The sequence below is a fragment of the Tasmannia lanceolata genome, unplaced genomic scaffold (assembly GCF_043159265.1).
Source record: "Tasmannia lanceolata isolate RefF3 unplaced genomic scaffold, GAP_Taslan_0.1 ptg000018l, whole genome shotgun sequence".
Taxonomy (NCBI): domain Eukaryota; kingdom Viridiplantae; phylum Streptophyta; class Magnoliopsida; order Canellales; family Winteraceae; genus Tasmannia; species Tasmannia lanceolata.
Window position 1 is genome coordinate 19,291,338 of NW_027518695.1, and position 71,915 is coordinate 19,363,252.

The 71,915-nt window shown below is 40.5% G+C and overlaps 3 protein-coding genes, 1 long non-coding RNA gene and 5 pseudogenes across 4 annotated transcripts; 5 read left to right on the top strand and 4 right to left on the bottom strand.

Moving 5' to 3' along the window:
• The first annotated feature begins 1,926 nt into the window (after window positions 1–1,926).
• Window positions 1,927–3,008, top strand: LOC143851336 (omega-hydroxypalmitate O-feruloyl transferase pseudogene; annotated as a pseudogene).
• Window positions 3,009–4,357: 1,349 nt separating this feature from the next.
• LOC143850132 (cytosolic sulfotransferase 15 pseudogene) lies at window positions 4,358–5,152 on the bottom strand (annotated as a pseudogene).
• A 10,464-nt stretch (window positions 5,153–15,616) lies between these two features.
• Window positions 15,617–17,402, bottom strand: LOC143850943 (uncharacterized). The gene is made up of 5 exons (XR_013236125.1): window positions 17,316–17,402; window positions 16,613–17,060; window positions 16,278–16,385; window positions 16,126–16,156; window positions 15,617–16,048 (listed from the first exon to the last, which is right to left on the bottom strand). It is a non-coding gene; the product is annotated as an uncharacterized LOC143850943 (long non-coding RNA).
• A 920-nt stretch (window positions 17,403–18,322) lies between these two features.
• On the top strand, window positions 18,323–19,691 carry LOC143850133 (omega-hydroxypalmitate O-feruloyl transferase pseudogene; annotated as a pseudogene).
• A 721-nt stretch (window positions 19,692–20,412) lies between these two features.
• LOC143850134 (cytosolic sulfotransferase 15 pseudogene) lies at window positions 20,413–21,246 on the bottom strand (annotated as a pseudogene).
• A 38,722-nt stretch (window positions 21,247–59,968) lies between these two features.
• On the top strand, window positions 59,969–62,463 carry LOC143850135 (protein FAR1-RELATED SEQUENCE 5-like). Its single transcript, XM_077359429.1, has 3 exons — window positions 59,969–61,829; window positions 61,973–62,060; window positions 62,403–62,463. The coding sequence occupies exons 1-3, from the start codon at window positions 59,969–59,971 to the stop codon at window positions 62,461–62,463; spliced, it is 2,010 nt and encodes a 669-aa protein (XP_077215544.1).
• A 3,863-nt stretch (window positions 62,464–66,326) lies between these two features.
• LOC143850136 (uncharacterized) lies at window positions 66,327–67,244 on the top strand. The gene has a single exon (XM_077359430.1). The coding sequence runs from the start codon at window positions 66,327–66,329 to the stop codon at window positions 67,242–67,244; it is 918 nt and encodes a 305-aa protein (XP_077215545.1).
• Window positions 67,245–68,392: 1,148 nt separating this feature from the next.
• LOC143850138 (uncharacterized) lies at window positions 68,393–69,028 on the top strand. Its single transcript, XM_077359431.1, has 2 exons — window positions 68,393–68,545; window positions 68,756–69,028. Exons 1-2 carry the CDS (start codon window positions 68,393–68,395, stop codon window positions 69,026–69,028), a joined length of 426 nt encoding a protein of 141 aa, XP_077215546.1.
• Window positions 69,029–69,990: 962 nt separating this feature from the next.
• Window positions 69,991–70,824, bottom strand: LOC143850139 (cytosolic sulfotransferase 15 pseudogene; annotated as a pseudogene).
• Window positions 70,825–71,915: the final 1,091 nt, after the last annotated feature.

Consider the following 71,915-nt stretch of genomic DNA (forward strand, 5'->3'; position numbering starts at 1 on the left):
GCATGTAAAGTACTTTTAAATTGTAGCCTATCAAATGGACGGTTTGGATCATCCTATGGTGTAGCCCATACACTACTTTTTGAAAAATAATGGATTATACGAGCGCACACCATATAAAATCTTATCACTCATCAGAGAGATGTTACCTTTATTTGGGGGAGGGAGATTTTTAAAGAATTTAATGTTGCCTTACAGTGATGGTTTGATGGAGAGATTTTAGGGATTTCTAAGGGTAATATACTAATATAATGAGGGACAATGCCCAATGGATTATGGGTAAAAGAAAATATAAAAAGCTATTTCAGGGAACTGTACTAATGGAAATTATGAAAATTTTGGGAGAATCTTGTAGATATGTTTTGATCCAAGGGGTTTCTAGTGGTTTTCCCAAAAAAAAACACTTAAAAAAATACAAGAAAAAAATGGCATTAATGCGGGGCGGGGCGGGGCCAACTCCGTCCCCTTCTCCTCCCCTTCCCCACACCGGGGGATTTTTTTAATCCCCTTCCCCTTCCCCTTCCCCACTCAAATCGGGGAATCCCCTCCCCAAGCGGGGCGGGGTGGGGCGGATCCCCGCTTTTTCGGGTGAAATTGCCAGCCCTAATGGGCTTTGGTTGGAGACCATGAAGCCTGCCACACAAAAAATGAAGTACAATGGTGGGCCCCACATGATGCATTGGTTTGAAAAGAGTTGATGGGACACTACGAATCAAAAGATGAAAAAACAATGGTAGCCCCACGCCAGAGTTGATGGTTCCACCCATCAAAAGCAACTTTATCTCAAACTACGATTAAATTTGGTAAAGAAAAAAATTAAGACTTATTAACTATTAAAGGTAGATGATAGTGATATTGGTAATTAAGAAAATGTTTATGAGATTCTTGTAGATACCTTTTGATGTAGGGACTTTGAGAAGTTTTCCCACTATTTCATGGATGGGTTCTACGAGTTTTTGGCCATTTGACCTTCACTATTAACTCTACTAGTATATCACAGTTAGTACATATATGTGTGGGTTCCATTGTTTATCCATTAAGACTTCTTTCTATAGGTGCCACTATCATATGAACTATTATTATAGACGGGCCACATTACTTTTGTGCTATTAAGCCTGTCATATTTACAATATTTTTTGTGGTACATTATTTTTTGTTGCCTTTAGGGCATCCATGTAGACTGCACTAGTATACTATTAATTATTATATACAGGAGTCCTACTTGGTTTTTTGTCTTATGTCTTCTATCTTAAGTTCTTAACCCTACATGAGTCCTACTGAGTATTATGCATATGTTGAACTATAAATGATTAAATAACACCAACTCTAACAGCTTAAGCTTTCGAAGTAATTAGTTGTTTCACATGGTATCGGAGCTATTGCCTCAGGGCAGCTCCTAGGTTCAAAACCCAACAACTCCCTGACAATAAAAATCGACAGCCAGCACTCGATAAAAAATAAAAAAAAAGAGGGGCCACACGTAAAGGGTGTTGAAGTATAAATGAATAAATAACAACAACTCTAGTACCTTAGAATTCTTTTTCTAGACAATAATTATTGCGAAAATTGGAATTACTTCCCAAGAAAAATTTATCATGTATATTGAACCAAATGACTAAATATAGTTTCTCCAAAAAGTAATGGAAAGGAAAAGGTTTTCTTGGCAAAGCTTTTTGGGGTGGAAAGACCTTTTTTTGCCAACAAACTTTTTTTCCAACAAAATGAGCACTTTATTTGTAGAACGTGCACATGCATTTATGTGTCTGAACGACATGGCCCCTCATTTTGAATTTCTTCCAAGAGGGTTCCTAGCAATACAGTGGTGTCTAAATATTCCTCCAATCCAAGCAAGGCCTTATAAGAGTATTTGTTTCCTTTAACTGCTCTTAATAGAGTGGTTCTAAAATCAAGTCTTATTATCATCAGGTGACAAGGTTCAAGTGTGGTGGCTTTGTTCTGGGTTTAGCAATGAATCACTGTATGGCTGATGGGATATGTGCAATGGAGTTCATAAGTTCATGGGGTGAAATTGCCAGAGGGTTACCCTTAACCATTCCCCCATTTCTAAACAGAACCCTACTGATATCTAGACAACCACCCAAGATAGAATTCCCCCACCACGAATTTTCCGAGATGACCGATATATCGAACCTCTCTTTTCTCTTCCAAGAGAAAAAAAATCTATACCAATCCTTCTGTTTCAACCATGAAAAGCTTAATCAACTGAAAAAATTAGCAATGGAGCATGGTATCATAAAAAATTGTACCAATTTCACAGTACTCGCAGCATTTGTGTGGCGGGCCCGAAGCAAAGCACTTAAAATGGAACCCAACCAACAAACAAAGCTTCTCTTTGCCGTGGACGTGAGGTCTAAATTAAACCCGAATTTGCCTACGGGTTACTTTGGCAATGGCATTGTTCTCACTTTCTGTCTATGTACCGCAGGCGAATTACTGGAAAATCCATTGTCTTTCGCGGTTAAATTGGTACAAAATGCAATCAAATTGGTGACCGTCGATTATATTCGATTGGTAATCGATTATTTCGAAGTAACTAGAGCTAGGCCTTCACTGACAGCTACTCTTTTGGTCACTACATGGACTAGAATGGCTTTCCATAGTATAGATTTTGGTTGGGGGAAGCCTAAGAAATCGGGGCCCACGAATCTGCCAGGAAAGGAAGCAGCCGTGTTCCTCCCCGACGGAAAAGAGAAGAAGAGTACATATCTTTTATTGGGTTTGCCTGCTCCTGCAATGAAGATCTTCCAAGAACTGATACAAGTGTAGTTGTAAGTTTCTACAAAAATCAATATGTCTGTATGAATGGGCAAGTAAACATGGGGGATTAGTAGCTTTGTTGTTTATCTTTGCCAGAATAATCACTATATTTTTAAAGGAGGAATTCAACTCTTATAGAGTTTATTTGAATTGTATGTTTTTAGTAGCCAATCACAAAAAAAAAAATTAAAAAACAAATCCCTAAACAAAGAGGAGAATGTGTTATATTACCAAAACAAGGGAGTGTGGATATCAGCTTTCTATGTGTAAAGTGTATGTTTTGATGATACAATGGTCATATATATATATATATATATATATATATATATATATATATATATATATAAGTAAAGCGGAATCCTCTAAGCCGTAGTTGTGCCACGTGTCAGCCCCCCCTCTTTGCACCGAAATTTCAAAATTCGTTTTACTTCCGTGTGTATCTTTTCTCTTCCCTAATTTTATTAACTTCAGTGTGTACATCTCATTTAAAGAATTGAAAGAAAAAAAATTTATATTCATTTCAAAGGCCCTTATTGGCAGTTACATAACGTAAATTTATTTCCTCAAAAAATTACGATATAAAACTCCATAAATAAATCGTTTCCGTTTCCCTACATGGTAAGTTACCAAACGTTATTTCTACTTTACTTTCCCAAACGTTTGGCAAACAGGAAGCACGGCGGGAGTGGGAAAGAGACAGTCAGATATGGGAACTAGGAGAAAATGAAATTTTGCCGGCTCTAATATTGAGCTATATTAATTTGCCATCTCATCTAAGGCAATGCTTTTCGTTTTGCTCTGTATTCCCTAAGGCTCTGTTCACTTGCGTTCCCGGGAAAGCAAATCCCTGGAAAACAACATCTTTTTTCTCAAAAGGGGGTGGGGGTTATCACCCCCTGTAACAATTCCTCAAAAGTGCGTCCCCCCCTTGGCAATTCTGGTACATTGATGTCCCTCATTCTCAAATTTTCCTATGGTCATTTAGAAACGGCTGTCATGCACGTTGTCTGAGGAAAAACAGTAAGGCAACCCTATTGACAGCCCTACTGACTGCTTGCATGTAGGTCAAGAGAAGACTTTTCCCTAGTACTATCCTTGCAATTAATTTCCTTTCTCCTTGCTTCTTTTTCTCCTGGGATAGGACTCTTGGTTAAATCGACATCCCATCTTGCACTTTTGAGGTGATCATTTACCAAAAAGGAATTACTTTCCAAACAGGGTCGTCTAGTGGTCTTTTGCAAAGCCAGGGGATGGTTTTGGTTTTCTGGGCAATCTGTGGTGCAATTCAAGAGGTGGTTTTCTGGGACATGAAAGGTTGAGTTTTTCCCACATAGCTTAGAACCTCAGCTTCGAAGGGAGGATTTCTGCTGGGACAAGTTTAACATTAAAGAAGCTAATATATGGTTAAGAGAGATACATCAATGATTACAGGAAGGACATGGTAACACTCAAAGAAATAATAGAGAAGAAAGCAAACCCAGGATTACATGGAAGAAATTTAATAGCCAAATCTAAACACCAACAAAGTAGGCTAATCATCTATCCATAGTTGGATGATTATAGTAGATAGAATAAAAATTATTCATAATACCCTGAAGGTGAGACCAGAGGCGTGGAACTTTTGGTCCTCGAGCTGTTCTAACCGCTCGATCATTGGAGACGTCAGATAGTTCGCCCAATCACCCACTTCCCCTTTCCTAAAGAAAGTGTTATTCCCAAAAACCAAAGTAGGGTCAACTCCTGTCTTGTTCACTTGCAAATTGGTCATTGTCTTAAAACTACATAACTGTATTATTTCCTCCACCAAGAACTCAGCCAACTTCTTCAAATGAAATGTGGGATCCTGTTTCATCTCCTCATACTTCAAAAACAAAACCCTTCCAGGCCTTTCTTGGCTTTCCTTCCAATACCCCAACACATGATCCCAATAAGGACCGAAAGGCGAAACTCCTTCACAAAACAAGTCGAAGGCCTCTTCGAGAGGAAGGGGAGGTCCTACACTCAGGGGTCTCAACTTGTTAAAGTAAGACCACATGGCTATGAAGGTATCTCTTGGATTACGACATATGTAAACAATCCGAAAATCCGATTGTATTGCCGATGGCGGTAATGAATTGTAAGGCGCGTGTGTAGAAAATAGTCTAGGGTGAGAAAGGTTTGAGAAATAAGAAACAGGATCATCTTCCAAGAACTTATATTCGAAGAAAGGGATAAGTGAATGGGAGTTATTGTTGAGCAAGGGATGGTTAGTGAAAGTGTAACGAGTGCGGTTCACAATGGTGAAAACGAGAGCCTTCAACCAAGTTGTACCCGTTTTGGGTGCGGTGCTCACTAGTACATCGGTGTTGTAGGCTTGAAAGTGTTGATGGCATTCCATTACTGCTTTCAAGTACTGTAAAGGATACCAAAAGCCTTGGTATTGGTAGATATGGGGTTCGAACCACCCATTCCCTTTTGGGAGGGAGGAGACTAGTTCCTCCCATTTTTTGCTTATTTGTTCTTCATTTTCAGGCAAGCTAGTGGCTGGAATTTGGGATGTAGCCATGAAGAAGATGGGAGTTGAAGGATCTAAGTTATGATTAGTGTCCTCACAGGATTTTGATAGCTTTGGCTACATGAAAGCATATTATGTATTTCCAAGAAGCAGCTCACATCAAATGACATTTATCTCCAACCAAATCCCAGCTGTCAAGAGTCCTTCCATGAAAGCTAGGACCACGTGAATATTTAAACTTTGCAGTGTGCTGATATCATTTCCCTTCAATTATTTTCAGTTTTTCAATCGCTTCTCTTGTCTTGTCTTGTCTGGGCTTTTTTCTTTCATTGTTCTTGCTGGGATGATCTCACCCAATGTTTGAGGGATCTTTTTCGTATTTTGTCCTCTTAATCTATAAAATTACATACAATTTTTTCTACAATTTTCTTCCCTCAAGCTTTTCACTTTTTGTCTTTCTTTTCACTGTTTTCATCATTTACGCCGGGCAGCGGTTTGGGCCTCGTCCCAGGAGTCTTCAAACATCCCTACAAGGCCCATCCACACGATCTCCGTCACTAACATCGGCACGATTCATTACTCTTTTCCTGCGGCCTCACTCGTTCATCTGTGAATTGGGACCGTAAAGGGAAGGACTGAACTCTCTTGTTTGTTTTTGAAATTTCATGTCCATCCTGAATTTCATTCTCAAAATAAAGCTTTGTTTCTGCATAAAAATTTGAGAGTTCATGTTGTAATCATTCTTGCTTTTTTTACAAAACATGTCTATTAAAAGTCTTTGCAAAATATTACCAAGTTTATCGCAAAACTGTTTTATCCTTTTACTTGCATTGTTCACTCAATGTTCAAACTTAAGTTTATTACAAACATCATTTAGGTTTGTCTGCATACTATAACCTTCAATCTGCAATAATTTAAGCCATTTAACTTGCCAAGTCTCGCGAACCACACACATATTTGCCTTACCTTAAAATTTTATTTTGACTTATAAATTGCATACAGTTAAGTTGCACCTGCTCTAAGTTCTAATATTGATTGTCTGCTAGATAATCTTTGCCCTTTATATTGTTCAACCAAGATTTTTAAATCCCGTGTTTGCCAGCGTCAAAGCTGTCTTTCACTTATTCTGGATTGAATCGTCCCTCTCTTCGATTGGATGTATTTAGCTCATTCAATTCCCTCTGCATTATATAGTAGATGCACGCACACATATGTACTTGGATATATCCTATTGTATGAGGTCAAATTAAATCTATCATTGGCATTTCTCATTCTGCAAATTCTGGACAGCATTTACTGAAAATAAATTTATCTCTCTTATTTTGTCATCTAACCAAGTGTAGATCTTATAAAAGAATAGCTTTTGATTGTACTGTAGCATTTGGTATTCAAAGCAGCTAGTGAACATCACCTTTGCCGGATAACATCCTTGTCGAAGCGCATATTCATTTGCACCTTGGAACTTACATAAAGCAACGCAATAAAATTCTACGCCGCTAAGAAAAAAAAAATTTGCCCTGACGTTGTACTTTGAAGCAAAGCTCGCCGATCAAGCAAAGCTCGTCACAACAGGTCGGTACTCTAAACCTTAAAGCCCATCCCAAACGACCCGAATCCAAAGCCGAATTTCTCGGATAGGATAGATCTTGAAACTTCACTAAGTTCAAAATCAAACATCTGAAATTTTAGAATTTATCATTTTCACCAGAAAAGAAGAAAAGGCAAATGTGGCATGATGGTAAGTGGCACACAATATATAGTCGAAAACAGCAGAACAATCCTAATCATTCCATCACGTAGGATATGGATATTTTTACTAATTGAATCTTTTTCTTTGTAGTTTATAGGACACTTAACAGCTTTATGATTTTTACCTCTTGATGATGACCAGGTGAATAAAAGAAGATTAATCCATACTTTTTGCCTGTGGAATTTATTTAATTTTTGTGGTTTTTGTAAAAGAAGTATTCTACTTTGCTTTATTTGCAAAAACAGTTTACTTTGTTTGACAATTTGCAAATAGAGTCCTTGCACTCGAGTGAATTTTGCAAATCAGGTTGTGACATCAATTTGTGACCAAAATACCCACGGTAGATTTTTTTAACATATAGAAAGACCAAAATGTTCTTAGCGATTTTATACGGTGTAAGCTCTTATAGTCCCTTATTTTTCAAAATGTACTGTACGGACCACATCATAGGATGATCCAAACCGTCCACAGATTTTATAAAGGGCGATGATATCCCCCCCCCCCCCTCATGCTCCCCCCTTCTAATGTGTTCACTTCAAATCACGTTATAAGGGGTACGTGTTCACGTCAAATCACGATATAAGGGGGCGCGTGTGTACTGCAAGGGGTGAAAGTTGTTGAGAAAATCCGCCGGGCAATCCAATCTGATGGTGCACAAATTAACGAAAAGTAAAATAAACCAAGCCACAAGATGAATACCAAGATTTACGTGGTTCGGCCAAGCATACTCCACGGGCAAGAAACACGATCTTCCACTATAAAAAAACAAAATACAGGGATTACAATGGATTAATCTCAAACCCACAAACCCGCAGTCATTTCCTTGCTTCTCAAACCCGAGACCGTACACCAAGAGTAACCCAAGAGAAAACCCACAAGAGAATACCCGAGAAGAAACTCAATTTCTCTCTCTCTCTCTCTCTCTCTCTCTCTCTCTCTCTCTCTCTCTCTCTCTCCACGAGAGAGTAAAAACATCTCTCGTTTATATCACTTAGGTTTTAGAAAAACCTAAAAACATTGCCGTTTTTTCATTCCAATCGAGTGGTGGGAAATTAGGCAACTTTTCCAACAATCTCCACCTTGGCTTATTTCCCAGCCACCATGAAGATTTTCTGTCGATGTCTCCACCGGTCCGCTATTACCACAAACCACCATTGGCCTTCCAAAGTACCAGCTACACACCCTCGAATCACCTTGTTTCTGACTCCTCTCGATTCGATCAACACGGTCAATACACATGTGTAGTTGCCAACCCGTTGACTCACTCAGTCAACCTTGGAGAGGGATCTCAATCCATCCTTCCCAATGCAGGTACTATCATCCTCTCATCATCGTCTGCAACTTGGAAACTTGTCTCTGCACTAACTGTGAAAGAGACCCTACGCGTGCACGCGCTACCACTCCATTTCCATCTAACCATCGAGATCTTGGAAACACTAGTCATTGTGTCCCCGACCAGACGATACAACCCACAACACTTCTCTCCTTTCATCAGAACCATACAGCCTCGTGTGATTTTCATTGCTCCACCTGCAACTAAAATCCTGCAACCTCTGGGGTCCAATCGGCTAAGAGACACTAGATTCCTTCGCATCTTTGGGATATACGTCACACCACCCCAAGTACGAACTACTTCATCGAACATCTTGATCTTTACCGTTCCAACTCTTATGACGTCACAAGTAGACCCGTCACCCAATGACAATACACCCGCCCTTTTCTCATGGAACGTATCAAAATATTCCCTCCTGGAGCATACATGAAAAGAGCACCATGAATCTAAAATTCACTCATCATGACGAGAAGCGTGATTACCTGTGGAGACTGTGAGAACGTCTCCAAACTCTTCGCTTTGCTCATCCGTTACCACCACCGCAGTATTCATAGCACCATTGTTCGCCTAGTCAGCTCGCTTCGGACAACGGTAACATTGCACACCCTTTCCGCCGACCCTGAATCTTGACCTGCCTTTTCCTGATCCCCTGTTAGACGACCTTCCTCTTTGATTCCCACCATGAACAACCAATCCGTGCTCTTCACTTCCACCAAGAAGAGGTTTCTTCCGCATCTCATTCGTTCAATCCCCCTTGTCAAAGAAGAAGGAGAAGAAAAGGTTAGGTCTTTCCTTTTTTTTCCCCTGTACTTCTAGTTCTAGGGTTTTTGTGGTTCTTTCCTTTTCTTTTGAATTTTGATTTCATTCTTTTCTTGGGTTTATGCTTCTATTTTTTTTTCTAGGTTTCTTTTTCTTCTCTTTTATTTTTTTTAGAGGGAAAAGGAGAGAGATTTGAGATTTTGAGTCCAAAACTTATTATTGCATTAATTATGAGCAAAATAACCAGTTTTGGCCTTTCCGATTAGGACATACATGGATTCTAAAAATTAGGATTTTACCAGCTAAAATATTGATTTTACAATCTTGGATTACATAATCTAGGTTTTAGCTTAGGCCCTGTTTGTTTCAGATTGTGAGGGCCGATTGTGAACCCCCAACTGATTATTGGCTCAAATTTACATTTAATTTTGAACCAATAATCAGATGAGGTTTATGTTTAACTTATAAAATCGAAGGCCCTATTCATTTGAGATTGTGACAAGCGATTGTAAGCCCTAGATTGATTATTGGACTTAAAAGTATGTTTAAATTTGAGTCCAATAATTGGTTAAGGGGTCACAATCAATTGGCACAATCTCAAACGAATAGGACCTAAGTTTAGCTTGTAATATTCTAATATCCTAGATTCTTTTCTTTGTGAAATGATAATGCCACCCCTTTTCAACCCCTTCCATATGTAGAGATTGTCACGTAATTTTCATGACGGGGACAAGCAGACTACCATGGATACATACTTTTTGAAGGTCTTGTTGGTTTTGGATTTTGAGAATTGATTTTGAGTCCAGAATCGATTCTTGGACTCAACATTGCCTTAATTTTGAGCCCAATAACCGGTTTTGGACTTTGGGATTTGTTCGGGGATTTCTGTCATTTATACGATTAAGATGTGCTTTTTCATTTCTTTTTCATTTTATTTATTTATTGTTAGTTTTTGGAATTTTGTATGTGATGATCAATTTATCAGGGTTTTAGGGGTTTTGTTGTTGCGTTACATTCCATGGGCGAATTGAAATTGAGTTGTAACTGTCTGTTTTCATTGGCGAATTGAAATTGAAATTGAGTTGTAATTTTCTGTGTACTTGTTTAATTATTTGATTCCAATTCTTCTTTAATTTTGATTCCAACAATTGGTTCTGGACTCACAATTGTAATTTTATGTGTTCTTGGGCTGAACTGACTCCAACAATTGGTTTTGGACTCACAATTTTGAGTCCAACTTGTTATAGTAATATGATTTGATTTTTTTGCATTATTTTTTCTAGGTTAAATGTTAAGAAGTGATAAGTGTCGAAGATTTTAAATTCTAGTTTGGGGTAGTTCTACTTCTCGCAATATTAATTCTTCAGGTAAGCCTTCTCTATCTGCAATCATCTTGAAAAAAATTATATAAATCGAATAATGTTATCATTACTTCGCTATATATATATATATATATATATATATATATATATAGAGAGAGAGAGAGAGAGAGAGAGAGAAAACGGTTCCTACACATATGTGTAGGGAGTTCTCTACACACTAGCTTAAAATACAGTGGGGCCCACATTGTTTGGGTGATCCAAGCCATCCATTTTAAAGGCCCTCACATAGATAGGGTGTCTATAAAAAGTCAGATCCATAGGATCATCCCAACCTTATGATTTGTTGAGGTAAAATGGATGTCTTTAAACCTTCACAAATTAGTCCATTTTTTGCCTCCACAGTTCGAATGGTTAGGATGATCCTATGGATCTGATTTTTTGTGGACACCCTATCTATGAGAGGGCCTTAAAAATGAATGGTTTGGATCACCCAAATAATGTGGTCCCCACTGTATGTCTTCCCACTCGGCATCCGTCATCTTCTCCGTCTTCCCATCCTTTCCCTTCAACGCCTTAGCCAAGCCCTGCTGAACTGGGATGTCCTTCACCCTCATCTGCCATAGGGTGAAACTGCCGTTTCCGTCAAATCTGTCGATGTTGAACTGAGTAGAACTTGATTTTACCGTCATCTCAGATTACTCCGCACTTGCGGTGTAGCGCTCCACCTCGAACGAGAATCTTTCCTGGACAATCTTTTTACTCCCAAAAGACCGCTCTAACCGCAATCCAACCACAACACCCACTATCACTCTACCTGGCCTCGACGATCGCTCCACCTGAGCTCTGATACCACTTGTTGAGAAAATCCGTCGGGCAATTCGATCCGATCGTGTACAAATTAACGAAAAATAAAATAAACCAAGCGACAAGATGAACACCAAGATTTACGTGGTTCGGCCAAGCCTACTCCACGGGCAAGAAACACGATGTTCCACTATAAGAAAAACAAAATACAAGGATTACAATGGATTAATCTCAAACCCACAAACCCGCAACCCTTTCATTGCTTCTCAAACCCGAGACCGTACACCGAGAGTAACCCAAGAGAATACCCGAGAAAAAACGCTAGAGAATACCGAGAAGAAACCCAATCTCTCTCTCTCTCTCTCTCTCTCTCTCTCTCTCTCTCTCTCTCTCTCGTTTTTGTCTCTCCCCACGAGAGAGTAAAAAATCTCTCGTTTATATCACTTACGTTTTAGAAAAACCTAAAAACATTGCCGTTTTTGCATTCCCATCAAGTGGTGGGAAATTAGGCAACTTTGCCGTTTTTGCATCTCCTTTGTAAAGGAAAACACTATGAAAACAGGATTCTGTTTAGAGAATAAAAATGGGAGTGATGTGATGGTTAATTTGAACTTTTTCACGATGCATTTAGTGCCTTTATGGAGATTTGAACTCCCTTATTTTGTCTTTCAGTGGATGTGGCTCCGATGAATGATGCCCGTTTTTTTTCACAAAACGGGAATAAGCTATCTTTTATAAAGGTGATTAATCCTCACTATCATTCATAACAGGCTAGGAGCGTATCATTCCAAGCAAGGCTAGGGTGGCATTCAATGGTTCTTGTGCTCCTTGGCATGCCACGCAAGCAGACATGGAAGCAAGGTTTTAAATTTGGGTTTCGGTGTCGGTTTCATCCACCACCGAAACTGAAATGTCTCGGTTTCGAGGTGAAATTTCGGCCGAAATCTTGCAAAAATATGATTATGATTTCATTTATTCTATTTTATTTCGACCGAAATCTCTAAAATTTCGGTGTCAATTTCGGCGATTTCTGTTGAAATTTCTGCTACTTCGGTGGAAATTATAATATTTCGGTAGAAATTTTGTAAAAAAAGTCCAAAAAATGAAATTCTAACCGACATTTCGGCAAAATTTCGACGAAATCTTGTAAAGAAATGACTTCATGTGAATTTCATTAAGTTTGTGCCGAAACCGAAATATTTCAGCCGAAACATTTCGTTTTGGCCGAAATTTAAAACCATGCATGGAAGAGGGGCGGATTTATCGGTTCCCTTTAAATGGGATTTTTTGTATAGTCATGCTAGGGATTCACAACTAAGACGCAACATTAACCCACCAATGATTTTTAACCACCTATCAGGATTTTGCTTATGGTGAAAACAATGATGATTAGATGTTACTCATTAAGAATTAAATGACATGCTAAAAAAGGAATGTTTTTTGGTGGGAGGATCAATTTCTTATGGAAAATACTTCTAAAATGGATCCAGATAAAGTGGTGAGTAGGATCGATGGATTTACCGAGGGAAATGTTATCAGCACAACCATATTTTAATATTTGCACAATCCCAGCTGTCTTATCTTCTTTGACTCGGTAGAGCTTTTTGGGAAGTGTAATAACCATTTGAAAGCTCTATAAATATTTAAAAACAAAGATGTTTTGTTGTGAAAAGGAAAAAACTTTGAAAACGGGATTCCGTGTTGAAAATAAAAATGGGATGTACATGACCATTGATTTGACCTTTTTAAGGGGTATTTATTTTTTTGTGGGATTTGAAATCCCTTCTTTTGTCTTTTAGTCGACGTGGCTCCATTGTTTGATGCCGGTTTTTTTCGCCCAGAACGTAATCCCGTTTTCCTAGCAGTTTATGGTATTTGTGGGGATACACACTCCTTTTTTTTGGTTGCACACGTTTCACAATGAAGGAAGCGTGGATATTTTCAGCATGGGATCCATTTTTCCTAGCAACCCTCATTTCTTGTTATCTTAATAAAAACATTAATCAATTACAAAGTGCAGTCTAATTAACCATTGAAAAAAAAAATAAGTGCAGTCCAAATCAATTCACACCAAGAGCGCACCGAGCTAAAGACAGATTTACCCTTTTTTACCTTATTCATATAGCGAGTGCTGCTAGCAAAACCGGATTTCTTTCCGAAGATAAATAAACAAAATCCCATGTTGTGACACATGCGCAAAAGACAAATGAGTGAGCATGTATCCCTACAAAATGCAAAAATAAACTATGGGATTGATCAAATAACCAGTCAATTCCCTTTATTTTATGTAGGTAGGTTGGGATTGGACCTCCAACCTCAGGGTTGGAGAACATACTCTTCACCATTGAGCTAGAGGCTCAACCCCTCGTCGGTCAATCACCACCAATTTTTTTGTATTTCCTTTGTTTTCTTGTTTCTTTCTTGGAATGGGTCCCACTTGGTTTTTAAGTTGGGTATTTTTTAAATACGTAAAGGCAAGAAAGGGTTTAAAAGAAGAGTTAGAGAACTTGAGAGGCTTTTGAGTGGAGAAGAGAAGAGAGGAAAGATCTAGGGCAAGGAAAGAGGGGTTTCTCTTGGAGCACTAGTAGGGCTTTTGTGGTGGAACAAAAACAACGATTTCTCTTCTTGTTTACTCAAGGTGGTTTTTCTACTCAAGGGTAAGAGGAGAAAATCTAAGGCAAGAACAGGGATTTTTCTCTTGGGTCTCTAGGAAGGCTTTTTGTGATGAAACAAAAGCAACGCGGTTCATCTTAAGGGTGAGAAGAAAGGTTAGAGCAAGGCAAGAGGAATTTTCTCTTAGGGGCTCTTGGAATGCTTTTGTGGTGAAGCAAAAGTAAGGTTCTTCTTTGAGGTATAACCTTCTTCTTCCATTATCCTTCTCCATAGAGTTTTCTTTATTGCAAGAGAAGCATTGTATTGGAGGTTTTCCCAAAGGAGTTTTCCTCATTCTCGGTGTAGAAATTTGAGAGTTGCTTCAGAATTGCATAGAAGGTTGGAGAAAAGAGTTTTATCGGTGGATTTTACTGGTGGAGGTAACATTGTATTATTGTTCTAAATAATGGATATTTTTGTGTTGCCTTGTCCTTGGAGTAGCCCATTGTTGTGATTTCCTTTGTGGTTGTACTTGGCACATATTTTCTCTATCTTGTTGTGCAAGATCTTAGGATATTTCTATGTGTTTGCCGAAGTAGATCGGCAGGTTTTATTAGGGGTGAGCATTGGCGCCCAACAAATTCCATGTTGTCTATATATTCCAAAAGAAATCCCATTTTGGAAGTGTTTTCCTTTATACATCATTTTAAATTTTCATTTTTATTCCATGTAACACATTCATCTTCATTTTATTTATTTCAACAATTGCTACAACCCAGGAAGAAGATGAAAAAAGAGGAAGAAGATGAAAAAAAGAACAATCCTAGTCAGAAAAACTATAAATACATTTGCAAAAATCAGGTTGACTCGCAAAAAAATTGGATAGAGAAGAAATATCGGGTCGACTAAGCAAAAAATTGGTCGATTTCAAACAAACATGATTTTTCCCATAGATCCCTTTTTTTTTTTTTGGCCAGCAGGCGATCTTTTGACTAGTAGGCCTGACTTTTCTTTTCTTTTTTTGCGAGTCTACCTGATCTTCTGCAAATGTATTTATTTTTGCTTATTTTGCTGGCTCTGAATTTTCTTTTTCCTTCTTATTCATCTTCTTCCTCTTCTTTCTTGCAGTCAGTTTTTTTTTTTTTTTTTGCCGGACTAATTCCTATGGATGCCAACAATCACCCGTATCCCCTCGTTCGGCATGCATTGTTGTAAGGTGTCCATGTGGCCAAAAAATGATAAGAAACAAACGTATTTTCAAATGGTTGCCCTTGTTCCGCGTATGAGTTCTTTCCTATCGTTTTTCAATTATTTTACTAAAATTCTACATCTTTCATACTGGTGGCATTGATCCCTATCTCAATCAAAAACCTCCATAAAAAGTTCACTGTTTTTATAAGAAAACCCATCTGAGCCTAAATGAATTGCCCTTCATGTAATCACTTACCCATACTTTGATCCACCAATCAAATGATCCTAATCGTATAGACCATTGAAAGATCAAGCAAACAATCTGCAATACAGAAAACACCATCAAAACAGAGTGGTGGGTCTGCTTCGATGTGCATATACACTCAATTTCTGTGTATAGTTTATACACAACCATTCTTCCTACTTCAGTGTTTATCAAATTGCAATCTGATGTCGTAAACTCATGCAAACAGAGATACATTTAAAATGTAGATGTTTCTACAACCATTTTGATTTTGGAGAGGTAGATGCAAGGTTACCAGAGCGGGAATCGAAGGCTCCCAGGGAAGAATCCTACTCAAAATTGCCAGAGCGGGAATCGAAGGCTCCCAGGGAAGAATCCTACTTCCTTGGGTAGATGTCATTTTGGCTAATTCTATCAAATGTTGTACAGAACAAGACACCAAACACCAGCTGCTAATAGTTTCTATAGGGCAGATAATTTATGAAAAGAAAATTCCTACAGATCTATATTATTTATACATAGCATGTAATACACAGGATGATTAATTGTTTTGCAGAGAAGAAAATTGAGAGATGATTTAGAGGCATGATTAGTTTAGCAGAGAATAAATACCACTTTCATGTGTGTGTTTGTTTATCTTCATCATGCCTCCACTTCTCGGCCAGCAGCTTCGAGATTTTCTTCATCGTCTTCTTCAGCCCCTCGGCTAGCTTGGTTAGCTCTTCTTGGACCATGAGTTTTATAGCCGATTTTCTAGGTGTAAGATCTGTACGGAAATGGCGAGCTGGAGAAGGTAGAATTTCATCAGAAATGCAGAAGTATCTAAAATCAAAATATAAAATTGGGGTCAATGGGGCGTACCAAGTTGCTTGAGAATGTCGGTGAATGTTGCCTGAGGAACAAGAATTACAAAATACAGAGTCAGGAAAATTAGTTGTCTAAGTAGTTATTTTCTGTATAATAAAGTTTTAAACACCAAGCCTTCTCAAGAACTTCTTTAACATATATCGCACCGTGTTAAAATCGACTTCTTTTAGTATTTCACAGATGGTCTTCCTTAATTCCTTTGCACTAGGACCAGATTCCACTTTCAATTTAGATCTTTCCTTCCCTTTCGTCTCCTTTTTACATTCATGAAATCCCGAACAATTCCAGATAGCGGCCAGCATAAATGAATAAAAAAACAGACTCGTACCATTTCTAATGTCGCTTGCTCAAATTAAGAAGTGTGGTTAGTTTATGAAACCAAAACAACCACTGATTTGGGCAAATTGAGAAGCTTGAAACCAAACCGAACCACACTTTAAAACAAATAGGGAGACCATTAAGATGAAGGAACAAGTATTACCAGATTTTTCCTTAGGGCTAGCTTTTGTTGCAGTTGAGGGTTTTGGAGCTATGTCCTCACTCTTCTTCTTCCGCGAGAAGACCTTTGGGCTTGTATTACTAATGCTATTGGCCTGGGAGTCCTTGGAAGGTGTTTTGGAGGGGCTTTTTGTGGGTATTGCAGCAGGTGCTTTCTTTGGAGTCGTCACTTTCTTGGCATTAGCCTTCCCAGTAGAGCCTTTATTTGATGACTTCTTTGAGCCTTGTTTTCCCTTTTCTGAATCTTTATCGTCCTCATCTTCCAACTCATCTCCATCTTTGTCACTTCCAGAATGCTCGGGCACTTCATCCTCATCTCTATTGGCTACGCCGTTCTCATTTCCTTGATCTTCTCCTTCACCTTCATCTTCTGTTTCCGGAGCAGTGATCTTTTCTTTTGCTTTCGGAGTGTCGTCACTCGTTCTCTGTTTCTGTGGAATATAAAAATAAACGCCATGTGAAACAAACAAGAGAAACAACAATAAAACAAAATAATGTAATGCCATAAAGCAACCATCCACAAAGCTTTGCTCCAATGAAGATAATATGAAAATTATAGTGTCAAGATCAGTAATAATTAAGGGATTCGCTAGCCAATTTCGCGGAAAGCCATTTCGCGGCTGGCTTTGGCATGTGAGAACAGCCATTTCGCGGCTGGCTTTTGAGCAGGGATAGATCTGAGATACCTTAGCTGAGCGCTTTGCAGTTGTGCTTACAGGCTTCTTCGAGGCACTTGTTATGACTGTCCTTTTGCGCTTTCTTTTGTTTGACTGGCAACATAATAGGTAAGTTTAATTTTCAAAAAATAAAATAAAATAGTAGGTATGAATTAAGATAACAGTCCAAGGCTACAAAGTGGTTGCTTTTATCTCAAACTACGATTAAATTTGGTAAAGAAAAAAATTAAGACTTATTAACTATTAAAGGTAGATGATAGTGATACCTTTTGATGTAGGGACTTTTAGTAGTTTTCCCACTATTTCTTGGATGGGTTCTACGAGTTTTTACTTTTTAGCCATTTGACCTTCACTATTAACTCTACTAGTATATCACAGTTAGTACATATATGTGTGGGTTCCATTGTTTATCCATTAAGACTTCTTTCTATAGGTGCCACTATCATATGAACTATTATTATAGACGGGCCACATTACTTTTGTGCTATTAAGCCTGTCATATTTACAATATTTTTTGTGGTTCATTATTTTTTGTTGCCTTTAGGGCATCCATGTAGACTGCACTAGTGTACTATTAATTATTATATACAGGAGTCCTACTTGGTTTTTTGTCTTATGTCCTCTATCTTAAGTTCTTTACCCTACATGAGTCCTACTGAGTATTGTGCATATGATGAACTATAAATGATTAAATAACACCAACTCTAACAGCTTAAGCTTTCGAAGTAATTAGTTGTTTCACATGGTATCGGAGCTATTGCCTCAGGGCAGCTCCTAGGTTCAAAACCCAACAACGCCCTGATATTAAAAATCGACAGCCAGCACTCAATAAAATAAAAAAAAGAGGGGCCACACGTAAAGGGTGTTGAAGTATAAATGAATAAATAACAACAACTCTAGTAGCTTAGAATTCTTTTTTCTAGACAATAATTATTGCAAAAATTGGAATTACTTCCCAAGAAAAATTTATCATGTATATTGAACCAAATGACTGAATATAGTTTCTCCAAAAAGTAATGGAAAGGAAAAGGTTTTCTTGGCAAAGCTTTTTGGGGTGGAAAGACCTTTTTTTGCCAACAAACTTTTTTTCCAACAAAATGAGCACTTAATTTGTAGAACGTGCACATGCATTTATGTGTCAGAACGACATGGCCCCTCATTTTGAATTTCTTCCAAGAGGGTTCCTAGCAATTCAGTGGTTTCTAAATATTCCTCCAATCCAAGCAAGGCCTTATAAGAGTATTTGTTTCCTTTAACTGCTCTTAATACAGTGGTTCTAAAATCAAGTCTTATTATCATCAGGTGACAAGGTTCAAGTGTGGTGGCTTTGTTCTGGGTTTAGCAATGAATCACTGTATGGCTGATGGGATATGTGCAATGGAGTTCATAAGTTCATGGGGTGAAATTGCCAGAGGGTTACCCTTAACCATTCCCCCATTTCTAGACAGAACCCTACTGATATCTAGACAACCACCCAAGATAGAATTCCCCCACCACGAATTTTCCGAGATGACCGATATATCGAACCTCTCTTCTCTCTTCCAAGAGAAAAAAAATATATACCAATCCTTCTGTTTCAACCATGAAAAGCTTAATCAACTGAAAAAATTAGCAATGGAGGATGGTATCATAAAAAATTGTACCAATTTCACAGTACTGTGTGGCGGGCCCGAAGCAAAGCACTTAAAATGGAACACAACCAACAAACAAAGCTTCTCTTTGCCGTGGACGTGAGGTCTAAATTATACCCGAATTTGCCTACGGGTTACTTTGGCAATGGCATTTTTCTCACTTTCTGTCTATGTACCGCAGGCGAATTACTGGAAAATCCATTGTCTTTCGCGGTTAAATTGGTACAAAATGCAATCAAATTGGTGACCGTCGATTATATTCCATCGGTAATCGATTATTTCGAAGTAACTAGAGCTAGGCCTTCACGGACAGCTACTCTTTTGATCACTACATGGACTAGAATGGCTTTCCGTAGTATAGATTTTGGTTGGGGAAGCCTAAGAAATCGGGTCCCGCGAATCTGCCAGGAAAGGAAGTAGCCGTGTTCCTCCCCGACGGAAAAGAGAAGAAAAGTACATATATTTTATTGGGTTTGCCTGCTCCTGCAATGAAGATCTTCCAAGAACTGATACAAGTGTAGTTGTAAGTTTCTACAAAAATCAATATGTCTGTATGAATGGGCAAGTAAACATGGGGGATTAGTAGCTTTGTTGTTTATCTTTGCCAGAATAATCACTATATTTTTAAAGGAGGAATTCAACTCTTATAGAGTTTATTTGAATTGTATGTTTTTAGTAGCCAATCACAAAAAAAAAAATTAAAAAACAAATCCCTAAACAAAGAGGAGAATGTGTTATATTACCAAAACAAGGGAGTGTGGATATCAGCTTTCTATGTGTAAAGTGTATGTTTTGATGATACAATGGTCATATATATATATATATATATATATATATATATATATAAGTAAAGCGGAATCCTCTAAGCCGTAGTTGTGCCACATGTCAGCCCGGTGTTTGAGGACAAACAAAAGGCCACCCTATTGACAGCCCTACTGACTGCTTGCATGTAGGTCAAGAGAAGACTCTTCCCTCGTACTATTATCCTTGCAATTAATTTCCTTTCTCCTTGCTTCTTTTTCTCCTGGGATAGGACTCTTGGTTAAATCGACATCCCATCTTGCACTTTTGAGGTGATCATTTACCAAAAAGGAATTACTTTCCAAACAGGGTCGTCTAGTGGTCTTTTGCAAAGCCAGGGGATGGTTTTGGTTTTCTGGGCAATCTGTGGTGCGATCCAAGAGGTGGTTTTCTGGGACATGAAAGGTTGAGTTTTTCCCACAGAGCTTAGAACCTCAGCTTCGAAGGGAGGGTTTCTGCTGGGACAAGTTTAACATTAAAGAAGATAATATATGTATAAGAGAGATACATCAATGATTACAGGAAGGACATGGTAACACTCAAAGAAATAATAGAGAAGAAAGCAAACCCAGGAGTACATGGAAGAAATTTAATAGCCAAATCTAAACACCAACAAAGTAGGCTCAATCATCTATCCATAGTTGGATGATTATAGTAGATAGAATAAAAATTATTCATAATACCCTGAAGGTGAGACCAGAGGCGTGGAACTTTTGCTCCTCGAGCTGTTCTAACCGCTCGATCATTGGAGACGTCAGATAGTTCGCCCAATCACCCACCTCCCCTTTCCTAAAGAAAGTGTTATTCCCAATGCCCACAGTAGGGTCAACTCCTGTCTTGTTCACTTGCAAATTGGTCATTGTCATAAAACTACATAACTGTATTATTTCCTCCACCACCCCAACTTTCTCTTCCTCTAGAGAGAAAGGTTGCCCCAAGAACTCAGCCAACTTCTTCAAATGAAATGTGGGATCTTGTTTCATCTCCTCATACTTCAAAAACAAGACCCTTCCAGGCCTTTCTTGGCTTTCCTTCCAATACCCCAACACATGATCCCAATAAGGACCGAAAGGCGAAACTCCCTCACAAAACAAGTCGAAGGCCTCTTCAAGAGGAAGGGGAGGTCCTACACTCTGGGGTCTCAACTTGTTAAAGTAAGTCCACGTGGATATGAAGGTATCTCTTGGATTACGACATATGTAAACAATCCGAAAATCCGATTGTATTGCCGATGGCGGTAATGAATTGTAAGGCGCGTGTGTAGAAAATAGTCTAGGGTGAGAAAGGTTTGAGAAATAAGAAACAGGATCATCTTCCAAGAACTTATATTCGAAGAAAGGGATAAGTGAATGGGAGTTATTGTTGAGCAAGGGATGGTTAGTGAAAGTGTAACGAGTGCGGTTCACAATGGCAAAAACGAGAGCCTTCAACCAAGTTGTACCGGTTTTGGGTGCGGTGCTCACTAGTACATCGGTGTTGTAGGCTTGAAATTGTTGATGGCATTCCATTACTGCTTTCAAGCACAGTAAAGGATACCAAAAGCCTTGGTATTGGTAGATATGGGGTCTGAACCACCCATTCCCTTTTGGGAGGGAGGAGACTAGTTCCTCCCATTTTTTGCTTATTTGTTCTTCATTTTCAGGCAAGTTAGTGGCTGGAATTTGGGATGTAGCCATGAAGAAGATGGGAGTTGAAGGATCTAAGTTATGATTAGTGTCCTCACAGGATTTTGATAGCTTTGGCTACATGAAAGCATATTTATGTATCTCCAAGAAGCAGCTCACATCAAATGACATTTATCTCCAAGCAAATCCCACCTGTCAAGAGTCCTTCCATGAAAGCTAGGACCACGTGAATATCAAAACTTTGCAGTGTGCTGATATCATTTCCCTTCAATTATTTTCAGTTTTTCAATCTCTTCTTTGTGATCTTGTCTGGGCTTTTTTCATTCATTCTTCTTGCTGAAGTGGGACCATGATCTCACCCAATCTTTGACGGATCTTTTTGTTGTGTATCTGTTTTGTATTTTGTCTCTTAATCTATAAAATTACATACCTAGCTGTAAGCACGTGATTTTCAACCACCTTTTACCCTTTGTTTTGTTATTATTTACAGCCCATGCCACCATCCTTTTAAGTATGCAAAAAACCAAGAAAACAATTGAATTTACAACACCATGCCATTGAGCCCTTAAAACGTGATTTTCATTCCAAAGACACGATTGTTCCCCAAAATGGAAAACCAGCCCAATCCTCTCCCATTGCTTCACCCAAATCTTCCTTAAATACACAAATCCATTCAAATAACCCTAAACCACAACCTAGATACCATATCCCCACAGGTAAATCCGATTTTCCCCCTTTAAAACCTTCCTCAAATGCCCAAATCTATGTCAAATCCCTAACTTCTACCCAAATCTTCCAATCACCTTACCAAATGCCTTCTAAACAACCTATTTTACACTGATTTCGTTCCAAAATTTCATCCAAAATCCTATCAAACCAGATTTTGAGAACCCTTAATTGAAACACTAAAAATAGCACTTTCTCCTCTTTTTTACCTATAAATAGCCCCCTCTACAACCCTTCAATGACACGAAAAATTCAAGAGCACAAGCTCCCCCTACAAGCTATCAAACAATCAAGCTCTCTCTCTCAAGCGAACCACACACATATTTGCTTTACCTTAAAATTTTATTTTGACTTATAAATTGCATACAGTTAAGTTGCACCTGCTGTAAGTTCTAATATTGATTGTCTACTAGATAATCTTTGCCCTTTATATTGTTCAACCAAGATTTTTAAATCCTGTGTTTGCCAACTTACTATTTACAACTGCTAGGCGTCAAAGCTGTCTTTCACTTATTCTGGATTGAATCGTCCCTCTCTTCGATTGGATATATTTAGCTCATTCAATTCCTTCTGCATTATATAGTAGATGCACGCACACATATGTACTTGGATATACCTAGGCTGCAACTCGGGTCGGGCGGGTCGGGTTTTGGAGAACCCAACCCTACCCGAGAAATATCTCGGGTCGGGTTTTTTCACGTTGACGCAAATTTTTAAGGAAAATTCTTATTTGGCAAGGCAACTCAACTCATAGAAGCAGAAATTACACTCACATTACACTTGAATCAAACAATGATGTAATTACACTCACATCACACTTGAATCAAACAATGCTGTAATCAAACAATGTTGTAATTACAATCAAACAATGCTGAATCAAACACTTGATTCAACTCAACTCATAGAAGCAGAAATTACACTCACATACAGTAACAGTGGGTGCGTGGGTTTTCACTTTTAACTTTGGGATAATTACATTTACACCCCCTCTAGTTTCTGACACATCCACTTCCACTCCTATAGTTTAAAACGTGACAATTACACCCCTATAGTTTCAATTTGTTTAAGGTTTGCCCCCTCAGCTGAGGGTTCGTCTATAGATTGAAGGGTTAGGATGATCCGATGGAGCTGATTTTTTGGGCACACCATATTTATGTCAGGACCCATCAAATGAACGCTTTGGATCATCCAAATAATGTGGGCCCCTACCCGAATCCAAACACTACCAAAAAATCATCCAAATAATGTGGACCCACATTGTTTGGATGATCCAAAGCGTTCATTTTATGGGTCCTGACATAGATAGGGTGTGCTCAAATAATCAGCTCCATCGGATCATCCTAACCCTTCAATCTATGGACGAACCTTCAGCGGAGGGGGCCTACCTTAAACAAATTGAAACTACAAGGGTGTATTTGTCACGTTTTAAACTATAGGGGTGGAAGTGGATGTGTCAGAAACTAGAGGGGGTGTAAATGTAATTATCCCTTTAACTTTTAACTAACAATAGAAAAAAATGTACATACTATAACTTATGTAACTCGGGTCGGGTCGGGTCGGGTCGGGCCCCTTCAAACCCGGCTCGACCCGAGATTCATGCGGGTTTTTGAATGCTGAACCCGGCTCGACCCGAAACCCATGAAACCTGAACCCAACCCAGGCTATTTTCGGGTCGGGTCGATGCAGGTCGGGTAAAACCCGGCTCGAGTTGCAGCCCTAGATATACCCTATTGTATGAGGTCAAATTAAATCTATCATTGGCATTTCTCATTCTGGAAATTCTGGACAGCATTTACTTAAAATAAATTTATCTCTCTTATTTTGTCATCTAACCAAGTGTAGATCTTATAAAAGAATAGCTTTTGATTGTACTGTAGCATTTGGTATTCAAAGCAGCTAGTGAACATCACATTTGCCGGATAACATCCTTGTCGAAGTCATTTGCACCTTGGAACTTACATAAAGCAACGCAATAAGATTCTACGCCGCTAAGAAAAAATAAATAAATTTGCCATGACGTTGTACTTTGAAGCAAAGCTCGCCGATCAAGCAAAGCTCGTCACAACAGGTCGGTACTCTAAACCTTAAAGCCCATCCCAAACAACCCGAATCCAAAGCCGAATTTCTCGGATAGGATAGATCTTGAAACTTCACTAAGTTTAAAATCAAACATCTGAAATTTTAGAATTTATCGTTTTCACTAGCAAAAGAAGAAAAGGCAAATGTGGCATGATGGTAAGTGGCACAACATATATAGGGGAAAACAGCAGAACAATCCTAATCATTCCATCACGAAGGATATGGATATTTTTACTAATTGAATCTTTTTCTTTGTAGTTTATAGGACACTTAACAACTTTATGATTTTTACCTCTTGATGATGACCAGGTGAATAAAAGAAGATTAATCCATACTTTTTGCCTGTGGAAGTTATTTAATTTTTGTAAAAGAAGTATTCTACTTTGCTTTATTTGCAAAATCAATCTACTTTGCTTGACAATTTACAAATAGAGTCCTTGCACTCGAGTGAATTTTGCAAATTGTGACATCAATTTGTGATCAAAATACCCACGGTAGATTTTTTTAACATATAGAAAGACCAAAATGTTCTTAGAGATTTTATACGGTGTAAGCTCTTATAGTCCCTTATTTTTCAAAATGTACTGTACGGACCACATCATAGGATGATCCAAACCGTCCATAGATTTTATAAAGGGCGATGATATCCCCCCCCCTGCATGCTCCCCCCTTCTAATGTGTTCACTTCAAATCACGTTATAAGGGGTACGTGTTCACGTCAAATCACGTTATAAGGGGGCGCGTGCGTACTGCAGGGGGTGAAAGTTGATGAGAAAATCCACCGGGCAATCCAATCTGATCGTGCTCAGATTAACGAAAAGTAAAATAAACCAAGCCACAAGATGAACACCAAGATTTACGTGGTTCGGCCAAGCCTACTCCACGAGTAAGAAACACGATCTTCCACTATAAAAAAGCAAAATACAAGGATTACAATGGATTAATCTCAAACCCACAAACCTGCAGCCATTTCCTTGCTTCTCAAACCCGAGACCGTACACCGAGAGTAACCCAAGAGAAAACCCACAAGAGAATATCCGAGAAGAAACCCAATTTCTCTCTCTCTCTCTCTCTCTCTCTCTCTCTCTCTCTCTCTCTCTCCACGAGAGAGTAAAAACATCTCTCGTTTATATCACTTAGGTTTTAGAAAAACCTAAAAACATTGCCGTTTTTTCATTCCCATCGAGTGGTGGGAAATTAGGCAACTTTTCCAACAATCTCCACCTTGGCTTATTTCCCAGCCACCATGAAGATTTTCTGCCGTTGTCTCCACCGGTCTGCTATTACCACAAACCACCATTGGCCTTCCAAAGTACCGGGTACACACCCTCGAATCACCTTGGTTCTGACTCCTCCCGATTCGATCAACACAGTTAATACACATGTGTAGTTGCCAACCCATTGACTCACTCAGTCAACCTTGGAGAGGGATCTCAATCCATCATTCCCAATGCAGGTACTGTGATCCTCTCATCATCGTCTGCAACTTGGAAACTTGTCTCTGCGCTAACTGCGAAAAAGACCCTACGCGTGCACGCGCTACCACTCCGTTTCCATCTAACCATCGAGATCTTGGAAACACTAGTCATTGCGTCCCCGACCAGACGATACAACCCACAACACTTCTCTCATTTCATCAGAACCATACAGCCTCATGTGATTTTCATGGCTCCACCTGCAACTGAAATCCTGCAACCTCTGGGGTCCAATCGGCTAAGAGACACTAGATTCCTTCGCATCTTTGGGATATACGTCACACCATCAAAAGTACGAAGTACTCCATCGAACATCTTGATCTTTACCGTTCCAACTCTTATGACGTCACAAGTTGACCCGTCACCCAATGACAGTACACCCGCCCTTGTCTCATGGAACGTATCAAAATATTCTCTCCTGGAGCATACATGAACAGAGCACCCTGAATTTAAAATTCACTCATCATGAGGAGAAGCGTGATTACCTGTGGAGACTGTGAGAACGTCTCCAAACTCTTCTCTCTAATCATCCGTTACCACCACCACAGTATTCATAGCACCATTGTTCGCCTAGTCAGCTCGCTTCGTACAATGGTAACATTGTACACCCTTTCCGCCGACCCTGAATCTTGACCTGCTTTTTCCTGATCCCCTGTTAAACGATCTTCCTCTTTGATTCCCACCATGAACAACCAATCCGTGCTCTTCACTTCCACCAAGAAGAGGTTTCTTCCGCATCTCATTCGTTCCATCGCCCTTGTCAAAGAAGAAGGAGAAGAAAAGGTTAGGTCTTTTCTTTTTTTTCCCTGTACTTCTAGTTCTAGGGTTTTTGTGGTTCTTTCCTTTTCTTTTGAATTTTGATTTCATTCTTTTCTAGGGTTTATGCTTCTACTTTTTTTCTAGGTTTCTTTTTCTTCTCTTTTATTTTTTTTAGAGGGTAAAGGAGAGAGATTTGAGATTTTGAGTCCAAAACTTATTATTGCATTAATTATGAGCAAAATAACCAGTTTTGGCCTTTTCGATTAGGACATACATGGATTCTAAAAATTAGGATTTTACCAACTAAAATATTGATTTTAAATTCTTGGATTACATAATCTAGGTTTTAGCTTAGGCCGTGTTTGTTTCAGATTGTCAGGGCCGATTGTGAACCCCCAACTGATTATTGGCTCAAATTTACATTTAATTTTGAGCCAATAATCAGATGAGGTTTATGTTTAACTTATAAAATCGAAGGCTCTATTCATTTGAGATTGTGACAAGCAATTGTAAGCCCTAGATTGATTATTGGACTTAAAAGTATGTTTAAATTTGAGTCCAATAATTGGTTAAGGGGTCACAATCAGTTGGCAGAATCTCAAACGAATAGGACCTAAGTTTTAGCTTGTAATATTCTAATATCCTAGATTCTTTTCTTTGTGAAATGATAATGCCACCCCTTTTCAACCCCTTCCATATGTAGAGATTGTCACGTAATTTTCTTGACGGGGACAAGAAGACTACCATGGATACATACTTTTCGAAGGTCTTGTTGGTTTTGGATTTTGAGAATTGATTTTGAGTCCAGAATTGATTCTTGGACTCAGCATTGCCTTAATTTTGAGCCCAATAACCGGTTTTGGACTTTGGGATTTGTTCGGGGATTTCTGTCATTTATACGATTAAGATGTGCTTTTTCATTTCTTTTTCATTTTATTTATTTATTGTTAGTTTTCTGAATTTTGTATGTGATGATCAATTTATCAGGGTTTTAGGGGTTTTGTTGTTGCGTTACATTCCATGGGTGAATTGAAATTGAGTTGTAACTGTCTGTTTTCATTGGCGAATTGAAATTGAAATTGAGTTGTAATTTTCTGTGTACTTGTTTAATTATTTGATTCCAATTCTTCTTTAATTTTGACTCCAACAATTGGTTCTGGACTCACAGTTGTAATTTTATGTGTTCTTGGGCTGAACTGACTCCAACAATTGGTTTTGGACTCAAAATTTTGAGTCCAACTTGTTATAGTAACATGATTTGATTTTTTTGCATTATTTTTTCTAGGTTAAACGTTAAGAAGTGATAAGTGTCGAAGATTTTAATTTCTATTTTTAGGGTAGTTCTACTTCTCGCAATATTAATTCTTCAGGTATGCCTTCTCTATCTGCAATTATCTTGAAATTTTTTTTATAAATCGAATAATATTAACATTACTTCGCTATATATATATATATATATATATATATATATATATATATATATATATGCATGTCCAGATGTCCTATATTCAATCTTCTTATTTATAAGATTTGTGGTTTCTAAAATCCTTGAAAAATATTATACTAATTGATAGATAAAATATTTTTTCTTCAGCCAACTTCTTCAAATGATTGAAAGCCCTAGATTAATTATCGGACCACGTGAATATTTAAACTTTGCACTGTGCTGATATCATTTACCTTCAATTATCTTCAGTTTTTCAATCTCTTCTCTGTGATCTTGTCTCGGCTTTTTTCATTCATTCTTCTTGCTGAAGTGGGACCATGATCTCACCCAATCTTTGACGAATCTTTTTGTTGTGCATCTTTTTTGTATTTTGTCCTCTTAATCTATAAAATTACATACCTAGCTGTAAGCACGTGATTTTCAACAACCTTTTGGGGACAACCAAAATGCCCTTGTTTTGTTATTATTTACAACCCATGCCACCATCGTTTTAAGTATGCAAAAAACCAAGAAAACAATTGAATTTACAACACCATGCCATTGAGCCCTTAAAACGTGATTTTCATTCCAAAGACACGATTTTTCCCCAAAATGGATTTTATACGCTAAGGCCGGGAAATTTGGCATTGATCGGACGGTTATGATCATCCTTAATGTGGCTGATAGTCTCTCTTTCACCCACTAAAGTTTCTATATTAGTTTGGATTGTAAGAATTTTTTGGAAAAGTTTAGAACGGAAATTTTTTCTAAAGTATCTTACTTATTATACACACGAAAAAAGACAACGATGTTACTGATGGGAAGTCTTATATTCGAACTTTGTATGCTCGTGTGTTATCTTTTTTTCTATTGATGTTACTGATGGGAAGTCTTATATTCGATTTTAAGTTAGCTGCTCGGAAAACTGGTTTCTTCATTCCGGATCGGTCTAGTTGCTGCCCTGCTTTTCTGAGTAATGCCCCATACCTGTGGTTGCTGATTATTCTTGTGGACATCGCCTCTGGCTTTAGGGATAATTTACTTTGGATGCTCCGCTCTATTTTCATCTTGAATTTTTTGGGTTTTTTTGTTAGGGGCCCTTCTTGGATTGCCCCCCTAAAATTGTTGTCTTTCGAGCCCCCTTAGTGTACTTTTTGCCATTTTTATGAATTCTGGTTGGGGTCTGCCTAACCCCTGCTTACCCATCAAAAAATAAAAAGAAAAAAAGTCTAGTATTTTTCAAAAATTTAGACCCACTTCATATGATGATCCAAACTATTCATTTGCTGGGCCGCAATGTAAATAGGTTGCATCTCCTAAATCATCTCCATAGGATGATCCTAACCGTCCGATCTATAAGGGCAATCCCCTTATAGATTGCCCCTTATAGATTGAACGGTTATGATCATCCTATGGAGACGATTAATGCGGTGCAACCTATTTATTTGTGTGCCTCAACGTGCTATAACAAGAGGCCATGCTTGAAGTGAAATCTATCAAAACAGGAAGTGTAAAAGTGTGGCCCCAACTTGCTATAACAACCATTTTCTACCCCCATGGACCAAATACCTGACTCCCTCTCGTGACCAATACAGGAAGTGAAAATTAGTCCGGCCCCCCAAGTGTAAGTTCCTGGCTCCGCCCCTGAACTGCCCGGTAGTGCTCTCTCCAAGTCATCCCCTGTTCAAAGTGCCCAAGTCAGCACCCTAAGTTTTGATATTCACACGGTCCTAGCTTGTCTTTTAGCATTTAATTTGCTTGTGAGAGCTTTTTGGGAAATGTAATAACCTTTTGACAGCTCTTGAAAATTGAAATACAGACAAGCTTCGTAGGAATTTTAGCTCGGCAATCCATCGGGTTGGTTTGTTTATCCTTTCAGTTTCATAGACCACATGAATATCAAAACTTTGTAGCGCTGAAAGTGGGACCACGATCTTTTCACCCTATCTTGTCCTTTCAGTTTCAATTATATATTTTTAGTTTTCCAATTCTCTTCTTTGATTTTTTCTTTGCTCTCTTCTTGCAGGAGTGGGACCACGATCTTTTCACCCTATCTTTGATTGATCTTTGTGTGCATCTTTTTTGTATTTTGTCACTCTTAATCTATAAAATTAAATACCTAGCAAAAGGCAAATGGGGAATGATGGTAAGTGGCACATTGACAGCTTTTTCTTTATACTTTATAAGACCCTTAATAGCTTTATGATTTTTACCTCTTGATGATCAGGTGAATAAATATATATTTATTTTCATAAGATTAAACCCTACTTTTTGCCTGTGGAATTTATTTAATTTTTGGGGTTTTTGTACAAGAAGTATTCTACTTTGCTTTATTTGCAAAAACAGTCTTCATGTTTGACAATTTGCAAATAGGGTCGTTGCATTCGGTGAATTTTGCAAATCGGTTGTGACATCAATTTGTGACCAAAATACCCACAGTAGATTTTTTTGACATATAAAAAGACCAAAATGTCCTTATATGTGAAAAGACAAAAACTATCTTGTAAAAAGCTAAAATACCAATGATGCTCAGTGATATGTTTTGATATCTCATAAAGGAAAATACTTTGAAAACGGGATTATGTTTACAGGAGTAATGTGATGGTTGATTTGACCTTCTTCAAGATGCATTTATTGCTTTTATGGGGATTTGAACTCCCGTATTTTGTTTTAGTGGACGTGGGTCCAATGAATGATGCCCTTTTTTTCCACAAAATGGATTCCTGTTTTCCTAGTATTGATCTCTTATAAAGGCGATTAAATAGTGAATAATTGTCACACCTCAAACCCCACCCTGGGCGTAGGACATAACAACGCCGTACACCTGCAAGATAAATCCCACAAGCACACAAGGCTACAAAGCAATAACATAACCAAACTTAACCAATTCTATATTCATTAATAATCAAAATCCCAATAATATGAATCTAATACGATCAAATCAAATCTTAGCTCTCCCCTGAAATAATAGAAAAAACATAAATGTATTCTTAATCATTGTTTCATACTACTTACGGAAACTAAATCAAATAACTAATTACTCTCCAAGGTAAACCGGTCCAGAAGCTAAGCGTCCAATTCATGAAAATTTGAAAATATTATAAACCACAGTCAGCTGAAAAGCTCGGTACATAATAAATACTACTCCACGTGTAGGTCTAAGCATGCCAAGGCTCAATACGGGTCTAACAGATAAGGTCAAATCTGAATACTGAAGTCTCAATAGAAATAATGGGCACAACAATAATCATAGGTGCATGTCAAACATAATACTGGATAAAAGGTACAATAGAGTTAATCAATATCAAACTTTTGGTCAAAGCCAAAAGGTGTCCAGAATACAAATCCACTTCAGAATCATCGGCATGGTCCAGAAGACGTTTTTTTGCTTACACTGACCGTCCACGGTGTTGGAATTAGTTCCTTAAAGTTCAGATACAAGTCGACAGGGCCAATGTCTTATCCCACTGACAAGCCAGAGTTCCTATGTATTACCCCCACGGCAGGTCCAGAAAATAATCCAAGCCTCCACAGAAGTGTCTAGAAAGTATGTACAAGGTCCAATAAATAATTTCATAGGTTCAGATTTCGAACCGAGGTTCATAATAGTTATTATCAATGGTCCAGAGTAGTGGTGGGATCATTGCTAAATAGGTTAAACGTAAATAGGCATTCTGGACCCAAGATGATCTCAAATGTTCAAAGATACAATACAATATTCATGGTCTCAATATCAAAGTTGATTCAGAATGTGTAGGGTTTACGAAGCACCCAAAGTAGTACGTTATTACGTATCTCGATGGAGGACGTTTTGTTCTCCAATGTCGTCGAACGATTCAATATCTTTAATTTGAATAGTACAATAACATCATATAAGGGTTCTAAGAAGTAACCCATAAACTAATAATCCGAGATCTAGATTCGAAACTAAATTCGAAATTCCCAGAGGGTTCGGGCGCCGGAACACCCCATTCAGAAGCCACTTTGGACGTCTCTGAGAATTTCCGAAGGAAAACACAACACTCAGGTTTCGGTTCCCTTCATGTTTGGACGCCCGAACCGGACGTCAGAACAGCCGTTCGGGCACCCAAATACCCTTAATCGGGCGTCCAAAGTGGGAGCTTGGTTTTTGTCAAGAATTTCATATTTTATTCTGATTTCCTCAAAACATAAAAAATTCATATCTTCTTCGTTCGAACCCCAAAACATGAGAGGTCGGATCCGATGGATTCCTTATAAAGAGAAGAATCCGTCGAACCTGATTTCATGATCCGAATCTATACGGACGATTATTGTAAAATAATTCATGATTTTAAAGTCAAAATTACCAAAACTACAATTTCTAATGTCTTAACCATCTGATCTTGAGTTTGTTGGTATTTAAGAATGATACTAACCCTAAGGAACTCAAGATCAGTCCCCATCATCTTAATTAAATGAAATCAAACATCTAATTGCTTCTTATAAACCATTAATTCTTTGCTTTAGGGTTCCAAAGAACACAAAATCAACCAAGAACATAGTTCTTACCTCGGTTTGTGCTTTTCGATTGCAAGGAGCGATCTCTCTCTCTCCTTCTCCACCGAATTATTCTCTTAGGGCTGAATAAAACGTTTAGGGTTTGTTTTAACTCCACATAAGATATATTTACAGGCTTTCTTAAGAAGCCCTAATCAAAGCCAATTCTTGAAAGACATAAACGCCCCTCACTTAAGAGGGAACGAATTTTCATTAAGGGGGGTATTTTGGGTATTTACAATAATCATCACTATCATTCCTAACATGATAGGGTATCATTCCCAACAGGGCTAGGGTGGCATTCAATGTTTGTTGAGCTCCTTGGCATGCCACCAAAGCATACATGCAAGGGCGGATTTATCAGTTCCCTTTAAATGGGATTTTTTGTATAGTAATGTAACGCAGGGGCAGAGGTTTTGAGTAGAGAAAAGAGAAGGAAAGGGGATGAAAAATAAGGAAAAGGGGTTGTTGTTGGGTTTTAATGTGTTCATAGAAAAGGGTAATAAGTGAAGAGGGCTTGAGTGGCTAAAACAAGGGAGAGAAAGATGGTGTTCTATGGGAGTGATTAGGGGTAAATAAGAGCAGCAGATGGCTCTTTTTGTTAGGGCAAAACGAACGAACAACAGGTGGCTCGTTTGTGATTGGATTTCCAAGGCAACAAAGATAACATGCAACAAAGATTTTTCAATCAATAAAAGTTATCGTTCCATTCCATATATTCAATATTTATAGAGGATGTGTCCTCTTTGAATTACAATAGGAAATGTATGGAAGTTAAAGCAAAACAAATCTCTACCCTAAAAAGTAGCTGAATCTCCTACACCATCACACGTCCAATGACTTTAGAAAACAATCAACTTGAAGTAAAACTTATCCTAAAAGACTCCTAATCTCTAACTTCCCTAAATTTTCTCTAATATCAAATCCTACTCTAATCCTAGGACTAACTAGGATATTAAAATTCAAATAGAAAGAAAATCTAAAATACTTAAATAATCATTGTCGGCCGTTGATCTCGTGATGTAGTGAGTTGCACCTCCATCAGACCCACTTTCTTGAGAAGAACTCGACCACGAGTTCAGATCAAGGTTAATATCGGCATGGGAATTCGAGATCTACGAGGTGATCAAAAGCAACTCTCGTTTTGCTCCCACTTCAAATTGGAGACCATTTCAACGAATTAGATACTTCCATCGGGCAAATATTCTAGCATGTTTGGGATAACGGTGGGATTCGATTCGAATTAAAAACATGCCCTCGATATGCTCAACGAACTGTGGTGGTGATGAAAAAAGTAGCTCTCGCTTTAATTGGTGTAAGCCAAATGGCTCATCCTCTTATCTTATTTTGATGATTTACAAATGCAAATTGATTAGTCGTTTATGGGATAATTAATAAGTTTGCCTTGAGTGTTGTGCTATGGATAGGAAGGTCACAGGTCAATCCAGGCTAACACACACAGAGATGGCCTATGCTTGAAGATGAACCAACCAATGGACAAACGAGCTAGAGCACACTTGGACAAACCGTACCTTGGAGGAACTACCAAGGAGAAGCTCAACATCATTCACATCAAGCATTTGAACAATCACGAAAAATCAATGAAGGCCAAAGCTGGAGGATCAATAAGTAATGCAAAGGACAAAGGAGCTTGAGCCAAATGGTGGCATCATCCTTGGAAGGTGTCAAAGGAAGCTCAACTTTGAAGATCCCAAAGCAAGCCAAGCATCACATTGAAGATCAAATGAAGATTGGCTCAAGAGAAGTTCAAGAGAGTACTTAGAATGGTAGTATGTATCTCCTTTCTTTCTTATGTTTTCTCTTGATCAACGCCGATCTTAAAACCTCTAAAAATATATTTTTCAAAGAGACCAACACACCCTTTAAGGACTTAAATGGATAAGTGAATGGCCATGGTGGTGTACCAACATGTTGGGACCCATATGGCATTCAACACGACATTGAACAAAAACCGAGTTCCGAAGAAACAACTTCGATCAGCAACTAAATCATATCATAACTGGTCTTAAACATTTTCAAATATTTTTGAAAATATTTTTAATAGATAGCTCTCATTTTTCTCATATCCGTAGAGTACAACAACGTCAAAATCCGACAAGAAATGAGGAAGATATGAATTTTACAAAACGAGTTGAAAACCTTAATTCTGCTGAAATTCCAGCAGGCCCATGGCAGGCAACCGGCCCGGTCGACCGACCCACTGCGGTCGACCACCGCGTGTGCGCTGGAAATAGCCGTTGGGGCACAACGGCTAATTCTAAAAGTTGCGCAGAATTACAGTTTCTAGTTTTGATTGTTTTCTATATATATATATATGGGTTTAAACTTCTATTTTAACTTGAGAAAAATATTTTCCAACCCATCTAAGGCATATACAAACACTTGCAATCCCTATTTTGCCTTGAACATCTCTCTCCCTTTCTTTGTGCCTTGATCTTGAGTTAAATCCTTTGAGAGTGGATTAAGTTTTATTTGTTATTTTCTTTGAGAGAATTTGAGTGAGCTTCAACTTGTATCCAAGCCTACTAAGAGGCTATTTACTTCTTCTTCTATTCATTGTAAAGGTGGCAACGGCATGCTATTCTTAATTCCCTTCGAAGTGCACTTAGATCTCGGCGGTGTAAGAGAGACAAAGGTGGCAAAGGCATCCTATTGTTAATTCCCTTCGATTTGTAATCGGTGGTGAGGGCATCCGTATTTAATTTTCTCCGATTGTAAGAGCCTCGGAGCCGGGCGTGGTGTGGTCTCCAATAGTGGAAATCCCCAAGTGCGACCTTGAGAAGAGTGGAGTAGGCCTTTGGCCGAATCACTTAAAAATCCTTGTGTCATGTGTGTGATTGGTACATTTTTCTCACTCCCTCTCAAGCAGTGGCATATCCAAGTGGCACCGTAGGATAATGCCATTTGTCATCCATGTGGCACATCCATGTGGTTTGACTTGGTCTTGGGTTTTGCATGGGAATTTAGATAAGCAATTACTATGTCTAGTTTTTAGTATGTGTTAGTTAAGTCTTTCTTCAATGATTTATAGGGACTTTGTTAAGACTTATTGGGTTTGTACTTTGACTACTTAGGAAATGGTATTGTCATGAAAATTGTCCTAGAAGTTATTATAGGGTATTGAGAATAGGTAGAGAAGTTATTGGTAACTCATTTTCCATGTATCTCATTTACTTCTTGTATCTCCAAATATATCAATGAGAATGAGCAAAGAGGGGATGAAACTTTTTGGTTAAAAAAAGAAAGCTTTTCTAAGCATTTAGCAAGAGTTCTACTTCTTGTGTTTTTTCCACAACCCTAAGGATTGCGATCGTCAATCCGAACAGAGTCAAAGTGGTATCAGAGCATCTAGGTGTAACCTTACGATGGTGATCGTGAGGCGATCCTACGCTAGTGCTTACCAACGAGAAATTTGCACTAGTTCAAGTTTCTCAATGGCCAATCGACGCCGCCAAGGTCTGACTGAACGAGATGCTCCTAATCGAGAGAGGGATCTTCGTGATAACGAGATTGAGGAATTAAGGCGTCAAGTCCAAACCCTCACCAAGAGGTTAGCTCTTCAAGAGCCTCAAGATGAGGTGAAGGAAAGCAATGGATCGGAGTCGGACGTCAACCCTTTCGCTCGGCCACACTAACGCCAAGGAGAGAGTGACGGTTCTTCTTCGAGACATCCTCCTTTATGTCAACGCTTCACCAACTTTAAGATGGAGGTTTCCGAGTTTGAAGGAAAGATACGATCGGATATCTTTATTGAATGCCCTACTTCCGTTGTATTGAATGTTCTAGATGAACAACCACATTTTGATGACTACAATGATGAGGAGAGTGATGAGATCATTTGGAACGATCGTGGCGAGGCATTAGTTATTCGGCATGCTATGAATACGGCCAAAGTAGAAGAAAATACTCATGAGTTGTAGCATAATGTTTTGCATGAAGGATATATGTCAAATGAAGAGTTGTGCAATCTTATCATTTATAAGGGGCGTTGTGAGAATGTGGTGGCACAAGAGATAGTCGGCAATGCCAATCTTAAGACCAAGATGAAGCCTATGAATTTTGAACTCGCATGGTTCAAGAAAGTGAAGGAGAGTAACTTTCTTCTTTACGAGAACAAATTTGATCAAGAGACCAAGGGCAATGGCATATCTTATGCTCTACTTGATGTTGAAGCTAATGAGGAGCACAAGGAACTTCATCGACAATTTAATGAATTCATCACCAAAGGAATTGGATAGGACACCCTATTAGGTGAACCGATGGATATTGAAGAGATGGGTAAATGGAAAAGAATTACATTAATTTTTTCATCCAATTACATTGATCCATTTTTATTAGATCCGACATCGAAGCTTATAGCATTTTTCATGAATTCAAGCATATTCAAGATGGAGACATATTCTATTTTCGTCTTTGGAATTATGTAGTAGGATTTGTTCATCAAGAGTTTAAGATTCTTCGACACATCAAAACTCGAGGACGAGTCTTCTTGAACAAGGGAAGTTTTGCGAACTTCAAGATCGTGTGGATGGTTCGTTTCGAGTTCAATCACCCGAAGATTATGGCGTTTCAGCTACTCTCAATATTTTTGATCTTATTCCATATCATGAAAGTGGCCCGGTCAACTCAGGGACGAGTTGACCTTCAACCAGGGGAGAATGATACAGTGGCATATCCAAGTGGCACCGTAGGATAATGCCATTTGTCATCCATGTGGCACATTCATGTGGTTTGACTTGGTCTTGGGTTTTGCATGGGAATTTAGATAAGCAATTACTATGTCTAGTTTTTAGTATGTGTTAGTTAAGTCTTTCTTCAATGATTTATAGGGACTTTGTTAAGACTTATTGGGTTTGTACTTTGACTACTTAGGAAATGGTATTGTCATGAAAATTGTCCTAGAAGTTATTATAGGGTATTGAGAATAGGTAGAGAAGTTATTGGTAACTCATTTTCCATGTATCTCATTTACTTCTTGTATCTCCAAATATATCAATGAGAATGAGCAAAGAGGGGATGATACTTTTTGGTTAAAAAAAGAAAGCTTTTCTAAGCATTTAGCAAGAGTTCTACTTCTTGTGTTTTTTCCACAACCCTAAGGATTGCGATCGTCTATCCGAACGGTATCACCCTCTCTCTCTCTCTCTTACTTGTGCTTGCATTTTCATATCTTGTCTTGTAAGAGTAATTAGCTTTGGTGTTCAACTTCCATATCTTTCACATTGCTAATCACTTGATTAAGTTTCCTAATCAACAAAGGTTTTGGAGCTTGTATTAATTTGTGACATTTGTTTAAGGTCATCTAATTAGACTTAATTAGGGGAAGATTAAAACTAGGATGATTTTGGAAAAAAGTTTTAAAGGCAAAAGTTTTCTAAACAGCCTATTCACCCCCTCTAGGTTGCCAAACCGGGTACACATCAGATTTCAATCGGCATCAATGGCTTTGTATTCATGAAGGCGGATCGGATGTTCTTCTGGTATGAGCTCGTTTTCAATCAATTCCTCATCAGCATCTTCATCAATTCCCTGTTCTTCCCTGAGTGAATCCTCAAGGAAGGGTTCTTCTGGCATTTGAAGATCTTCAACAACGGCTGGAGCTTCCACTTTAATTGTCTCGTGTTGAATCTTGAGTTTCAACAACTCTGTCGGATTTTGTGGTTTGATGCTTTGATCAGTCTCTGGCGCTCGTCATGGTGGAACAAGAGACTCTGTCTGGTGACCTTTCTCTTTACGTAGCTGTTTAGCCTGGAGCATTTGGAAAGCTTTTGGGGTAAAAGCTTTTAAAAATTTATCACAAATTTTTTTTCCAATGCACTTTGAGAAAAAGTTCTCGAGAGTGTTTCATACATTCCCACCAAGTTTTGGCCCGACCTCTGACAGTGTCGTCGATGCACTCAATTGTATCTTCATGAATCAGATCTTCTTCTTCAATATAGTCATCAATGGCGTTGATCCAATCAAGGCACTCAGTTTCATCTTCGCCATAGAATAAGGGTATGTGGGATCCGAAGCTCTGATAATATTGAACTTCTCTTAGCATATTTTCTTGTCCAGGATTACAAGAGAGATAGAATCTCTTGTTCCCTTGCTCTGATACCAAATAACGCAGGATGCATAGCTGAGATATTGGCACAGCAGTAGGTGGTTGTAGCTCTTCTCTCAACAACCAACAGGTGGCTTGTTGTTCTAAGGTGGGACGACGGCAACTACTTCCGAGGACAATTCCGAGGGGCCAAAATAAATTTTATTCATAAAAGCTTGTCAAACGTTTACAATGGATGGCATTTTATAGATTTTCTATAGCCAAAATAAAGAAGAATCCTAAATAAACTCTAACTTCTATTCTAATCCAACTATAATTAAGAAATAAAACAAATCCCAAGAATATCTCCTCTACTTCGACTTTGAACAAGGAAAGCCAAATTTTAAAATCCTAAAGTTTCTCTACTACTTCCCAATTTTACTCAAAGAAAATCTTGCGAAAAGTAAAACTCCTAATTTTTCTCTAAACTAAATCTATAAAAGATTACAAAATTCCTCCATTCTACGTTCCCTAAAATTCTCAAAAAAATCCTAATAAAAGTAAAACTCTTTAATTTCTTAAGGTGTAGTAATCAACGTGAGCCGTTGATCTAGATGTCGTCCAAAATCACCCAATCTGAAGGCCTCGAGCGATCTAATTAAAGGTCGACGATCTTTACCGTTGATCTTCGTCATCGTCCGAGATGCACCTGCATCATCATGTCAGGGGATGCTCAAAGAAGACGCAACATTAACCCACCAATGATTTTTAACCACCTGTCCAATTTTTGCTTATGGTATGATGATTAGATGTTACTCATTAAAATTAAATCACGTGCTAAAAAGTCTTGGTCGGCTTAAAGAATGCGTTTTGGTGGGAGGATATCAATTTCTCATGGAAAACACTTCTAAAACGTAATTTATTGATAGGGGATCTATGAATATTTCTATTGTGGAAGGTGATTCTTTTAATGTTATCTGATGGCTTCGGGGATCTGCGTTGCCTCCCTAGGGATTTTGGTCTATCTTTGATGAGATCAATGATATTGTTTGTGGTTCTTCTATTGTCTTCGATCATGTTTGCAGATCTGCAAATGGCGAGGCTGATGCTTTCGCTCGGGAGGGTGTTGTTAAGAATGTATTGGAATTTTTTGATTTCATACCTCCTTGAGGCTCTTATACCTTTCTTTTCTTTGTTGTTTTCTCCTGGATGACTCCTTGGTCTTCCCTTTTTAATTTATCTTTTCCTGTTTGCCTCTTCAAAAAAAAAAAAAAACACTTCTAAAACGTATCCCGTGCAGAGAATAAAGGGGTAAATGAGAACGATGGATTTAGTGAGGGAAATTTTATCAGCACAACCATATTTTGATATTTGCACAATCCCAGCTGTCATTTCTTCTTTGACTTGGTGGAACTTTTTGGGAAAGGTAATAACCATTTGAAAGCCCTTTAAATAGCTCAAGGAAAAAACTTTGAAAACGGGATTCCCGGTTGAAAATGGAAAGGGTATGGACATGACTGTTGATTTGACCTTTGAAAAGTTATATTTATTGCTTTTATAGGGCTTTGAACTCCCTTCTTTGGACTTTTAGTACGGAATGTGTGTGATAGTTTCAAGAAATTACGGATTTCGCTACTTTTGAAAACAAGCATCAAAGACGGGTGATTCTTCAAAATCGAGTGGAAAAAAGACCCTTATACCCTTCTGACATCAACAGAAATCTCCAAATCGCTTTTTTATTACTGCCCATTAAATTGGCACGCTTCACAAGGCATCTTTTGGTTTGTCTATATGTGTATTTCAACTGACAGAACCTTAGGTTCGTTTCTATCTTGGTCGTCGGAAATAACGAGAGATAGATGGATGCTTGACACGTGTTGAAAAACCTTTTGGAACGCTGGCGCCTCTATACATAGCCGATTTGATTTGGATTTGAAATCTTTCTTTGAACCCAGAGTCCCTTGGTTTCGTTTAAATCTTGGTTGTCGTTAATAAGACGGTCGGATCCAAGACATGTGGACATCAATATGGAACGGTGGCGTCTTCTAATAATACCGCCTCTCTGTATGAGATTCTGCCGGCGTACCCATTATTTCCGCCAGCGTACACTCTATTTCCGCTTACACCCTATTTCTACCGGCGTACCCGTTGATATTCCGGCGGCATTCTCTAGAATCGGCGGGGTACTCTAGAATCCAGGGTGTATTCGATATTTCGGCGGCGTACTCGGTACGTTCGGAACACATGTTTGAACTCAGAAAATCCGGCAGCGTACTCGATACGTTTGGAACACATGTTTGAACTCAGAAAATCCGGCAGCGTACTCGATATTCCGGCTGCGTACTATAAAATTCGGCGGCGTACTTGATATCTTTGGACGATGGGTGTTTCTTAAATCCGGCGGCGCACTCAAGAATCCGGCGGCATTCTAAGCCAATAGAGACATGAGAAATAATAAAATGTTCAATAATGTCACCGTTGTAAGCCAAAAGAGACGTACGCGATTTGACGTGAAAAGTTGGCAACTTTAACGCTTTTTTATGATATTTTCACTCCCCTGCATTGACGTTCTCATCCTTTAAAATTTTTAAATATAATGATTGACATTCTCATCCATCAGGAAGGGCAACATACGAGGAGTCTGATCATGTCAGAAGAGTATTAGGGCCTTTTTCCCACCCAATTTTGAAGAATCACCCGTTTTTATGCTTGTTTTCAAAAGTGCACGAAATCCCTAAATTCTCAAAACTATCACACACTTTCCGTACTTTTCTCCTGTTTTTCCCAAAAACAGTCATTTTTTCCTATGTATTTTTGGGGATACAAGCTCCTTTTCTTTGTTGCGCACATGTCACAATGGAGGACCCGTACTTATTTTCAGCATGGGATCTGATGGGGTGTAAAGCTCCAGCCTCTCACAGGCCGCCACCTGTCCTGGAGTAGGTGAACTCCAACCTCTCACAGGCCGTCACCTGTCCTGGAGTAGGTGAACTCCAGCCTCTCACAGGCCGCCACCTGTCCCGGAGTAGGTGAGCTCCAGCCTTTCACAGGCCGCCACCTGTCCTGGGTAGGTGAACTCCAGCCTCTCACAGGCCGCCACCTGTCCTGGAGTAGGTGAACTCCGGCCTCTCACAGGCCGCCACCTGTCCAGGACACCTGTCCTGGACACCTCACCAGGTTCTCCCCTATAAATAGGGGTTCAAAGCTCAAACCAAGGGGTAATAAGAAAAACCCTCTCCACCCTAAACTCTTAGACTAGCCCTGCACTCCTGCTCATACTGACTTGAGTGTCGAAGGGCCTGTCCGGAGTAAAACCCGGGTTGGTCTTCTGACCTCGCTTGCCTTGTGCAGGACTTAGCCCTCATAGCTGGACTCAGCCACTTCGCTCCCCTTCACTCCGGTCCCTCAGGACTCTGCTCCTCTGGTCATCCAGCTCAGCTCTTACGTCACTGTCGTACCTGTTACCGATTTTAGGTCTAACAGATTGGAGCCATCCATGGGACCTCAGAACTAAAAGCCGTTCTCAGACATCTCACAAAAATGACAGGGCGCAAGAGTGCGCGGATACCTACTACACGGACTACCAAAACCGTGCTGCCCCGCAGGACCCGGAGAAAGCGAATCGCCTCGCTGGTAGTAGCATATTCTGCTACAGCCGAGCAGAGCCCTGCTCACTCAGAACACCTGAATCCCCTGCCCACCCCGGAGCAAGTTCAAGCTCTCTTTCAACAAATGACAGTTCTCGTTGGGCAGTACCAGCAATTACTTCAGATGCCTCCCCAACCTCCTCCGGAAGCTCCGCAATCTGCCCAAGAAAGGCCAGACACCCACAGGGGAGAGTCATCGCACCGTGGTGGGGATCGAACTTACCACTCCACCGACAAGTCCACCACCCCACAGTGAGGCATGCTCAAGCAGAGCCTCACCGCCGCCAAAGCTCATGGTCTCGCTCCGCACAAAGGCGCCGAGCTCATGAAGATCGTGCACCACCAGTGAAGTCCCGGTCTCGTCGTAAGAGTCCGGAGAGCCATTCCGGCTCTGCGGCGAGCCAGTCTGTGGGAAGAATCAGGTTCGTGGAACATAGAAAGGATCTGCTCCTACAGAGAATGGAGGAAATGGACCACCGGATAGAGGAACTGGCGAAGGATCAGAGCCGGCCTGCCTCCAGGGAGTTCTCAAGCAGAACGTCGTTCACTGATGATGTCCTGGGTGCTCCAGCACCCAGAGGGTTTAAAATGCCCGCCGTCCTGCAGTACGACGGGACTACTGACCCCGTGGATCATTTGGAGACGTTCAGAACAACGATGCTCCTCCACGGTGCCTTCGACGGCTTCATTTGCAGAGCGTTTCCAACGACGCTAACTGGTGCGGCAAGAGACTGGTACTCCAGAATCAAACCAAACTCTGTCAGTAACTTCGATGACTTCAGGGAGGATTTGGTCCGCCACTTCATGAGCAGCCGCAGGCCAAGGAAAATAACAGCATCCTTGATGGCCTTGCGGCAGGAGGATAATGAGCCCCTGAAAGTATTCGTCTGCCGCTTCAACAGGGAGGCACTTCAGGTGCCCAATCTAGATCCCTCAGCAGCTATGAATGCGCTCCTCGCGGGTGCCAGGTCTAATGATTTCCGTCGGGCTGTAGCTCGACAAAATCCGCACTCGCTGGCAGACCTCATGGCCGGGGCAGAGGAGTATATAACGGTAGAAGAAACACTGACAGCTCTTAATTCAAATCGGAGGATAACCTCTGAAGAGAAAAATCCCACCAAGCAGCGCAGGGAGGATAAACCTCCCAGAAGAGAGAAGTCCCCACTTCCGCAAAGAAGAGAAGAAAACTTCACACCTCTCAACACCTCCAGAAAACATATATTGGCTGCGATCAGCGAAGAAGAATTCGTGAAGTGGCCTGCTAGAATGATCTCCAAAGGAAACAGGAGAGATCCCTCAAAATACTGTCGGTTCCATAAGGACCACGGCCACGACACAGATGAGTGTTGGCAGCTCAAAGAGGAAATTGAACAGCTGATCGGCCGAGGTTATTTGAAAAAGTATATCCGAACTGACGGCCGCAAGCAAGAGCGCAGGGAAAAGAGCACCCAGGGCCGCAGCCCTCGAAGATCACAGCCGCTCCCTGCTCGGAACAAAACCCCTCCGCCGGCCAGTACGCAGCCAGAGGCACCACGATCTCGGCCAAGGGGGGTCATTGGTACAATCATGGGTGGACCTGCCGCTGGGGGCACGTCCTCCGCTGCTCGCAAGGCGTATGCACGACGGATCAACGCCGTGCATACGACCAGCAAGAAGACAAGAACGGAGAATGAGATCTCCTTCTCAGATGCAGATTTGGACAACCTCATACTGCCTCACGACGATGCACTAGTGGTAACCATGCTCTTCGCCAACTGGGAAGTAAAGAAAATCCTCGTGGACAATGGGAGTTCGGCGGATATCTTATACTATCACGCCTTTCAGAAGATGATGATAGGTGACGACCGCCTGAAGCCGGCAAGCTCAGACCTGTTTGGCTTCTCCGGAGAGGTTGTGAAAGTAGAAGGGCAGATTGAGCTCCCAGTCCTTGTCGGAGAGCCACCTTGCCAAGCTTTCACCATGGTAAATTTCCTGGTAGTAAGGGCCACTTCAGTCTATAATGCTATCTTAGGGCTGCCTGGCCAGAACCTGATCCGTGCGGTCGCTTCGGCGTATCACCAGAAAATGAAGTTCATAACGCCAAACGACGTGGGAGAAGTTCGAGGAGACCTACCTCAGTCCAGGGAGTGCTATGCAATGGCACTCAAAGGCAAAAATGCAGTAGAATCACTGCCAATCGAACTACTCGATGTAAGGGACGAACTCAGGGGGACTCAACCCACTGAAGACCTCATCTCCATTCCGCTGTGCCCAGAAGATAAAGAGAAAGTCGCTCTGATCGGTTCCTCTCTCAGCAGCAGCATTCAGCACCAGCTCGCTGAATTTCTCCAAGACAATGTAGATGTCTTTGCATGGGTTCCCGCTGATATGCCCGGCATAGACCCAGAGATCAGTACGCACAGGCTTGGTGTTGATTCAACCTATAGACCGGTTAAGCAGAAAATGAGGCATTTCGCTTTTGAAAGGCGACAGGCAATAAAAGAAGAAGTGGAGAGGCTTCTGAAGGCTGACTTCATTCGCGAGATCTGATATCCGGACTGGCTGGCAAATGTAGTCTTAGTCAAGAAGACAAACGGAAAATGGAGGACCTGCGTCGACTTCACCGATCTAAATAAGGCCTGCCCTAAGGACAGCTATCCGCTCCAAAAGATAGATCAACTTATCGACGCCACTGCGGGTCACGAATTGTTGAGCTTCATGGACGCCTTCTCCGGATACAACCAGATCAGGATGTACGAATCAGATATACCAAAGACCTCCTTCGTCACAGATCAAGGGACTTATTGCTACCGTGTTATGCCCTTCGGCCTCAAAAACGCCGGAGCTACTTACCAAAGGCTAGTGAACCGGCTTTTCCAGAACCAGATCGGCCGCAACATGGAAGTATATGTGGACGATATGCTGGTCAAGAGCCGGATTGCACAGGATCATGTGTCTGATCTCAGAGAAACATTCCAGGTCTTGAAAAAGCACAGCATGAAGCTTAACCCCACCAAGTGCACCTTTGGTGTCAGTTCAGGGAAATTTCTAGGGTTCATGGTAAGCCAACGCGGGATAGAAGCAAATCCGGAGAAGATTAAAGCCGTGATCGAGCTCACCGCTCCAAAAACTATCAGAGAAGTTCAGCGGCTCATGGGAATGATAGCCGCACTGGGGCGCTTCATCTCGAAGTCAGCGGAGAGGTGCCTGTCCTTCTTTAGCGAGGTCAAAGGACTCAAGACTGCGCCCTGGAAGGAGGAATGCCAGACCGCATTCGAGGAGTTGAAGAAATACCTGTCCTCCCCACCACTATTAACAAAGCCGGAGCCAGGCGATGAGCTATTTCTGTATCTCTCCATTAGCTCCACGACTCTGGCAGCTGTCCTCGTCCGCAAAGAGCACCGTCAGCAAAAGCCTATCTATTATGTCAGCAAGGTTCTTCACGACGCAGAAACAAGGTACCAGCGGGTCGAGAAATTGGCTTACGCACTGGTAATGGCGGCCAGGAAGTTAAGGCCGTACTTTCAAGCTCACACCATAAAAGTTTTGACTGATCAGCCACTCCGGCAAGTACTCCATCGACCAGATATCTCCGGGCGACTTGTGAAATGGGCCGTGGAGCTAAGCGAATTCGATATCCAGTACGCACCTAGGCCAGCCATCAAGGCTCAAGTACTGGCCGACTTCGTCACTGAGTGCACCATCCCCCAACAGTTCGTCGATTCTGAAGCTGTGTAGCTCCCAGTCGCGGAGAAAGCAGCTCCTAAAGAAGGTATAGCGGAGGGAGCTGAAACAGAAATCGTTCACCTGCCAGCCAAGCAGGACTTCACAACCAGCTCACTAATCTGGGAAGTACATGTCGACGGGTCTTCGAATAAGAGTGGCTGTGGAGCCGGCCTCGTCATCACCGGGCTTGATGACTTCACCGCAGACTACGCCCTGAGATTTGGATTCCGCGCATCCAACAACGAGGCAGAATATGAAGCTCTCCTCGCAGGAATGAGCCTCGCAATCCAAACCGGCGCCCGGGTCTTAAAAGCATACTGCGACTCTCAGCTGGTTGCAAACTAGATTCAGGGGGTCTACGAAGCTCGATACAAGCGTATGATCAAGTACGTCGCCAAGGTCCGCCAACTCGCCAGCAAGTTCGAAAGTTTTGAGGTCATCAGGGTCCCCAGAACAGAAAATGCCAAGGCAGATGTGTTGTCAAAACTGGCTGCCTCTGGATATACCACCCTTGGGAGCATACGCATGGAATTCCTGCAAAGATCTAGCATCGAAACCAAAGCCGCGGAAACAATGCAAGTGGAGAATGAGCCGTGCTGGATGGACAAGATCATCAATTATCTGCGCGATGGTAAACTCCCTGAGGATAAAAAGGAAGCCCGCAAGGTGATACAGAGAGCTGCCCGATTCTCCCTCAGCAGTGACATCTTGTATAAGAGATCCTATACCCTCCCATATCTGAAGTGCCGAAGGAATTTGCGGAGAACATCTGGGGGGGCAAAGCCCTGGCAATAAAAGTGCTGCTCAGAGGTCTGTATTGGCCCACCATAAGGCAGGATGCGCTGAGTCTGGTTAAAAGGTGTGAGAGATGTCAGAAATTCTCTCCCACCATCCACCAGCCCGCCGTAGCGATGGCTCCAATTATTAGTCAACTCCCCTTCGCAGTATGGGGGATGGACATCCTAGGCCCTTTCCCTCCGGCCTCTGGAAAGCACATGTTCGTGGTAGTGGCAATCGACTATTTCACTAAGTGGGTGGAGGCAGAACCTCTAGCACAGATCACAGAGCAAAATGTGCAGAACTTCTTCTGGAAATCAATAGTTTGCAGATTTGGGATTCCCCGCGCCTTGATAACGGACAACAGCAAACAGTTCGACTGCCGGAACTTTCGGAAGTTCTGCTCTGACCTAAAGATTGAACAGAGGTTCATTTCAGTAGCTCACCCCCAGACCAATGGGCAAACGGAAGTGACTAATAGGATCCTGCTTCAGGGGATAAAGAAAAGACTGGATGAAAAAGCTGGTCGATGGGCAGATGAGCTTTACCACGTTCTATGGGCGTACCGCACTACTCCTCGTACGCCAACTGGTGAATCGCCATTCAACCTCTCCTTTGGAACGGAGGCTGTGATACCAGTCGATATATGCACTCCGTCTCCTAGAGTCACCAGCTTCAACGAGCAGCTTAACAGTGACGGACTCCGCGCCAATCTCGACTTACTAGAGGAGATCCGGGAAGAATCTCGAATTCGAGTCGCCGCCTACAAGCAGAAAGCATCCAACTATCATGACTCCAAGATACGTCCTAGAGAATTCCGGACAGGAGATTTAGTCCTGAAGAGAGCAGCAGTATCCCAACCAACTAAAGTCGGGAAACTCTCCCCGACTTGAGAGGGGCCATATCGAGTGAAAGAAGTCATCCGCCCAGGAAGCTACAAGCTAGAGACATTGGAGGAGCATTTGTTACTCCACGCGTGGAACTCCAAAAACCTTAGGAAATATTATCAGTAGACACATCGCCCGGCTTGACAGGTGATTTTGTAAAATTACGTTTATGTTAATATGAATAAATGATTCTTTTTGCAAATCTAGATTTTCTCTTATCACTTATATCTGAAACCCAGTTCACAAAACTTGGGTACTCTCTGGAAACCCAGTTCACAAAACTTAGGGAACTCTCTGGAAACCCAGTTCACAAAACTTGGGTACTTTCTGGAAACCCAGTTCACAAAACTTGGGTACTCTCTGGAAACCCAGTTCACAAAACTTGGGTACTCTCTGGAAACCCAGTTCACAAAACTTGGGTACTCTCTGGAAACTCGGTTCACAAACTTGGGTACTTTCTGGAAACCCAGTTCACAAAACTTGGGTACTCTCTGGAAACCCAATTCACAAACTTGGGTACTTTCTGGAAACCCAGTTCACAAAACTTAGGTACCCTCTGGGGGGCAAGCTTAAGTACTCTCTGAAAACATGAGGCAAGCCGGGCTAGTCACTCACCTATAGTTTATCAAAGACGAAGGAGGACAGAAGAGCACAAATATGGACAAGTATAATTTCATTGATTCAAATGTGGGGGCCTTGAGGGCCATTACAGAATTAGCCTAAAAAGGCTGTCAAAAAAAAGAAGAAGGAATGGGAGTCCTGGGGTCTCAAAGACCATTACAAAAAGAAACAGAAAATACTAAGAGATATCCGGAACAGAGGCAGTGTCGGCAGCGGCATCAGCAGGGGCCTCTAGCTCCTCGTCAACAATCGTCGGCCTGGAAGGAAGAGTCAGGTTAGCCATCACCAAGTTCGGGTTGCACGCCTGGAGTTCCTGGAGGCAGTCGTAGTACCCAAGACTATAAGCCTCACTCGACAGGCTAAAGAGCTCGGCCTCTTTCTCCTCTGCAGCCGCCTTCACCGTGACGTTCTGCCTCTCCTTGGCTCTTTCCCTTTGGGCGCTCATGGCCTCGGCAGCCTTATCCAGCTTCTGTCTCTCTAGGGCCAAATCCTCCATCAGCAGCCTCTTCTCAGCTTCCACCCGTCCGATGCTCGTTTGGAGCTCCTTGACCTCAGTGGCCAGCTTCCCGTTCACCTCTTTAGATTTGGTGATGGCTTCGGAGAACTTCTTGCTCTTCTCCTTGAGATCGTTATAGTATACACCAATCTACAGACAGAGATAAGCATCAGTATAGGAAGAAAGCAAAAGACGGACAGAAAGTAAACAAATTCATTACCTGATAGAGTGAAGAGAACACCGCCTCTTCGCCAGTAGCTGGCGGCTCGTGGATAACTTGTTGCTTGTCCTTTCCAAGAAGACATTTGCTCACAATCTCAGCCGCTACTCGACTCTCGCCCAGCCCGGCATCGTCCTTCTGAACGGCCCAATTCGGCCGAAAAACATTGTCACTCGACCTCACGGGAGGACGGGCTCCAGCTCCAGTTCCAGTGGATGTACCACCAGACTTAGAGGAACCACCTCCTTGAGCAAATGGGCCCACTAGCCTCACTGTGGTTTTTGCCCTCTGAGCCGGAGATGGCGCAGTGTCTCGTGACGGGGCCGGACTCGCCAGCTCAGTCGTCTTTCTCTTTTTGCGCTCTTGGAGCGCCTGTTGAGCCCCTTCTTGCGCCCTTGGCTGGGCCCCTTGCCTTATCTTCTCAACAGTTGATTGTTTCTTCGTCTCTGCAAGTAAGCAAGCAGTCAGAAGCATATAAAAAAAAAGAAGCAGATTTTAAGAGTCTAGCTACATACGTGCCGGAGTCGCGGTACTTATACCAAGTCCGACCAGAATATTTTCTCCTGAAAAATCCGAACAGTGGATGAGGCCTGTTCGTTCAACCTCCTTCCGCATCAAGGCGAATGTCCTCGCATCTTCAGCCTCAAGAAGCGGTTTGCGACTCAGTCCGGTGGTATCCGGAGTGTCCCACACTAAAGGGACCGGCCAGGCCTCACTGGCTCCCTTATCCTCGACATAGAAGAACCTATTCTTCCACGTATGTATCGACGAGGGGATGCCAGTAATTATTTTCAAATCAGGGCGCTGGCTAATATAAATCCAGCCCCCCTCCTTGTGTCTCTTCAGATGTGCACAAGCACGGAATAGCGGCAAGGTCACGCTCCTCTCTAGCCGGCCGTGGACAAGGTACAAGAACCCAGTCAGTAACCTCCATGAGTTCGGAGCAACCTGGGCTGGGGCCAATCCGTAGTATCGGAGCACCGCTGAAAAGAACGGGTGCAAAGGGAACCGAAGTCCTGCTCTCAATAACTCCTCATAGATACAGAGGTCCTGACTCTCATTACAGGCCCTATCTCCTTCTATGGCCGCCCTCAGCTCAAATCTTGGGGGCACACAATATTTATCTCTAATGTCCCCCAGCATGGACTCGGTGAGGTGATTTTCCTCAACTAGAGCCCGCATGTTGTACTTAGGGTTGGCCTCCATCCGTGCTCTAGCGATGACCTCCACGACCCGGCCAGGAAAAAACATTGTCGACGCTTCAGCAACATCACTACGCCCACTCCCCCCTACTCGGTGGAGACTATCAGTCGGGAGTGGGGTGGCGTTCAGATCTAATATCACTTCGTCCTTGTCCCCTCCGTCGTTGCTGTCTATAATATCTACTCTAGTGGCCGGACTAGCCATTACAGGCTCCAGAAGCGGCCTAAGTTCTGAGCTACTACTGGTGGAAGACTCAGAACCGGACTCGTAACTTGAACTACTATCAGACATGTAGTAAAAAGAAAGGCTGAGAAAAATACCAGGGAGAGTAGAGAGCTCCTAAAGATCCACGCGCAAACTCCAAACACGAACTGCGAAGCCGAACTCACAGAGGAGGAGGAGAAGAAAAGTGAAAAGTGAAAAATGAGAGGTAAAAACCTCCTTTTATAACTTTTCAAAGGCGGTGGGGCATTAAATGCGAAGCACGCATCTCGAGGGCACTCAAATGACGCCACATGGCCCTTATTAATGACGGACACATTCTCCTAGGCAAAGATGTGATTGGGCACGCGCGTATGAATACGCGCCTACACGCACCTATCCCCAAAGAACTTCGGACTGGACCTCCGGACTCAATTCCAGCCGGACTCCGGACTGGATTCTGTACTCCGGACTGGATATAACGCGTTTCTACAAAACGACAAAAACCAGTCCGGCCCAAGCCGGACTGGATATAACGCGTTTCTACAAAACGACAAAAACCAGTCCGGCCCCAGCCGGACTGGACGCAAGACGACAAAAACCAGTCCTGCCCAAGCCGAACTGGATATAACGCGTTCTACAAAACGACAAAAACCAGTCCGGCCCAAGCCGGACTGGATATGACGCGTTCGCTAAACGACAAATGCCTGTCCGGCCCAAGCCGGACTGACGAACTCCGGACTGGACCTCCAACCGGACTCCGGACTGGACCTCCAGCCGGACTCCGGACTGACGAACTCCGGACTGGACCCCCAACCGGACTCCGGACTGGACCTTCAGCCGGACTCCGGACTGACGGACTCCGGACGGGACCCCTGGACTTAATTCTCCGATTCACTTCCACACGGCGTTTGCCCGTCCAGACAATCGATCAACCACACTTTCCCAAGTCACTCAATGACTTGGAAAACTGGGGGGCAACTGATGGGGTGTAAAGCTCCAGCCTCTCACAGGCCGCCACCTGTCCTGGAGTAGGTGAACTCTAGCCTCTCACAGGCCGCCACATGTCCCGGAGTAGGTGAGCTCCAGCCTTTCACAGGCCGCCACCTGTCCCGGAGTAGGTGAGCTCCAGCCTTTCACAGGCCGCCAACTGTCCTGGGTAGGTGAACTCCAGCCTCTCACAGGCCGCCACCTGTCCTGGAGTAGGTGAACTCCAGCCTCTCACAGGCCGCCACCTGTCGACACATGTCCTGGACACCTCACCAGGTTCTCCCCTATAAATAGGGGTTCAAAGCTCAAACCAAGGGGTAATACGAAAAACCCTCTCCACCCTAAACTCTTAGACTAGCTTTGCACTCCTGCTCATACTGACTTGAGTGTCAAAGGCCTGTCCGGAGTAAAACCCGGGTTGGTCTTCTGACCTCGCTTGCCTTGTGCAGGACTTAGCCCTCATAGCAGGACTCAGCCACTTCGCTCCCCTTCACTCCGGTCCCTCAGGACTCTGCTCCTCTGGTCATCCAGCTCAGCTCTTACGTCATTGTCGTACCTGTTACCGATTTTAGGTCTAACAGGATCCAATTTTCCTAGCAACCCTCGTTTAAAAGATGAATCAATTACAAAGTGCAGTCTAATGAGCCACTCAAAATAATAAATAAAAAAAAGAGTGCAGTCAAGCTAAAGACAGATTTACCCTTTTTATACCTTATTGATATAGCGAGTATTGGTAGCAAAACAGGATTTCGTTCGGAAGATAAAAAAACGAAAACATGCGCAAAAGACAAGGGAGTGAGACTGTATCCCCACAAAATGCAAAATAAGCCATGGAATTGATCAAATCATCAGTCAATTCCCCTTTGTTTTGGTAGGAAAGTTGGGATTGGACCTCCAACCTCAGGGTTGGAGAACATACTCTTTACCTTTGAGCTAGAGGCTCAACCCCTCATTGGTCAAATCCATATTGATATTGTCTCTATATTCGAAAAGAAATCCCATTTTGGAATTCTTTTCCTTTATACATCATTTTAAATTTTCCATGTAACACATTCATCTTCATTTTATTTATTTCAACCATTGCTACAACCCAGGAAGAAGAATGTTGAGCTAAAACTCAGAGTCGCCTGCTTTAAAACCATCAAAGATCCCCTCGTTCGGCATGCATTGTTGTAAGGTGTCCATGTTGCCAAGAAATGGTAAGAAACAAACGTATTTTCAATTGCCCTTCATGTAATCATTTTACCCATACTTTGATCCACCAATCAAATGATCCTAACCGTATAGTATAGACCAGTGAAAGATCAAGCAAACAATCTGCAATACAGAAAACACCATCAAAACAGAGTCGTGGGTCTGCTTCAATGTGCATATACACTCAATTTCTGTGTATAGTTTATACACACAACCATTCTTCCTACTTCAGTGTTTATCAAATTGCAATCTGATGTCAGAGTAAACTCATGCAAACAGAGACACATTTAAAATGTAGATGTTTCTGCAACCATTCTGATCTTGGAGAGGTAGATGTCGTTTTGGCTAATTCTATCAGATGCTGTACAGAATAAGACACCAAACACCAGCTGCTAATAGTTTCTATATGTCAGATAATTTATGAAAAGAAAATTCCTACAGATCTATATTATTTATACAAAAAGGAATTACTTTCCAAACAGGGTTGTCTAGTGGTTTTTTGCAAAGCCAGGGGGATGGTTTTCTGGGCAAGCTGTGGTGCAATCCAAGAGGTGGTTTTCTGGGACATGAAAGGTTGAGTTTTTTTCCCACAGAGCTTAGAACCTCAGCTTCGAAGGGAGGGTTTCTGCTGGGACAAGTTTAACATTAAAGAAGATAATATATGATTAAGAGAGATACATCAATGATTACAGGAAGGACATGGTAACACTCAAAGAAATAATAGAGAAGAAAGCGAACCCAGGATTACATGGAAGAAATTAAATAGCCAAATCTAAACACCAACAAAGTAGGCTCAATCATCTATCCATAGCTGGATGATTATAGTAGATAGAATAAAAATTATTCATAATACCCTGAAGGTGAGACCAGAGGCGTGGAACTTTTGGTCCTCGAGCTGTTCTAACCGCTCGATCATTGGAGACGTCAGATAGTTCGCCCAATCACCCACCTCCCCTTTCCTAAATAAAGTGTTATTCCCAATGCCCAAAATAAAGCTAACTCCTGTCTTGTTCAATTGCAAATTGCTCATTGTCTTAAAACTACATAACTGTATTATTTCCTCCACCACCCCAACTTTCTCTTCCTCTAGAGAGAAAGGTTGCCCCAAGAACTCATCCAACTTCTTCAAATGAAATGTGGGATCTTGTTTCATCTCCTCATACTTCAAAAACAAGACCCTTTCAGGCCTTTCTTGGCTTTCCTTCCAATACCCCAACACATGATCCCAATAAGGACCGAAAGGCGAAACTCCCTCACAAAACAAGTCGAAGGCCTCTTCGAGAGGAAGGGGAGGTCCTAGACTCTGGGGTCTAAACTTGTTATAGTAAGACCACGTGGATATGAAGGTATCTCTTGGATTACGACATATGTAAACAATCCGAGAATCAGATTGTATTGCCGATGGCGGTAATGAATTGTAAGGCGAGTGTGTAGAAAATAGTCTAGGGTGAGAAAGGTTTGAGAAATAAGAAACAGGATCATCTTCCAAGAACATTATATTCGAAGAAAGGGATAAGTGAATGGGAGTTATTGTTGAGCAAGGGATGGTTAGTGAAAGTGTAACGAGTGCGGTTCACAATGGCGAAAACGAGAGCCTTCAACCAAGTTGTACCCGTTTTGGGTGCGGTGCTCACTAGTACATCGGTGTTGTAGGCTTGAAATTGTTGATGGCATTCCATTACTGCTTTCAAGCACAGTAAAGGATACCAAAAGCCTTGGTATTGGTAGATATGGGGTCCGAACCACCCATTCCCTTTTGGGAGGGAGGAGACTAGTTCCTCTCATTTTTTGCTTATTTGTTCTTCATTTTCAGGCAAGTTAGTGGCTGGAATTTGGGATGTAGCCATGAAGAAGATGGGAGTTGAAGGATCTCAGTTATGATTAGTGTCCTCACAGGATTTTGATAGCTTTGGCTACATGAAAGCATATTTATGTATCTCCAAGAAGCAGCTCACATGAAATTCTTGCTGCAGTGGGACCATGATCTTCACCCAATCTTTGACGGATCTTTGTTGTGTATCTTTTTTGTATTTTGTCCCCTTAATCTATAAAATTACATACCTAGCAAAAGAAGAAAAGGCAAATGTGGCATGATGGTAAGTGGCACACCATATATAGTGGAAAACAGCAGAGCAATCCTAATCATTCCATCACGAAGGATATGGATATTTTTACTAATTGAATCTTTTTCTTTGTACTTTAAAAAGGACCCTTAACAGCTTTATGATTTTTACCTCTTGATGATGACCAGGTGAATAAATATATATTTATTTTCATAAGATTAATCCATACTTTTTGCCTCCGAAATTTATTTAATTTTTGTCGTTTTTGTAAAAGAAGTATTCTACTTTGCTTTATTTGCAAAAACAGTCTTCTTGTTTAACAATTTGGCAATAGAGTCGTTGCATTCGAGTGAATTTTGCAAATCAGGTTGTGACATCAATTTGTGACCAAAATACCAACGGTAGATTTTTTTTAACATATAGAAAGACCAAAATGTTACATGTTGAAAACAAAGTTACCAATGATGCTCAGTGATATGTTTTGAAATTTTATAAAGGGCGATGATACCCCCCCCCCCCCCCCCCCCCCCCATGCGTGCTCCCCCCTTCTAATATGTTCACTTCAAATCACGTTATAAGGGGTATGTGTTCACATCAAATCACGTTATAAGGGGGCGCATGCGTACTGCAGGGTTGAAAGTTTGTTGAGAAAATCTGCCGGGCAATCCGATCCGATCGTGCACAAATTAACGAAAAGTAAAATAAACCAAACCACAAGATGAACACCTAGATTTACGTGGTTCGGCCAAGCCTACTCCACGGGCAAGAAACACGATCTTCCACTATAAATAAAAAAATAAAAAAATACAAGGATTACAATGGATTAATCTCAAACCCACAACCCTTTCCATGCTTCTCAAACCCGAGACCGTACACCGAGAGTAACCCAAGAGAAAACCCACAAGAGAATACCCGAGAAAAAACCCGAGAGAATCCCGAGAAGAAACCCAATTTCTCTCTTTCTCTCTCCCTCTCTTCTCTCTCTCTCTCTCTCTCTCTCTCTCTCTCTCTCCCCCTTTTGTCTCTCCCCACGTGAGAGTAAAAACATCTCTCGTTTATATCACTTAGGTTTTAGAAAAACCTAAAAACATTGCCGTTTTTGCATTTGCATCGAGTGGTGGGAAATTAGGCAACTTTCCCAACAATCTCCACGTTGGCTTATTTCCCAACCACCATAAAGATTTTCTACTGATGTCTCTACCGGTCCATTATTACCGCAAACCACCATTGGCCTTCCAAAGTACTAGCTACACACCCTCGAATCACCTTGGTTCTGACTCCACCCGATTCGATCAACACGACCAATGCACTTGTGTAGCTACCTACCCGTTGACTCACCCAGTCAACCTTGGAGAGGGATCTCGATCCATGAATTGAGAAAGATAGGACCGGGGATTCCATTTCCATAGGGAAACCTATCGATGGTCACATTGGGACGGGAACAAATGGGAAGTATGCCCCGGTTTGATTTTTGTTCGGATGAGACGGCAGTGAACAATCTATAGAGAGCAAGGCACCCGTATTTTCCCTAGATCCTAAAAATGATCGTTGGGAGAGAGATTTGAGAGGGATCAAGTATGCCCCGGTTTGATTCTTGTATTGAAAGCTCACTTTTATTTTTATTTTTTTTCCTTTCCTAGCTGTACAGCTTATATATACTATGGGTACTCACATTCTTTTACATTTTTTGATTGTTCTTGGCAGATTTTTTATAGTTAAAATATCTTTTTACATCAGGTATTACATTTTCTGATTAATTCCTCAGTTATCAAAACCAGTAATGTTCACATTTGTACATGTTTTGTTCAACGGTATAATCGAAAATGAACCCTTCACAAAAGGAAGTTGTTGGTGACATAAGCCACACCACCCGAAGTACAAACTACTCCATCGAACATCTTGATCTTTACCGTTCCAACTCTCATGACGTCACAAGTAGACCCGTCACCCAAGAACGCTACACCCACCCTTGTCTCATGAAACATATCAAAATATTCCCTCCTAGAGCATACATGAACAGAGCACCTTGAATCTAAAATCCACTCATCATGAGGAGAAACGTGATTACCTGTGGAGACTGTGAGAAAGTCTCCAAACTCTTCGCTCTGCTCATCCGTTACCACCACCACAATATTCATAGCACCATTGTTCGCCTAGTCAGCTCACTTCGGACAATCCCGCTTAATGTGGCCATATTCCTTGCAACGGTAATGTTGCACACCCTTTCCACCGACCCTGAATCTTGACCTGCCTTTTCCTGATCCCCTATTAGACGACCTTCCTCTTTGATTCCCACCTTGAACAACCAATCCGTGCTCTTCACTTCCACCAAGAAGAGGTTTCTTCCGCATCTCATTCGTTCCATCGCCCTTGACAAAGAAGAAGGAGAAGAAAATGTTAGGTCTTTTCTTTTTTTTCCCCTGTACTTCTAGTTCTAGAGTTTTTGTGGTTCTTTCCTTTTCTTTTGAATTTTGATTTCATTCTTTTCTAGGGTTTATGCTTCTATTTTTTTTCTAGGTTTCTTCTTCTTCTCTTTTATTTTTTTAGAGGGAAAAGGAGAGAGATTTGAGATTTTGAGTCCAAAACTTATTATTGCATTAATTATGAGCAAAATAACCAGTTTTGGCCTTTCCGATTAGGACATACATGGATTTTAAAAATTAGGATTTTACCAGCTAAAATATTGATTTTACAATCTTGGATTACATAATCTAGGTTTTAGCTTAGGCCCTGTTTGTTTCAGATTGTGAGGGCCGATTGTGAACCCCCAACTGATTATTGGCTCAAATTTACATTTAATTTTGAGCCAATAATCAGATGAGGTTTATGTTTAACTTATAAAATCGAAGGCCCTATTCATTTGAGATTGTGACAAGCGATTGTAAGCCCTAGATTGATTATTGGACTTAAAAGTATGTTTAAATTTGAGTCCAATAATTGGTTAAGGGGTCACAATCAGTTGGCACATTCTCAAACGAATAGGACCTAAGTTTTAGCTTGTAATATTCTAATATCTTAGATTCTTTTCTTTGTGAAATGATAATGCCACCCCTTTTCAACCCCTTCCATATGTAGAGATTGTCACGTAATTTTCATGACGGGGACAAGAAGACTACCATGGATACATACTTTTTGAAGGTCTTGTTGGTTTTGGATTTTGAGAATTGATTTTGAGTCCAGGACCGATTCTTGGACTCAACATTGCCTTAATTTTGAGCCCAATAACCGGTTTTGGACTTTGGGATTTGTTCGGGGATTTCTGTCATTTATACGATTAAGATGTGCTTTTTCATTTCTTTTTCATTTTATTTATTTATTGTTAATTTTTGGAATTTTGTATGTGATGATCAATTTATCAGGGTTTTAGGGGTTTTGTTGTTGCGTTACATTCCATGGGTGAATTGAAATTGAGTTGTAACTGTCTGTTTTCATTGGCGAATTGAAATTGAAATTGAGTTGTAATTTTCTGTGTACTTGTTTAATTATTTGATTCCAATTCTTCTTTAATTTTGATTCCAACAATTGGTTCTGGACTCACAATTATAATTTTATGTGTTCTTGGGCTGAACTGACTCCAATAATTGGTTTTGGACTCACAATTCTGAGTCCAACTTGTTATAGTAACATGATTTGATTTTTTTTTGCATTATTTTTTCTAGGTTAAACGTTAAGAAGTGATAAGTGTCGAAGATTTTAAATTCTATTTTGGGGTAGTTCTACTTCTCGCAATATTAATTCTTCAAGTATGCCTTCTCTATCTGCAATCATCTTGAAAAAAATTATATAAATCGAATAATGTTATCATTACTTCGCTATATATATATGTGAGAATAGGGTTCCTGCGCTTAACCTCAGAAAGGGTTCCTGCGGTGGCATGTTATATGCAGATTATAACCATTCTCATTGGCTAAAAGATGGGGACCCACGTGAGAATAAAAATCCCAAAATGAAAATAAAGAAAAGACCGTCGAAACCTTCTCCTTCTCTACGTTTGGGTTTTTGGAGCTCTTCTCTGCTTCTCTCTGTCTGCCAAAACGAGGTTCTCTTCTCCACACGGCGGAAACCCAACGACGTATCTGCCACTTCTTCAACCCAAAAAGGTCGGTCCCCTCTTTCTTTACTCCTTTTTTTTTTCCTCTTGGGTTGGGATTTTTTCCTTTTCCTCCTCTACGGTTGGGTTTTTTTCGTTTTTTCCCCTGGTTTGTTTTGATTTGTTTTCCTTTTCCTCCTCTACGGTTTGTTTTGATTTGGTTGGGTTTTGGTAAATTCGAAATTGGCATTTTGCCGCCACGTGGAGTGGGAGATTATAGAGTTCGTTGTTTCTACACAAATCTGCAAATTGTTTAAAACCCAAATAGAACCCTAATCAAATCATCTTCTTTGATTTTTCTTTTTTTGGGTTGTCAAAACCATATGGTTCAGATTATTAGGGTTCCATATGGTTTTTTTGATTTTTTTTTCTTTTTTGGGTTGTGAAAACCATATGGTTCGAACCCTAATAATCTAGACGAAAACCAGATTTTTTTTCTTCCATGTTTTCCTTCATTAGGGTTTGAACAACATTGTTCCCATTTCATTTGATTATTTGGGTTGTGAAAACCAAATTGTTACTCGTAGGGGTTTTTTGTTTTTTCCCTCTCTAGGTTTTTTTTGATTTGGTTTGCTTTTGGCAAATTGTTGATTGGCATTATTTGCTGAATTTTTCATGTGTTTGCTATAACCACAGTTTTCTTCCATGTTTTCCTTCATGTAAGCCGCTCACAATCACTTTCCCATTAATATTAATTTTCCTTTTTTCACCCCTCACAGTTTTCGATTTGCCTACGATTTCTTAATTGTAATTGAATGTAAATAGAATTACAGTTTGTAGGTTTTGGTCAATGGAGCTTATTCATTTATATAATTTTCTTTCAGATGTTAATTGTTTAGATTGGAAGTATGAAAAAGAAAGTGATGGAATCTTGAACAGGGTTTTATGTGAGGTTTTGGTGTTTTGCAAGTGTCTGTTTAGGCTTGCTCGAGGAATTGTTTTTCTTTTCAGATTTTATTTGAGTGGAGGCCAGAGAACTTTAGGTTCATTCTTTTAATTGAAATCTTGTGTGTTTTGTTGTGTTAAGGTACCTAAAATGGTTGATTCTTCATCACATGCTTCTGGGTTTCATAGCGAAGATGTTGGTGCTACGTCCTCAGCTTTTGTCGATGAAAATGTGTCGCAATCTTGCAGCTTAACAATCAGTGACGAGCAAATAGGTTAATTTTGGTTGATGGGGGTGAAGATAATGTAGTAGATGTTGACGGTGATGAGAATGACGAGGAGACTGTAGAGAATAAGCCTTTTCTTGGCCAGGTATTTGACAGTAGTAAGGATGCATATCACTGTTATAATGTGTATGGTTTGGTTAAAGGTTTTGGAGTACGAAAATCTAGTATAACCACGTCAAGGGTAACACAAGAAGTGATTTCTAGGAAATATGTATGTGACAAGGAGGGAAAGAAAGATCCAAATGACAAGTGAAGTGCTGGTAAGGAAGTAAAGGAACGTCGCATTGTCAGAGTTGGTTGTGAAGCGAGGATGATTATAAAATTAAGAGATAAGAAGTGGTTAGTAACAACCTTTGAAGACAAACATTGCCGTGAACTTACCTCTCCTCTTAGAAGATCCCTGCATCGTTCTCATAACCAACTCCATAAGACAGAGACTGTTAAGAATTTGATAGATTCTTTCCATGGCATAGGGATGATGCCTGCTGGTATTGTAAAGAGTGTTAATGCAGTATCTGATAGAGACCTAGGTGTTCTCTCAGCGAACCAGGTGCAATCCCATTTGAAAGTAAAGAGGAAGAGCAATATGGGCCAAGACGCTGTCAATGTGGCCAACCATTTCCAGCAGAAACGTGAAGAAGACCCAGAATTCTTTTTTTCTATGGAGTTAGACATAGATGGGACGATGAGGTCCATGTTCTGGGCAGATGCGAGGGCGAGGGATTCTTACATTACCTTCAGTGATGTTATTGTCTTCGATGTGACGTACAAGACCAATCGATATTTGATGCCCTTCGCACCATTTACAGGAGTCAACCATCACAAGCAGTCTATCATGTTCGGATGTGCACTCCTAGCTGATGAGACCGAGGAGACATTCACATGGTTATTTGAGCAGTGGCTGACATGCATGTATGGGAAAGCTCCAGGAGCTATCATTACTTATATGGATGGGGCAATGCGGAATGCGATTAAGACTGTCTTCCCAAATACCCGTCACCGATACTGTTCGTGGCACATTGGGAGGCACTTAGTTGAAAATGTTGCTGCAATGAGAGAGGCAGAGAGTGAGTTTATGAAAGACTACAACCATTGGTTTTACTCAAATGAAATAGATGAATGTGAGATTGAATGGGCTAAATTAGTTGAGAAGCATAAGATTGATGAGAAGCATTGGCTTTCCAAGATGTGGGAGCTTAGGATTCATTGGGTGCCGGCATATTGGCGAGGTACTTTCACTGCAGGCATGATTTCTAGTCAGCGCAGTGAAAGCATGAATGCTTACTTTGATGGTTTTGTAAACCAAAAGACTTCCCTCCATGATTTCCTAGACCAGTACGAGAAAGTGCTTGCTGACCGTCGTAGGAAGGAAACAGAGGAAGATTTTAAGTCGAAAAATTCAAAGGCTACAATGATAACATTAAGCCCATTGGAAAAGGAGGCTGGAAAATACTATACAAGGGCTATTTTTGGGCTATTTCAGGCGGAGCTTAAGAAAAGTTATGATTATTGGTGTAAAAAGCTTACTAAGGATGGGAATGTCACAACATACACTGTAGTACGCATGGATGGTGATTTTGAAACCAGAAAAGGACATATTGTTCTCTATAGCGATGCCGAATGTGTAAATGCGACTTGTGACTGTGTGATGTTCGAGACTTTAGGTATATTATGCAGACATATACTTAAAATTTTTGAGAAGAAGTGTTTAACTCTTATTCCTGAGAGTTACATACTTAAGAGATGGACAGTTGATGCACGATATCAAGTGTTGGGTAAAGTTCCTACAAGGGAACAAGGTAGGGAAAATGGCGTAACTCCGTTGAGGAGGTGGTGTTTAAAAGCAAAACAACGAAGGTTGGAAGAGGAATCTTATAATGATGAGACTCTTTTCAGCAAAATGGAAGAAATGTGCAATGCATTGTTGGCGGAAGTCGAGCAAAAGAAGAAAGAGAAGCAAAGTGAGTCAGAAGTCATTGGCAGCCAAGTGCAGTCGAACTTTGTTTGTAGTCAAATACCGGAGATAACTATCCGAGACCCACCAGTTGTGAAAACCAAGGGCCGCCCGAAGATTGCTTCACGGATGAAATCTTCAATAGAGACCTCTCAAGAAGAACCAAAGAAACGGAAGTGCTCCTATTGTGGGAAAATGGGTCATTATTTGACAACTTGTGAGAAGAAAGTTAAGGACGAACAAAAAGGAAAGAAATAGTAGGTTCGGAGGCTTCTTTTTTTTTTTTACAATGTAAAGATTGTCTTCTTTTTTGTTGTAAATTTTAAAACCATGCGAGTTAATGTTTATTTCTGGCTATAGATGCGTATAATGGAGGAGATGAGTACAAGGGAGGAGGGGGGGAGATGAAGAAGAAGATATTGCATTCTAATATTGCTTTTTTAGCTAGGTATGTGATATTGCTCTAGTTATGTGATATTGCTCTTCTGTGCCATTGTTTTAAAAAAAAATCAAAATAGAGTTTTGTTTTCCTTCTCTGATTGCTACTTTGTTTTAGATTTTGAGAACCATTGATTTATGCTCAAATTTATGTTTAGTCGATGTGTGTACCAAAAAAAAATAACAGATTGTTTACTCCAAAACTTATTATTAGGTTGAACAATGTAAATTTGAGTCCATTATTAGATAAATGTTTAGTCCCTATATGTTTTAGAATTTGAGAACCATTGATATGTACAACCTGTTGATTAGAGAGTAATAATATTTTATCCTTGTTTTTTCCTTAATGCAGGTACTACAAGTGGCATGGAATGGGTGATGAAGCTCCAAGGCTGCTTGAGGGTTGGTTTTGAAGGCTCCTTGAAGGGTATTTCAATGAAAATGACTCGAAAATCCAATTTGTTTTGTATAATTAGCAAGTTGTTTTGTATAATTTAGAGTAGAGAGAATCCAATTTGTACATCTTTTGACATTCTGTAATTGAATTTTCAACAGGTTTTACATTTTATACAGTTTGAACTTAATGAGAGTATTTTAGATATATTTGTCTACCCTATGTTTTTGTCTGTACATGCTTAGTTGACTACCCTTCAAGAGGGTATCTTAATTTTTGAAGATATCTTGTGTAAAAGCAAATTTGCCCATACAGCAGGAGTTGAAAATTCTATGGCTTAGATTTTTGCAGGATGGTGTGGTAAGCTGTCAAAATATTGTTATGACTTGACTGTCAATGCTGAATCTTGGTTGAGGAACTGGCACTATTTATTTTTTTCTTAATTTCTCGTCATTGGTGGCAGGGATGGAGAGAAAGGTAGGCATAATACTAAGTCACTGCTGTCTTGTGCTTCCCCAACTTGCTTTTGCTCAATGCTCTTGGCAAAGGATTTGATTGGTTCTTCTGATATGTGCTGTGTACACCAACAAGTCACCTGTGCCTTCTTTGTTATTTCATTCTGGAAGTGTTGTGGACAGCATTACCTGCGCATCTTAAGCTTCAATAAAACTGGAAACCGTCTTCATTCCACCTTCTACTGCTATATCGAGAGAAGATGCAAGTGGAGGGTGCTTGTTTGGCCCCACCGCTATTCTCTGCTTTACGCACGAGAAAAGGCCAACCTCCGTTGTCAAAGAAAAATCCGACATCTGTTATAGGGCATTCCAATCATTTAAGGCCTTAAAGTCAGCCACTTCAAGTGTAATAGATTTTTTTAAATTTATGCTGCCCCAAGTTGGATTCAGGTGGAGCTGAAATTGTCTGAAAAAGAGCTGTTGATGTATCATAGTTTCATTATTGTCATTCAGTGGAAATACCATGCTTTTCTTACAGAAGATGTGGATACTACATTTGTGTACTTTGAAGGAGAGTTTGAATGGGACTCAATGCAATGTACTGTCGTTCCTCAGGAACAAAGAAATTGAGCCATGTTTCCTGAACTAGCTGCCACACCTCTGGTTATGTTTAGTGTATACAGAATTTGTAGTACATAGAAAGATTAGAGCACTTAATATATGCTTCTGTACTGGCAGGATTCCACTTTGAAGAAAAAAGTATCTTGGGGCCACCTATTTGGATGATCTAAAACATTTATTTGTTGGATATATCGTGCCTCAAAAATCTTTCTCAATTGTGTATGATGCACATCACAATTCAATATTTTAGAGAACAGAAATCTCCATCTCAGGCAAACTTAAAGCTTGCCACCTCAGAAAATCAAGGGACTTCATCTTGAAGGAAGAGGAAAACAAGAAGTTAACTAAGCAATAACTACCTTTATCTGTACTAACTGAAAGAGATCCCAAAGAGCCTTTCCAGCTTTTTCTCATTTCGCCTTACAGAGTATTTATAGGCAAACCCCCAAGAACACTAACTTCACCGGTTAACTGATTATTTTGCAAATAGCTGCCACAAAAATTCAACTTCAAAAATTATGGAAGTTCGACATAGTGCATGAAAATATAAAACCAGATTCTTAGCAAATCTTGCATTCTCAGTACACTCGCAGAGACAAAGTTAAGGATCTTGGTGGATTCGAACCACCATCCTCTTGAGAAAAATTGGGGTCATGCCCTCTCTCCCAAGTGCTCTACCATTTGAGCTAAAGATCCACTTTTTGCCAACATCTTAAGTACTTTGAACCCAATTGTATCAATGAAGGGGGAATACCTTGAAATAGGGCTTCTTTTGTTGTTTCCATCGGATGGGGGGTTTGGTCATTTCCATTACTGTATTGCTTCCCAAAGCATAGTCATGTTTTCAAAGACTGAGCTTATCAAGCTTGGCTGCCTCTTGGAATTTGAAGATGAAGCGGTTGAGTTCTTGCTGATTTTCTGGTACTAATTCTTGACAATTAAAACTGTGGTTTTAGCAAACACATGAAAAATTCAGCAAATAATGCCAATCAACAATTTACCAAAAGCAAACCAAATCAAAAAAAACCTAGAGGGGGAAAAAACAAAAATACCCTAAGAGTAACAATTTGGTTTTCACAACCCAAATAATCAAATGAAATGGGAACAATGTTGTTCGAACCCTAATGAAGGAAAACATGGAAGAAAAAAAATCTGGTTTTCGTCCAGATTATTAGGGTTCAAACCATATGGTTTTCACAACCCAAAAAAGAAAAAAAATCAAAAAAACCATATGGAACCCTAATAATCTGAACCATATGGTTTTGACAACCCAAAAAAAGAAAAATCAAAGAAGATGATTTGATTAGGGTTCTATTTGGGTTTTAAACAATTTGCAGATTTGCGTAGAAACAACGAACTCTACAATCTCCCACTCCATGCGGCGGCAAAATGCCAATTTCGAATTTACCAAAACCCAACCAAATCAAAACAAACCGTAGAGGAGGAAAAGGAAAACAAATCAAAACAAACCAGGGAAAAAAATGAAAAAAACCCAACTGTAGAGGAGGAAAAGGAAAAAATCCCAACCCAAGAGGAAAAAAAAAAAGGAGTAAAGAAAGAGGGGACCGACCTTTTTGGGTTGAAGAAGTGGCAGATACGTCGTTGGGTTTCCGCCGTGTGGAGAAGAGAACCTCGTTTTGGCAGACAGAGAGAAGCAGAGAAGAGCTCCAAAAACCCAAACGTAGAGAAGGAGAAGGGTTCGATGGTCTTTTCTTTATTTTCGTTTTGGGATTTTTATTCTCACGTGGGTCCCCATCTTTCAGCCAATGAGAATGGTTATAATCTGCATATAACATGCCACCGCAGGAACCCTTTCTGAGGTTAAGCGCAGGAACCTTATTCTCTCTCTCTCTCTCTCTCTCTCTCTCTCTCTCTCTCTCTATATATATATATATATATATATATATATATATATACATTTTTATGCATGTCCAGATGTCCTATATTCAATCTTCTTATTTATAAGATTAGTGGTTTCTAAAATCCTTCAAAAATATTATACTAATTGATAGATAAAATTTTCAGGTTATTTATTGATCCAAATTCACTCCTCAAAATTATAAGTTGAATCATGGGCAAACCAAAAACTATCGATGCATTCTTCAAAAAAAAAATGTTAATGATTCAGAAATCAATGCACATTCTCCATTAAATTCTGACATGTCAATTATTGAGCAACGTCCTTCTAAGTTACCAAGAACCCATCAAGAAGTGGTTGATACTACTTCCTTAGAACGTGATCCGGAATTGCGTCCTCAGATGTGGGAATATCCTGTTAATCAAAGAGATGAAATTCGTAGTGCATATCTTATAGTTGGAGCGTATCAATGTTACTTTGAGAGTATCATCTTTCAGGAGCAGAGAATCATCTTCACCAATTTCAATCTTCTTTGTTCAAACAAATTTCTTGGTTAGAATACTCCCCTTCAAAGGATCCTGCATTTTGTCTTCCATGCTATCCTTTTTGTAAGGAACCAACATGACGCCCGAGATTAGCTGCGTTTACAAGTGAAGGGTTTCAAAATTGGAAAAAAGTGAATGATGGATTGAATTGTGCCTTTTTAGGTCATGTTGGAAAAGACCCTAATTCACCAAATAAAATTGTTGAGAAGGCTTGTCATGATCTATCGAATCAATCGCAGCATATTGATAAACTGATAGAAAAAAAAAACTTAACAGATTGAGAATAACCGATTGCGACTCAAGACCTCCATAGACACCGTTCGCTGGTTAACATTTCAAGCATGCGCTTTTAGAGGTAATGATGAAAGCGTAAGTTCAAAAAGATCGAGGTAATTTTATTGAAATGGTAAAGATTTTGGCAGATTATAATGAAAAAGTTTCCAAGGTTGTCTTAGAAAATGCTCCAAAGAATGCCCAATACACATCGCCTAAAATTCAAAAGAAAATATTGCATATTTTTCCAAGTAAAGTGCGTAGTGCAATTCGTGAAGATATTGGGGATGCAAAATTTTGCATTATTGTTGATGAGGCTAGAGATGAGTCTATGAGAGAGCAAATGGCTCTTATTTTGGTATTTGTTAATAAGGATGGTTTTATTAGAAAACGATGTTTTGATCTAGTACATGTTAGAGATACTACTGCATTGACTCTTAAAAAGGAGATATGTGCCGTTCTCTCTCGTCACAATCTCAACATTCAAAACATTCGAGATCAAGGATATGATGGTGCTAGTAATATGCGTGGTGAGTGGAATGGTTTAAAAGCCTTATTTCTTAAAGATTGTCCGTATGCATATTACGTGCATTGCCTAGCTCACCAATTACAATTAGCATTGATTGGAGCATCCAGAGAAGTAATTCCTATTCATCAGTCTTTCTCAAAGTTGTCTTCCATTGTTAATACTATCGGTGCCTCCTGCAAACGTCATGATGAATTACAGTCTAACCAAGCGGATGATATTGCGTATTTGATTTTTATTGATGAGAATGAGTATGGTAGAGGAGCTAATCAAATTGGTACTTTGCAACGAGCTGGGGATACTCGATGGGGCTCCCATTATAGTTCTATTTGTAGCTTACTAAAGATGTTTTCTGCTACTTGCACATTGCTTATAAATATCATTAATAGAGGAGCCACTTCTTCTCAACATGGTGATGCAGATACCGCTTATGATGTGATGACAACTTTTGAATTTGTTTTTATATTGCATTTGATGAAAGAAATCATGGGAATCACTAATGTTCTCTGTCATGCTTGGTAAAATTGTTCGCAAGACATTTTGAATGCTCTGCACTTAGTCTCAACTACAAAATTACTCATTCAAAAGTTGAAGGAAGACGGCTGGAATAGTTTGCTTGAGAATGCGAAATCATTTTGTGAAAGATGTGGGATTGATATTCCTGATATGAGTAGGGCTGGCAACGGGGTGGGTCGGGGCCGGAAGTTGGGGTCCCCTACCCCTTCCCCTTTGCGGGGAATTTCCCCCCTCCCCTTCCCCTCCCCTCTGCGGGGATGGTGGGGAATCCCCTTCCCCTCTCCGCGGGGAATATCTAATCCCCTTCCCCTCCCCGCATCCTTCGGGGACAAAATCCCCACCCCGCCCCACTCCAACATCACCCCCTCTTTAGTCATTGATACACTGATGATGGGTGTCCCTAATCAACTTGATGCAATTTCAATATATAAAAATGTTATAAACTAGCATACTTGTAGACGAAGGAGATATATTTCTTACTCTTCAGAAGATAGCAAAATCCCTTGAAGTACTGACTTGACTCTTGAGTGCCCTCGCAGCAGTCGCACCAACAGGCGTTATAAACCCAAATAGATGCCTGAGCAATGTTCAGAGGCTTGGGAATCACCAAAATGCAAAAAGTGAACTGTGTCCCTAACCTGAGCAATGTTTTTTTCGTGGGAAGGAATTAAGGAAACCCTAAGTCCCTAACCAAAATAAAAATGCAATTTATTATTTTATTATTTTATTTTCGCCACCGATGTTGGCACTACGATTTTTTGATAATGGCATACACTCAGCTTGTCTTTATTATTTCAACATCTGTCAAAAGGTTATTATAGTTCCCAAAATGCTCTCAGAAGCTAATTAAAAGGAAAAGACAAGCTAAATTTATGTTTGGGGACATCTTGTAGCCGATCCACAGAGTTTCTAGTAGTTTTCCTTAAAAAAAAACACTTAAAAATATACAAAAAAATGGCATTGATTAACGGGGCGAGCGGGGAGGGGCGGGGCGGGGAGGGGACAAATACATCCCCTTCCCCTTCCCCTCCCCGCACCGGGGAATTTTTAAATTCCCCTTCCCCTTCCCCTTCCCCTATCAAATCGGGGAATCCCCGCCCCAAACGGGGCGGGGCGGATCCCCTCTTTTTCGGGTGAAATTGCCAGCCCTAGATATGAGTGCCCCTTACACAGCAGGTCGTGGTCGGTCACGTGAATCACAGGATCTCATTATGATAGAGCACCATTATTGGGTTGACATATTTAATGCTGCAATAGACTCTCAATTGCAAGAGCTAAATAGCAGATTCAATGAGCAACCAACGGAGGTCCTTATTCTTAGTTCTATTCTTGATCCTAAGGATACTTATAAATCTTTTAAAATTGAAGATATTTGTAATCTTGAGGAGAAATTTTATCCTCGAGATTTCTCAGAGGAGGAAAAAATTCATTTGAGATTTCAACTGCAGCATTATGAGCTTGATATACTTCAGCATCTAGATTTTTAAAATATTTCCACAACTTCTGAACTTTACCAGAGATTAAGTGCAACGGGAAAGTCAGCGATCTATTATCTGATTGATAGATTGATACGTCTTGTGTTGACTTTTCCGGTTTCAACGGCAACTACAAAACGTGCATTTTCGGCTATGAAGCTTGTTAAAACAAGACTTCGTAACAAGATGGAAGAAGAATTTCTCGCAGATTGCTTGGTTTTCTACATCGAAAAAGAAATAGCTAAGAGTTTCAGTACAGAGATGATCATAGATGAATTTTATTCTATGAAAAGTCGACGGGCACAACTTAAATAGAATGATTTAGGTTTACTTTTTTGTTTCCTTTTGTCGGTTTCAATCAAAGTTGACTAACACGTTTGCATATTCATGGAGTTATAGCATACTCTTCGTGTATTGAAAGTCCTATCATATTTTTTATTCATTAGTTTAAATTTAAGGTTTAACTTATATTCTATGAAAGTGTGTGCGTGTGTGTATATCGTGCATTTTTTTTACAACTAGTCAGGCCTCTACAGGTGTAAATTCCTGGTTCCGCCCTTAGTACCAACCTCCTCATTTTGGTCGAAAAATGCCAATTGGGGACATCAAAATACGAGAATTGCGAAGGGGGGGACACAGTTTTGAAAAATTGTTATAGGGACGAAATGGGGGTTATCAGCCCTCTAAATGGGGTTATCAAACTCTAAAAGGGGGTTATCAACCCTCGGTAACAATTTCTCAAAAGTGCGTCCCCCCCTTTGGCAATTCTCGTATTTTGATGTCCCTCATTGTCAAATTTTCCTTTGGTCATTTAGAAAACGGCTGTCATGCACGTTGTTTGAGGAAAAACAAAAGGCGACATCCCATCTTGCACTTTTGAGGTGATCATTTACCAAAAAGGAATTACTTTCCAAACAGGGTTGTCTAGTGGTCTTTTGCAAAGCCACGGGATGGTTTTCTGGGCAATCTGTGGTGCAATCCATGAGGTGGTTTTCTGGGACATGAAAGGTTGAGTTTTTTCCCACAGAGCTTAGAACCTCAGCTTCGAAGGGAGGATTTCTGCTGGGACAAGTTTAACATTAAAGAAGATAATATATGATTAAGAGAGATACATCAATGATTACAGGAAGGACATGGTAACACTCAAAGAAATAATAGAGAAGAAAGCAAACCCAGGATTCCATGGAAGAAATTTAATAGCCAAATCTAAACACCAACAAAGCAGGCTCAATCATCTACCCATAGTTTATGATTATAGTACATAGAACAAAAATTATTCATAATACCCTGAAGTTGAGACCAGAGGCGTGGAACTTTTGGTCCTCGAGCTGTTCTAACCGCTCGATCATTGGAGACGTCAGATAGTTCGCCCAATCACCCACCTCCCCTTTCCTAAATAAAGTGTTATTCGTAATGCCCGGAATAAGGCCAACTCCTGTCTTGTTCACTTGCAAATTGGTCATTGTCTTAAAACTACATAACTGTATTATATCCTCCACCACCCCAACTTTCTCTTCCTCTAGAGAGAAAGGTTGCCCCAAGAACTCAGCCAACTTCTTCAAATGAAATGTGGGATCTTGTTTCATCTCCTCATACTTCAAAAACAAGACCCTTCCAGGCCTTTCTTGGCTTTCCTTCCAATACCCCAACACATGATCCCAATAAGGACCGAAAGGCGAAACACCCTCACAAAACAAGTCGAAGGCCTCTTCGAGAGGAAGGGGAGGTCCTACACTCTGGGGTCTCAACTTGTTAAAGTAAGTCCACATGGATATGAAGGTATCTCTTGGATTACGACATATGTAAACAATCCGAAAATCCGATTGTATTGCCGATGGCGGTAATGAATTGTAAGGCGCGTGTGTAGAAAATAGTCTAGGGTGAGAAAGGTTTGAGAAATAAGAAACAGGATCATCTTCCAAGAACTTATATTCGAAGAAAGGGATAAGTGAATGGGAGTTATTGTTAAGCAAGGGATGGTTAGTGAAAGTGTAACGAGTGCGGTTCACAATGGCGAAAACGAGAGCCTTCAACCAAGTTGTACCCGTTTTGGGTGCGGTGCTCACCAGTACATCGGTGTTGTAGGCTTGAAATTGTTGATGGCATTCCATTACTGCTTTCAAGCACAGTAAAGGATACCAAAAGCCTTGGTATTGGTAGATATGGGGTCCGAACCACCCATTCCCTTTTGGGAGAGAGGAGACTAGTCCCTCCCATTTTTTGCTTATTTGTTCTTCATTTTCAGGCAAGTTAGTGGCTGGAATTTGGGATGTAGCCATGAAGAAGATGGGAGTTGAAGGATCTAAGTTATGATTAGTGTCCTCACAGGATTTTGATAGCTTTGGCTACATGAAAGCATATTTATGTATCTCCAATAGACCTGGCAAAACCGACCCATGCCCGCGGGTTGACCCGGCCCACCCGCAAATTTGCGGGCACGGGTCTGGGTTTTAGTGACCCGCCAAAATTTGACCCGCGGGCAACCCAACCTGCAAAAACATGGGTTGGGCCGGGTCAACCCGCGGGTACCCGCGGGCACCCGCATTTTAAAGTAATTTTTAAGAATTTATTGGAGAATGTTATCAGCTCTTGGAAAATCATCAGATGTAAATGATTTTTGGAGTATAACCTATTTTGCCTATGGCCCATCTAATGGACGGTTTGGATCATCCGATGGTATGGGCCATACCATACCTTTAAAAAAGTGAGAGTGCCCTCAGCAGTGTTGGTAACATTTCGTTTTTTTTTTTTTAAAGCTGTGCAAAGATGCGGACAGAGGGAGGTTTCTAGCAAAAGAAAAAGTAAAAAAAACGTAATCATTACACAAAAGAAAAGTAAATAAGTGAGTTATAAAGTTTTTGATGAAAAATTATATAAATGGTTATGTAATTATAAAATAACGAGAAAAATACGACAAACATGTGTAGAGTTATTACAATTACGGGAAAAACTTGGGTGCGGTCAAATCACGTCAAATCAGGAGAATTTAAATCCCATATTATATTTGCTTATAATTGCGGGTGACCCGCGGGTTAACCCGGCCCACCCGAGGGCCGCGCGGGTCATCAAATTTCTGACCCGCAAAAATGCGGGTCACCAAAATTCTGACCCGTGTGACCCGCACCCGCACCACCCGCGGGTTGACCCGGCCCGACCCACCCGTTTGCCAGGTCTAATCTCCAAGAAGCAGCTCACATTAAAT

What these genes read in the sequence shown, in the direction of transcription:
- LOC143850136 (XM_077359430.1), top strand. Translation starts at nt 66,327, where the DNA reads ATGGTAAAGATTTTGGCAGATTATAATGAAAAAGTTTCCAAGGTTGTC.
- LOC143850135 (XM_077359429.1), top strand. Translation starts at nt 59,969, where the DNA reads ATGATTATAAAATTAAGAGATAAGAAGTGGTTAGTAACAACCTTTGAA. An exon ending in GGGTCATTATTTGACAACTT is followed by an intron (nt 61,830 to 61,972) that starts GTGAGAAGAAAG and finishes TTCTGGCTATAG; the next exon opens with ATGCGTATAATGGAGGAGAT. An exon ending in AATATTGCTTTTTTAGCTAG is followed by an intron (nt 62,061 to 62,402) that starts GTATGTGATATT and finishes TCCTTAATGCAG; the next exon opens with GTACTACAAGTGGCATGGAA.
- LOC143850138 (XM_077359431.1), top strand. Translation starts at nt 68,393, where the DNA reads ATGAGTGCCCCTTACACAGCAGGTCGTGGTCGGTCACGTGAATCACAG. An exon ending in TCAATGAGCAACCAACGGAG is followed by an intron (nt 68,546 to 68,755) that starts GTCCTTATTCTT and finishes GAACTTTACCAG; the next exon opens with AGATTAAGTGCAACGGGAAA.